Source organism: Musa acuminata, chromosome BXJ3-5 (assembly GCF_036884655.1).
Source record: "Musa acuminata AAA Group cultivar baxijiao chromosome BXJ3-5, Cavendish_Baxijiao_AAA, whole genome shotgun sequence".
Lineage (NCBI taxonomy): Eukaryota > Viridiplantae > Streptophyta > Magnoliopsida > Zingiberales > Musaceae > Musa > Musa acuminata.
In genome coordinates this window covers 17,565,055-17,637,143 of record NC_088353.1, presented here as the reverse complement: position 1 = coordinate 17,637,143, position 72,089 = coordinate 17,565,055, and the positions used below count along the sequence as shown (strand labels likewise).

Genomic DNA, 72,089 nt, shown 5'->3' with positions numbered 1-72,089 from the left:
AGAAGGAAGAAATCAAATTCACAAAAGAAAGGAAAAGGACGAGTCATTTTTCGTGAAGCTCATTTTAGGGACAATTTAACATGCCTAATTCCCTTCTAATGAATTCAAATTGGTCTTCGTTCAAAGCTTTTGTAAATATATCTGTTAATTGATGCTTTGTGTCAATGAATTCTAGAACAACATCATTGTTAAGGACATGATCGCGTATGAAATGATGCCTAACGTCGATATACTTAGTTCTAGAGTGCTGAATTGGATTTTTAGTAAGACATATGGCACTAGTATTATCACATTTTATGGGAATGTTTTTAAAGTGAATTCCATAGTCTTCTAATGTATTTTTCATCCAAATAACTTGTGCACAATATGCACTTGCAGCAATGTATTTGGCTTCCGCCGTAGATAGTGCAACTGAATTTTGTTTCTTGGAAGTCCAAGAAACAAGTGCATGTCCTAAAAATTGGCATGTTCTGGATGTACTTTTTCTATCTATCCTGCATCCGCCAAAATCGGCATCTGCATAAGCTATTAGATCGAATTTTTCAGATTTTGGATACCACAATCCTAAATTTGGAGCTCCTTTAAGATACCTAAATATTCTTTTAACACTCTTAAGATGAGATAATTTAGGATTAGATTGAAACCTAGTGCAAAGTCCTACACTAAACATAATATCTGGTCTAGTCGCAGTGAGGTAGAGTAGACTACCTATCATTCCCCTATATGTTTTTTGATCGAAATTTTCACTATTTTCATCCATATCTAACTTAGTCGCAGTACTCATAGGGGTGTTTATTGCTTTTGAATTATCCATGTTAAATCGTTTTAACAATTCTAATGTATATTTGGATTGGTTAAGAAATATACCATCACTAAGTTGTTTGATTTGTAATCCTAAAAAGAAAGTTAATTCACCCATTAAACTCATTTCAAATTCATGACTCATACATTTGGCAAATGATTCACACAGTGATTCATCCGAAGAGCCAAAAATAATATCGTCAACATAAATTTGCATAATAAGAAAATTATTTTCAAAATGTTTAATAAACAATGTAGTATCAACCTTGCCTTTGGTAAAATTATTTAAAATAAGAAAGGAACTAAGCCTTTCATACCAAGCTCTAGGGGCTTGTTTCAAGCCATAGAGAGCTTTAGTCAATTTGAATACATGATTAGGAAGAAGAGAATTTTTAAATCCGGGATGTTGTTCGACATATACTTCTTCGAATATAAAACCATTCAAGAAAGCACTTTTGACATCCATTTGAAATAGTTTAAAATTATTACTACTAGCATAGGTAAGGAGCATCTTTATGGCTTCTAATCGAGCCACGGGAGTGAAGGTTTCTTCGTAATCGATACCTTCTTCTTGGTTGAAACCTTTGGCCACTATTCTAGCCTTGTTTCTAACCACGATACAATTTTCATCTTGCTTGTTTCTAAAGACCCACTTAGTACCTATGACTAAGTGGTCACTTGGTCTAGGAACAAGCTTCCATACCTCATTCCTCTCAAATTGGTTCAATTCTTCTTGCATTGCAATGACCCAAAAATCATCTTTTAAGGCTTCGTCAATGCATTTAGGTTCAATTTGAGAAAGGAAAATGGCGTTAGCACAAAAGTTCTTGAAAGAAGAACGAGTTTGAACCCCTTTTGTTGTATCTCCTATAATTAGCTCCTTTGGATGAGCATCTACATACTTCCATTCTTTGGGTAAAGATATTTTGGAAGAAGATGCATTCAAATGGCTATTTTGAGGAGGGGGTTCATTTAAATTCAAATTATCAAAACCAAGATCATCATCAAAATCATTTTTCTTTAAATCGGAAATTTCATTAAAAACTATATGAATAGACTCTTCTATTACTAAGGACCTTTTGTTAAAGACACGAAAGACTTTAGAAACGGAGGAGTAACCAAGAAAAATGCCTTCAACAGATTTAGCATCAAATTTACTTAGGGCATCCTTTTCATTTAAAATGAAGCATTTACAACCAAAAACTTTAAAATAAGAAATATTTGGTTTTTTGTTATTCCATAATTCATAGGGAGTTTTTGATAAAGATGGTCTTATTAGGACCCTATTCATGATGTAACAAGCCGTATTTACGGCTTCGGCCCAAAAATATTTAGGTAAATTATGTTCATTTAACATAGTTCTTGCCATTTCTTGTAGGTTTCTAGTTTTCCTTTCAACTACTCCATTTTGTTGAGGATTTCTTGGAGTTGAGAAGTTGTGATTGTACCCATTAACTTTGCAAAAATTTTGAAAGTCACGGTTTTGAAATTCACCACCGTGATCACTCCGAATTGATGAAATCATGAAGTCTTTTTCGTTTTGAGTGAGTTTACAAAATTTAGAGAAACACTTGAAGCAATCACTTTTGTGAGCTAAGAAATAGGTCCAAGTATATCTAGAGTAGTCATCTACAATCACAAAAGCATATTTGCTTCCACTTAGACTTGTTGTATCAATTGGTCCAAATAAGTCCAAATTGATCAATTGTAACGGTCTAGTGGTGCTAATTTGATTTTTTGGTTTGAAGCTTGTTTTTATTTGTTTGCCTAGTTGACATGCATCGCATACCTTATCCTTAATAAACTTCATATTCGGAATCCCTCGTACTAATTCTTGAGATGAGATTTTAGATATTATTTTCATGCTTGCATGGCCTAATCTCCTATGCCAAAGCCAAGCATCATCATTTACAGCGGAGAAACACATTTCATTACTTAGTTCATCAAGATTGATGGTATAGACATTATTTTATTTTAAAGCAATCATAGTCATGTTATGATTTGGTTTTTCAATAATGCACATATTTGATTCAAATCTAACGATATAACCTTTATCGCATAATTGACTAATGCTCAACAGATTATGTTTCAATCCATCAACCAGTAACACATCATCAATAGAAAAACTTGATTTGTTACCTATGGTTCCCTTGCCAATGATTTTGCCTTTGTTGTTGTCTCCGAAGGTGACATAGCCTTCGTCCATGCTAGTGAGCTTGGAGAATTGGGATGGATCTCCGGTCATATGCCTTGAGCATCCACTATCAAGATACCATCTCTTGCTCCTAGCATGTGATGGTGTATGTTTCTACAAGAAGGAATTATTTTTAGGTACCCATTTACTTTTGGGTGCCTCAAAAACTAATCTAACTTGTTTATCATGCTGCATAGACTTGATCATGGTTCCTTTAGGAACCCAAATCAATTTGTTCGGACTAATTTTCTTGAATGGACATTGGTAAGTTATATGTCCATATTTGCAACAAAAGTTGCAATTGCTTTGGTGTTGAACATGTAAGATAGGACCTTTAATGAAGGTGGTTGGATTTTTGTGAATACTTCTCACAAATCCGATTCCACTCCTTTTAGGAACGTGACCCTTATTTGTAAGGATCATGTTTAAGGACATGCTACCGACCTCGAATTTCTTCAAGGTGTCCTTAAGTACCAAGTTCTCATTTTGGAGAGTTTCTAGATCATGGCATTTAGCACATGGAGCTAGACTATCATGACATTCAGTTTTTAATTTATCAAAATCACAAGTAAGACTATCATGCTCCTTTTTTAGCAATTTGTATTTTCTACTAATTGTCTTACATTCATCAAATAATTCATGGAAGGCATTTAATAATTCATGATAAGGTAAATCTGCATTAATTAAATCTGTTACCTCTTCTTCGAAGGCCATTAGGGCGTAATGAGCAACTTGCTCGGTGTTGGACTCCTCTTCTTCGGACGTGCTTGAATCATCCCATGTTGCCTTGAGCGCCTTCTTCTTTGATGCTTTCTTTTTGGCTTGTGGACAAACGTTCTTGTAGTGTCCCGGTTTCTTGCACTCATAGCAAATTACTTGGTCCTTCTTGTGTTCGAATTTATTTTTTGTATTATTTTTAAATTTATTCTTTCTTAAATATTTTTTAAATTTTTGAGTCAAAAGTGCAATATCATTGTCACTGTCCTCATCACTTGATGTTCCTTTCAAGTGGTCTTCTTGTGATGTGAGTGTCATATCCTTCCTGTTCTTTGGAAAGGGGTTCTCGAGCTCATTATGAGCTTGACATGTCATTTCGTAGGTCATTAAAGACCCAATGAGTTCTTCAAGAGGGAATGTTTTAAGGTCTTTGACCTCTTGAATGGTCGTAACTTTTGGATCCCAACTTTTTGGGAGAGATCTTAAGATTTTAGTTACTAGTTCAAAGTTAGTAAAACCTTTACCAAGAGCTTTGAGTCCATTGATGACATCCGTGAATCGGGTGTACATGTCTCCGATTGACTCACTTGGTTTCATTCGAAAGCATTCGTAAGAGTGCACAAGGATGTTGATTTTGGACTATTTCACTCGGCTAGTGTCTTCATGAGTGACTTCAAGAGTTCTCCAAATATCAAAAGCCGAATCACAAATTTAAACGCGATTAAATTCATTTTTATCTAGTGCACAAAACAAGGCATTCATAGCCTTTGTATTTAAAGTAAAAATCTTTTTTTCCGATTCATTCCATTCGCTCATCGGAAGAGAAGATTTTTGAAATCCATTCTCGACAATAGACCAAAGCTCAAAGTCCATAGAAATGAGGAAGATCCTCATGCGAGTCTTCCAATATATGTAATCTGACCCATTAAACAAAGGTGGTCGTGCAATAGAATGGCCCTCTTGCATGCCGGAGTAAGCCATCTCTCTTGGGTATTAAACCAAATATGAGAGTGAGCCTTGCTCTAATACCAATTTTTAGGATCGAAGCGGCACTAAGAGGGGGGGGTGAATTAGAGCAGCGGCTTAAAACGTTGGTTTCGACAAATCTTTCGTACGATAAAAATCGGAATCGGAAGTGCTTAACTTGAAAGCGTATTCGTAAAGTTGTGCAGTAAATGTAATGAGGAAATAAAGCAAGTAAAAGGGTTTGCAGTAATGTAAATAGCAGTAATGAAATGCAAACCAGAGATTACGCCATTTTTAAAGTGGTTCGGTCAAGTGACCTACATCCACTTGCGAGGCCCCTCTTCGATGAGGCTCCCACCTTCCACTAGCAAATCTCTTGAAAGGGAAGGGTAAATACCCCTCTTACAACTTTTACAAGCGGTTCACTCTCTTACAGAATTTCAGCAAGAAAGAAGGAGGTGAACACTAGCAAATTGAAAACAAGAAAGACAAAGACTCTTCTAAGACTTTTCTCTCAATCACTTGCTGCTCAAAAAGTTATGTTCTCAGCTGAGACTTGAGGGGTATTTATAGGCCTCAAGAGGATTCAAATTTGGGCACCAAAAATTTGAATTCTCTTATGTTCCCGATGCTGGTGGTGCCACCGCCCAGCGCTCAGGTGCTGAACGGTGCAACCGCCTAGCCCAGGTGGTGTCACCGCCCAGCTCTCGGGTGCTGGGCGGTGCCACCGCCCAGCCAGGCGGTGCCACCGCCTGGCTCTCCGGTTCACTGGTTTGGCTTAATTTTAGCCCAAACCAAATCTGACTTTGGGCCCAGTTGGCCCCTAACCAGGATATAGGATTATCTTTTAATCCTAATCCTAATTACAAGTGAACTACATAACAAAACACATCCTAAGCAAGTTTTCAACTGCGAACGTCGAGTCTTGTTCCGGCGAGCTTTCCGACGAACTTCTTCCGATGGACTCCCATCAAGCTCCAGAACTTGTGATGACTTTAACGAGTAGCCGAGCCTTCTCGGTGATCTCTGTGAACCTCCGACAATCTCTTCGGCGAACTTCCAAAAATTCCGACAGGTTCCCGATTTCTTCTCGGTTGGTTCCGGCAGCATCTCCGACGATTCTTCAGACTCTTAAACGTCCATCGAACTTGACTCTAGTATCCTTGCTTTATATTTTCTGGTTATCGTAGTTAATCCTGCACACTTAACTCAATAATATGGATTAGATCAATTAACCAACCAATTGATTATATCATCAAAATCCGAGATTCAACAAAAGGTACAAAGATTTCAACCATTTCATAAACAAATGAAGGATCAAGTCATGAATCGAAAATTCCATGAATCATTTCGACAAATGTCCTTTTAAATAATCGAGATGATCATCAAGGGAAATCTTATGTTATTCTAAGAAATCAAAATCATGATTTTGATAAAACTCATCTCAAATTCAAATCACCAAAATCATTTTTATGGTTCACAAAATTCATAACATAAGTAGATTCATGATTTCATTGATAATATATTTTTCCTTTTTTAAGTATTTCATTTTACGTGATTGATTTCATGTTAGCATGCTTTTTCATTTATGTTAAATAAAAACATGCATCAACACTTAGGATCGAAAAATGAATTTCATCATAAAATCATGAAGATCAATAAATAAAAAAAAGGAATTATTAGGATCAAGAAAATCCAAAAATGAAATTTAACACTTTCATGCATTCGGACATAGTTTTGCTATAGATTTTCAAATTCAATCATGAAGATAAAATATGCTCATGATCATGGAAATTTTTGTATCCAAAACACATCATTTCCAACATGTTATTAAGGCATGTAATAATGTAAAATCATCAAGATACACATGCATGGATTAATCCTAAGCATTATCACATATCATATAATTATCATCCCTAATGTTGCATACATCATTCAACATTTCAAAACATAACATGCATGAAACCTTAGCAATATACTTTTCATGATCAAATTTTTAATTTTTCAAAAATGCTAAAAAGAAAAACATGATATAATTTTTGAAAAATAATTTTTTATTTCCTATTCCTACTATCTAAATTAAACACTCATGAAAGACTTCAAGTAATTTCAAAATAATTCAAGAGAGTTGAGTTACTTACCTTGTAGTCGAAGCTCGTCAAAGCCCAATTTGCCATTTCACCTTTGGAAGTTTTTTATTCATCCTTGGTTGCCTTCCTCTTCTTTGGCCTCTTCCTCCGTTCAAGTTCATTGTTTATTTTAGATTTTTGTTTAATAAACTTATTAAGATTTAGTATTCGAAGTTTATCATCATAGTCCTCATCACTTGAGTCATCGATCAAGTGGTATTCATTTGTCCGGAGTTCCAAATCCTTCCTATTCTTTGGAAGGTGATTTTGTTCATCATGTTCATTATGTGCATTGTGCACCATTTCATATGTCATCAATGAACCAATTAGTTCTTCAAGTGGAAAAATATTTAAATATTTTATTTCTTGTATTGCGGTTATTTTAGGATCCCACCTTTTTTGAAGGGATTTTAAGATCTTGCTTAAGAGATCAAAATTCAAAAAAGATTTACTAAGAACTCTTAGATTATTGACAACATCCATGAAATAGGTGTACATGTCGCCTATAGTCTCACTTGGTTGCATTCAAAAAAGCTCAAAATCAAGCAATAAAATGTTAACTTTCGAGTCTTTGACTTTACTAGTTCCCTCGTGCGTGATTTCAAGTGTTCGCCAAATATCAAAAGTCATTTCGCACGTAGAAATCCGATTGAACTCATTTTTGTACAAATCATAAAATAAGACATTCATAGCCTTTGCGTTTAAAGAAAAATACTTCTTCTCCAAATCCGACCATTTGTTCATCGGTTTAGAGGGAAGTTGAAAACCTTTTTTAATAATATTCCATAAATCCAAATTCATAGAAATCAAGAAAACTCTCATTCGAGTTTTCCAATAAGTGTAGTCCAATCCGTTAAACAATAGTGGACGAACAACCGATAAGCCCTCTTGAAAGCCATGAAGAGCCATTTCCCTCGGGTGTAAATCCGAAATGAGAAATACCGGGCTCTGATACCAATTGTTAGGATTAAGAGCACTAAGAGGGGGGGGTGAATTAGTGCAGCGGAAAACTTTCGACATTTAAAACTACGTTTGTACGATGAAATCATTTCCGACATAAAACCGTTTTCGGAAACTTAACTTGAAAGTGAGTTCGTAAATGAGTGCAGCAAAAGTAATGAGGAAGTAAAGCACATATGGAGGTTTGTAGTAATGTAAGCAGCAAGAATAAATGCAAACCAGAGAAGACGAGAGTTTATAGTGGTTCGGTGAATCGTGACCTACATCCACTCCTCTGATTCCCCTTTCATCGAGGCCACCGGTATCCACTAACGATCTTCCTTTACTAGGTGAAGATCAACCTCCTTCTTACACCCCTCTTCTCCTTTTACCGGGTTTACGAGACAACCCTTACAAGCACTCACTCTCCTCTCTTAAACATAATTCTAACACTTAAGCTAGAGGAGGGGAATTCTAGAGATTGCAGCAACGTTTTCTCTCTTTTAATCTCTCTGTGCTTGTGTGTTTTACCCAGGGATGGGAGGGGTATTTATAGGCTCCAAACTGGTTTGAATTTGGAGCTCAAAAATATCATTTCCCGGATTTCCGAGGTCCTAGCGGTACCACCTCCTGACTGGGGCGGTACAATCGCCTGGCAGCTCGGAGACTGAGCCTCTAGGCGATGCCACCACCTAACAGGGGTGGTTGCACCACCCTATCTCGCTCGGAGACTGAGCCCTGGCGGTGCCACCACCTGACTAGGGCGGTTGCACCGCCTGGCAAAGCTCGGAGACCGAGCTCAAGCGGTTACACCGCCTGTTAGGGGTGGTTGCACAGCCTAGTCTCGCTCGGAGACTGATTCCAAGCGGTGCCACCACCTGCCTAGGGCAGTTGCACCGCCTAGTTTTCTGTTAGGACTCTAGCTAGGAGAGTCCTAATTGAGAGGGACATTCATGTAAACCCTACCTATGCCGACCCCTATTAAAGAGGTGAAGTGGCTGGCTAGGGTTAGGAGGTTATTTCTTAGAGAAGAATAAGGAGTTGTAAAGGAATAGGAGTCTTGAGTAGGAGTCATATTATGAGTTGGTTATAAGTAGGAGTCTTGAGTTGGAGTCCTACTAGGAGTTGGTTAGAAGTAGGAGTCTTAAGTAAGAGCCCTATTAGGAGTTAGGGTTTAGAAGTCCTATAAATAGTCATGTATTCCACCTCTTTTGATAAGCAATAGATGAATCTTTTCTGAAGCCTTTGAGCAGCAACTTGGAGGGAGGAACCCCTATAGAGTTCCAAGGAGGCCGATCCCCTAAAGAGATCAACCCCAAGTTTAGAATCTGCAAGGGTTCTAACACCTGGTATTAGAGCAGCGTTCTTGGCATCTCGCTGCCCTTCCACTGCCATCCATTAGCCCTCCACAACCGCCCAAAGCAATTCCCACAATTGCTTAAAAGATCATAGCCGAATTCCGCCATCATCTCCACCACCGTGGATCATCCTTTGATCTCCCCATGAATTGCAACAGGTTCTGGTTTCCTACCTTACTACTGCTGCAATTTAGTTATCCTTATTCGAAAATCCAAAAAAAAAAAAACTGTTCCTATATTGCTGCATAAACCTTTCGTCACAAAGTTTTCATCTCTACGACGAAAGATACATTGAAGAATTCTAGCCGCATAGCACCATTTGTTTGATCTTGCTACTGTGCTTTTTCTATCCAAATTTCTATGAAATTTTTATGACATCTATGACACTTCCTAACAGCATATTTCCCTTTAGTTTTTTTGAAAAATTCTCAATATAAAATATTGATCTTTTACGTCTAATCTGCTATACTTGAAAATCTGCACTGTAAAATTTCAGCCGCATAACACTGTTTGTTTGATCTTGATACTACATTATTTCTATCCAAATCTCTATGAAATTTTATGATAGCTTTGACACTTCCTAACAGTATAATTCCCTTTGGTTTCATCAAAAAATTCTTAATATAAACCACTGATCTTTTACGTCCAATCTGCTATACTTAAAAATCTGTGCTGTAGAAAATTTCAGCCGCATATTGTTGCCTTAACCCATCTATTTGCAATCTTTTTTGAATGAAACTTCTTATACACTTCATAGATCATCTTGGCTTCCATCTGTGATTGGTCTATTAAGAAATTCATCTCTAAAAATGATTTTGTGTTGCTGCAAATTTTCATCGTAACCCGCTAAAATTTCTCGACGAGAATTCTGCAATCGCAAATTACACCAATTTCCTTGCTATTATACTGCCAAAATTTTCTTGATTAAATTAGATATCCTTACTGTCATATAAACTGTGATTTTTCTATCAATTCTCTCCTCAATTCTCTCAAGTTTTTGGTAAAAATTACATCGAGAAACCATTGTTTCTTCGACGACAATTCTACTCTTACAAGACAGCACATACTTGCTGCAACTTCCACATATTTCTATCAAACCTTTGCTACCATCTACCACAGATCCAAAACTTTCATCTACAGCCCTAAAACTCCACCAAACTACACCCTCAAACTGCACCCAAAATAGCCACAAAACAAGCCCAAACCGTAGCCTACATCCACCGATCTATCAACCCTTTCGACCATCACCTCTCTCAACCTATACATGTCTTTAACCTGACAACAAAAGAGAGATTTTAACATCATAGATTTGGAGGCATATACTATGGTATCTAAGGAGGCAATCAATGCTAAATTCGAAGCCTTGGAGGCGCGAATGGAGGATAAGATTCGGACGCTCTTTACCGAACTCAGATTGGGCCGACCACTAAGCCCGAAAAAATCATATCACGGAGAGAGCTTTGCCCAATCGCACCAGGCCCAAAGAGATGAGTTCCAAGGGAGGGGAGGCTCTATGACTGACCCCAACTATCTATACATGAGAGTGGACTTCCCTAGATGGGAAGAAGGAGACCCGATTGGTTGGATCTCGCGCGTAGAGCGATATTTTTAGTACCACAAAACCGTAGATGCATCTATGGTGAAAATTACAGTTAAACACCTTAAAGGAGGATGCTATACAATGGTTTGACTGGTTTGAACATACTTATGGAGTCCTTTCATGGCAACAATTCAAAGAAGGACTGCTGATCCGCTTCAGACCAACCGATTACGAGAATATTGACGGACAACTAGCAAAGATCCAACAAACCTCAACCATTCAGGAGTACCAAACTAGGTTTGAAAGGTTATCTAATAAAACTCATGATTGGTCTCAAAAACAGCTATTGAGGACCTTCATTGAGGGCTTGAAGCTGGAGATCCGAGGAGAAGTTAAAGCGCGACAACCGTATACGCTTATGGCAGCCATCTCTTTTGCACGACATCAAGAGGAGCAATTGAACCATGAAGCTCGGAGGACTAAGGTCGCTCCTCAACCAGTAATATTGAAGTCCTTAGCCCCCCCTACTGTTGACCAAGTCCCTACACCAAAGAGGTTAACAAGAGAAGAGCTTCGAGAGCGATATGCGAAGGGGTTATGTTGGCATTGTGACGAGCCGTGGAGCCATGAGCATCGCTGTAGTAAAGGGGGACTTCTTATGATTGAACTGATAGAAGAAGAGGTCATTGAACATCCAAAAGAGAGACTTGAACATGAAGAAGAAGATGCATAAGAAGAGCCACAATCGACCGAAGTTACGATATATACACTAGCTGCCTACTCAAACCCGCAAACGATGAAAGTTGGAGGCCTTCTCAAACAACAACCGATCACTGTTCTCATCGACACGGGCAATACTAATAACTTCCTAAACAGTAAGGTTGCTGTCTATATGAACTTACCTATTGAGAATTGCAGCAAGTTTGTCGTTAAGGTCGCCAACGGACAGATTTTGAAGTGTGATCATAGGTGCCCGTAGGTGAAACTGTTGCTGCAGGACCAAGAGATAATTGCAGATTTCTTCCTCCTCCCTCTTGATGATCATGAGGCCATAATCAGAATTAAATGGTTGATGACATTATGTGATATTTCTTGGAATTTTATACAACTAATTATAAAATTTTACAGTATGGAGAAATAGGTGATACTGCACGGGAAACGTGAGGGCGACGTAACGACGATTTGCACACAACAAATGGAGAAGGTTTTGCATAAAGCATGCAGTGGCTTTTTGGTATAACTTGAGCGGCAAACTAAGGGAGAGCCAACAAAATTTGAAGATCCAAATCTACTTCCTTTGCTTGCTGAATTTTCAGATATATTTGACGAACCTCATAACCTACCTCTTACCTGTCGGATGATCATTGTATAACGATTCTTCCAGGTAAATCTCCAGCAAATGCTCAGCCATATCAGTATCCACATCTCCAGAAGGATGAAATAGAAAGGATTGTAAAAGAGATGCTCAAACAGGAGTTATTCGACCATGTTGCAGCCCCTACTCTTCACCGGTGCTCCTCATACGAAAGAAGGATAGAATATGACGATTATGTGTTGATTACCGAGATCTCAATGGCATAACCATCAAGGATAAAAACCCTATTCCAGTAGTAGATGAGTTGCTAGATGAAAGGGAGCACAAATCTTCACAAAGTTGGACCTTCGATACGGGTATCATCAAATACGAGTATGCGAAGAAGACATACCGAAAACCACCTTTTGAACACACAACAACCACTATGAATTTTTGCTTTCTTCAAAAGAAGGTGGAATATCTTGGGCATATCATATCAGAGGAAGGTGTGGCAGTAGACCCCTTCAAAATTGGAGCAATGCAAAACTGGCTGACCCCAAGGAACATAAAATTGCTACATGGCTTTCTGGGTTTAACAGGCTACTACTGCAAGTTCGTGAAAAACTATGGAGAGATCAGTGCACCACTTACTTCCTTACTGAAAAAAGATATCTTCCAATGGTCGGATAGAGCCTCCGCTGCCTTTGATAAACTTAAGGCAGCCATGACGACAACGCCGGTGCTAACACTACCATATTTTAACCGATCCTTCGTTATTGAGGTCGACGCATCTGGAGTTGGAATTGGAGCCATTCTCATGCAAGATAGTCAACCACTCACATACACTAGCAAAGCATTATCTCCCTCCCATCAAAATAAGTCAACATATGATAAGGCGATGCTCGCCATTATGCGCGCAGCAACGAGGTGGAGACCCTACTTGATTGGCCAACGATTTTAAATTAAAACCAATCATAAAAGCCTCAAGTACTTTTTGGGGCAAAAGATATCATCCCCTGAGCAGCAAAAATGGGTAACAAAACTTCTTTGATTTGATTATGATATAACTTATAAAAAGGGGAAAGAGAATGTTCTTGCAGATGCGCTTTCGCAATTACCCGAGCAAGTTGAAGTTTCGGCCGTTTCACTTCCGACCAGTGACTTCTTAAGGATATTAAGATGGAATGGCAGGAAGATTCAGAGACTAGTAAGATTATATAAAAAAAAAAAAATTGGAGGAAGCACCAAGCCCCATGGCTCATTACAATTGGGACTCAAAAGAATTACACTATAAGGGACATATTGTGCTTATGATAAATTCTACTTGCATCTTCACGAGCAGATTTTAGACAAAGTTATTCCATATGCAGGGTACTAAATTGAAAAGGAGTATGACATATCACCCATAAACCGACGGCTAGACGGAAGTTGTAAATAGGTGTTTGGAGATAGCCCAAAGCCACCCACCAAATATGACTACCCAAGGAGAACTTTAGACTCAGCCAAGTGCCATTATTGATCGACGGATCGTAACTCGACGATGATGATCCACTACTGAATTGCTAATATAGTGGGCAAACCTACTAATAGAAGATGCCACTTGGGAGAACTATGATGACTTGAAGATCAAATTCCCAAAATTCATGAATCGTCAGCCTCGAGGACAAGGCTGATTTGAAGAGGGCGGGTTTGTTAGGACTCTAGCTAGAAGAGTCCTAATTGAGAGGGACATTCATGTAAAACCTACCTAAGCCGACCCCTATTAAAGAGGTGAAGTGGCCGGCTAGGGTTAGGAGGTTATTTCTTAGAGAAGAATAAGGAGTTGTAAAGGAATAGGAGTCTTGAGTATGAGTCCTATTAGGAGTTGGATATAAGTAGGAGTCTTGAGTAGGAGTCCTATTAGGAGTTGGTTAGAAGTAGGAGTCTTAAGTAAGAGTCCTATTAGGAGTTAGGGTTTAGAAGCCCTATAAATAGTCATGTATTCCACCTCTTTTGATAAGCAATAGATAAATCTTTTCTACAGCCTTTGAGCAGCAACTTGAAGGGAGGAACCCCTATAGAGTTCCAAGGAGGCCGATCCCCTAAAGAGATCAACCCCAAGTTTAGAATCTGCAAGGGTTCTAACACTTTCCTGGGAGACTGTCTCCTGGGCAGTGCCACCGCTGACCCTGGCGGTGCCACCGCCTAGTAGGAATTCTAGTCCGAATGGGTTGATCCATTCGGCCCAATTTGGGTCTGTCAAGGGCCCAATTGCCCCCAGATTAAGTTAATGGGATCACCTCCCATTCCTAACTTAATCTACATGATAACTATGACATTTCTTAAGACATTTACTACAACTTGCTCCGGTGTGTCAATCGCTTCTTCCGGTGAGCTTCTGACGAACTTCCGGCGAACATCCGACGAACCTTCGGCGATGCTCCGACGGACTTCCGGCAAACTCCTGGACTTGCGACGATCCACTTGGCGAGTTCCGACGAGCTTCTTTTGACAAGCTTCTGGACTTCTCGGATTTGTTCCCGCAGAAACTCCGATGATCGTCCGGACTTTCGTCGAACTCTCGAACTCCCAACGTGATCATAGTTTTGACTCCAGCACAACTCCTGCTGCATGTCTTACTTCCATCGTAGTTAATCCTGCACATGTAAAATAAAACTTCGATCGAGACAATTAATCCTTTGCAATTAACCAAGTTGTCCAGAATGTCATTGGTCCCTCGACGCTTCGTCCGATTATTCGATGCATCGTCCTCTCCTGCGGCCTATTGCCCAATTGGCCAGTTGACTCCATAACTCCGATATCCTTGGCACAATACCCGCTCTTCTTGGCCCGATGCCCGAGTCCACGGCCTGAAGCCTTCTATCGTTAGGTCGACCGATCCACCGGCCCGACGTCCAATCTTCTGACATGTTCCTCTAGCATAACATGATTTTTCCTGTTTTAATTATCTCATCCTGATCGAAGCATCCTACAACACTCAAAACGCAGATTAAAACATAAACATATATCAAGTGGTTTCATCATCAAAATACGAGATTCAACAAACTTATGTAGACTAATTTCTTAAATGGACATTTGTAAACAACATGTCCAGATTTACAACAAAAGTTGCATTTCAAATGAGGTGAAACATGTAATATGGGTCCTTTAATGAAGGTGGTAGGATTTTGGTGAGATCTTCTCACAAAACCAATTTCACTTCTATTTGCGACGTGACCCTTGTTTGCAAGGATCATGTCCAAGCCTTTGCTACCGACCTTAAACTTGTTTAAGGACTCTTTAAATAGCAAATTCTCATTTTTTATTGCTTCTAAGTGTTCACACTTAGAGCATGGAGGAGTTTGAAGACTATCAAGCTTATTTTGTAGTCAGGCATACTCTTTCTTTAATAGATTGAACTTCTTACTAATAGTTCTACACTCATCAAATAATTCATGAAAAGTGATAGAAAGTTCATCGAAAGATAATTCTTCATTAATTAAATTACATACTTCTCCTCGTAAAGTCGTTGCTAGCTTCTTCATTCTTGGAATCACTTGAGTCATCCCAAGTTGCTTTTAAGGCTTTCTTCTTCTTCATTGCTTCTTCTTGGCTTTGGGGCATTCATTTTTAAAGTGTCCCGTCTTCTTATATTTGTAGAATATTACTTGGTCCTTTTTATGTTCAAGTTTATTTTTGGTATTATTTTCAAATATGTTCTTTCTTATAAATTTTTTAAATTTTTGAGTTAAAAGTGTAATGTCATTGTCACTGTCCTCATCACTTAATGTTCCTTTCAAGTGGTCTTCTTGTATTTTATGTGACATATCCTTCCTGTTCTTTGGAAGGGGGTTCTCGAGCTCTTCATGAGCATGACACGTTATTTTGTAGGTCATAAGAGACCCAATAAGTTCTTCAAGAGGAAATGATTTAAAGTCCTTAGCCTCTTGAATGGCTGTAACTTTTGGATCCCAACTCTTTGGAAGGGATCTTAAAATTTTAGTTACTAGTAAGTTAGAAAAACCTTTACTAAGAGCTTTGAGTTCATTGATGACATCCGTGAAACTGGTGTACATGTCTCTGATGGACTCACTTGGTTTTATCCAGAAAAGTTTATAAGAATGCACAAGAATGTTGATTTTGGACTCTTACATGCCGGAGTAAGCTATATCTCCTAGGTATTAAATCAAATATGAGAGTAAGCCTTGCTCTGATACCAATTGTTAGGATTAGAGTGGCACTAAAAGGGGGGGGGGTGAATTAGTGCAGTGGATTAAAACTTGTAAATTTGAAAATGATTTCATAAATGCGTAGAGATTTCAATTCATTAATGACTTGGAGAAAGTAGCTCAAGTAAAGTGAGAAGATGAAAATCGAAAGGTAGCTGCTATGTAAATAACGGTTTTAGAAAAGTAAATACTCACACATTCAAGGAACACACCCATTTAAAGTGGTTCGGTCAAAATGACTTACATCCACTTGCGAAGCCTTCTTCAATGAGGCTCCCAACTTCCACTAGCAAATCACTTTGAAGGGGAAGGACAAATACCCCTCTTACAACCTTTTACAAGTAGTTCACACTCTTACAGATTTTACAAGTAGTTCACACTCCAAACTTGGCCCAAATCAATCCAAACTCGGGCCCAATTGGGCCCTAACCAGGTTATAGGATATACTCTTAATCCTAACCCTAATTACATACAAACTACGAAATTAAGACATAGTCCTAAGCAGGTTTTTAACCGGCAACGTCGAGTTTTCTTTCGACGAGCTTTCCAACGATCATCCAGCAGACTTCCAATACACCCTCGGATTTCTTTCGGTGGACTCCCAGTAGGCTCCGAGTCTTATGGTGAGTTTAGTGAGTCTTTGGCAAGTAGCCAAACCTTCTCGGTGATCTCCGCGAACCTCCGACGATCTCTTCGGCGGAATTTCAAAAACTTCAGCAAGCCCCCGATTTTTTCTTGGCTGGTTCCGGCAGCACTTCCGATGAATCTTCGGACTCTCGGCGGACTCTCAAACACCCATCAAACTTGACTTCAGTAGACTTGCTTTATTCTTCAATCTATCGTAGTTAATCCTGCACACTTAACTCAATAATATGGATTAGATCAATTAACCCATCAATTGATTTCATCATCAAAATCTAAGATTCAACAATCTAAGATTCACCATCAATTGATGTAGAGGTCATGAGCAATGAAACTGAAATAAATAGTCTTCATTCCTTGTGTGAAGAAGAGTTGGAACCCCTTTAATCCTTTATCCTTTCTAAAGTTTGGAAGATGTGGAGCAGAGAACAACTTGCTAGCTAAGGTGGGAGATATTTCAGGCAAAATGCATTGTCTATTATGCTGACTATTTTTACATGCCAATATCATACAAACAATGGCCACAATCTGCACACTTTTCCATTTAATTCTCTTGAAATAAATCAATGATTTCTTCTTCCTTCCAAATCTTGAATTGTTTACTTTATGCTTTGTTTGTCAGGCCATCATATAAGTTGCAGGCTTTTAGTGTAATTAGGAAACATACCTCCAATGCTGTAACAAATGAAATGATGATTATTGGAAATACTGGATTGAATTAAAATATTTTGAGTTTTTTAAAGATTGTATTTATAAGTCGACAATTGAGATCATCGATTGGATCATCTGGAAAAAATTTTGTAATCTTAATTTATGAGGATAGGATAACTGTCAAATATAAAGTTTTTTTTGTGTGCTAACAACCAAAAGATACGATGCTTTTGTTCTATAAAGAAATGAAAGTATCTCTTTTTTAAAAAATGCATTGGTCACATCATTCATTATTAAATTGAAAAACAACTATGATATATGATTTCTATCATTTCCTTGAATATAAAAAAATAAAAATTGATTTGTGGTATAAATTATTTTTTATTTTTTCATAATAAATATTGAATCGCTCTTTAGATTATGTTATAATTGTTTGACTTTTCTCTCTTCATTGTCCTTTATATTATGTTAAAAAAATAGACCTTTCTCTCTTTAGATTATGTTAATTTTTTGACTTTTCTCTCTTTAGATTATGTTAAAATAGACCTTTTCACACTATTATATTTGATGTATTACTAAATGTAATAAATAAAACAAACAACACATAGCTTAGAGGTGAAGAAGAAAAGCTTGAGATGAGATTTTTATTCAAACAACAACATGAAATAAAACAATTATAATACTTGGTTACTATGGGCTATAGAGAGCTGGGGGATGACAATTTTTTTGGCAAAGCTCCCATACTATATAACACCTTTGATCATATTAACAACATACGCATTCAAAACCACCTTCACAATTAAATTTCAATCATGGAATTGCCACTATTTTGTTTCCCTCTTCCATCCTTTCAATATCTCAACCTTTAATTTAGGACAATAAAAAGCAAAACCAAATTAGTAGAAGAAAAATATTTTATTTTATTTTATTTTTTGTTAAGATGAGATTAGCGAGTATTGTCATTGATCATCTTTTAAAATCTATTTGCGTCGTTTGACGAAAGGAACATATTAAGACCACTTAACTACCTATTCAATTTTAATTTAATTAAAATAAAAAATGTAAGAGTGTCCAAAAATAATTAACACAAGGATGCTTAACATGACTAAGAGTATATAGACATCCAAGGATTGCTAGCATGATAACCAAGTGTGTGGCTATCTTGAGTGAATGATGTTTAAAGATTTCAATTGAGCATTTTTATATAGACTTTTTGAATGTTCAAATATAGTAGGAAAGAAACTTGTGATTTTGTTAAAAATTATTGGAATGGAAATCAAAATAATTCATCCACCTTTTTATAGTAAATCGATGATATACAATAACCATATTAAGCAGTCCATTGTCCCACATATAGGTTTTTGTTTTACCGAACCCTCATGGTGAGAATTAAAAAAGATCTTTTATTTAACCTAGTTAACAAATAGGTTGAAAATCTAAATATTATATTTTAATGTATCTATTAGAGTTTTACATAATTTGGAATTACTTATTTTAGCTACTTGGAAATAATTAGCTATCATCTAGTGCGAAGATTGAATTCTATCGACTTCAATTATGGTTAATTATTTTAATATGCTTTGATCTATTTGAAGTTTACTAAGGTCTCATTACTTAATAATATTTAGATATGGAGAAAAGTGTGTGTCCTTGTGTAATATCATAAAAGAAACCACCCGAACATAGTCCAATTAAAAAGATAGATAAATGTTCGTGAATTAATGCAAGTTCATATCATATTTTCAAATTTTATCTTAGTCAAGTATATCATACAAGTAAGAATTACTACCATGACTCCCCTAGAGACTTTATAATAAACCATTGCTAAGTCATGTTTTTCTTAGCATAAGAAAATTTTTACATTTTGAGCTAGCCATATAGCAAAAAAGTTTATTAGCTTGAATGATGTTATCGCGTTTATTTGTACCTGAGACAAAAGAATTTTATCTTTGCTTGCCAACTTATTTAAAAAATAATTTATTCTCAGAGCTAAAATCTTAGCTAAGAGTTGTAATATGGTATCATATAGAGTCACAAAACAAAATAAGTCATCGCAAAAGCTAATCATTTTTTTGAAGTAATGAAAACAATGATAACTTTACCTTGTTTTGATATAAGCTTACTATCTTTATAAATTCTATTAAATGCATCGACGATGTTCATATTAATATTTTTCCTACAATTATAAAAGAATTCAAAAGAGAATACATCATGTCTAGGTTTTTATATTTTCTATTTGTTTAAAAACCACTAAAATTTCGTAGAGAATAGTGAACAAATATCAATCCATATTTAATTATTTTGACTCAATTATCAATAATTTTTCACAAACAAAGCATTAGTCTTTTCAACTAATCAATTGAGTTATTCTTCATCATGAAAATTTATGTTTCATCAGTATTAAGAATCTTTGAAACAGGACATAGAAAGCAAGGAAGCTTTTTAGTGTAAGTATTGATTCTATACTCATTGCTAAAAATTATTCGACATAATATTGTGTATATTTACAAAGTGGTGAATGGATCTGCCAACTAGATGACCAATTTTGCAAAGAGTAATACATCTACATTACATAATTTTGGAGTAATATATTGATGATTTTCTTTCGAAGGAAAGTTGAGTGGAAAATTAAGGGAGATGATTATTATCAATTGTCCACCTTACATTCTGTGTAGAATTTTTTTCAATATGCTTCTTTTCTCTACATACACTTAATAATACTTATAATTCTTTTATCTCTCAACTTTAAAGTAATTAATTCCTTTTCACGAAATTTTATTTTACTTGCATTTAAATGTGCTATCTTAAATTATACGAACTTTTTTACATTGGACAACTTTCTATCAGAGGAAAAAAAATATAATTTTCAGAAACAACAATACCTCTAGCAAAATATCTTTATATTTCCATTCTAGAAATATTATATGGCACACAAAAAAAATTTTAATTGCATAACTCCATCATACATTATATAATATAAAAATTCTTTTTCATACCCAACATTTTGAGAAGCCTTGTGCATTGAGTACGTCCATTTTATTGGTTATATTATCAAAATATATAAATTATTTAATTATTTATGTTTTATATAAATTAAACGTCAAGAAAGGAAAAGGTTGGATATTAGTGCTGTAAAGGTCGTGAGCAATGAAACTGAAATAAATAGTCTTCATTCCTTATGTGAAGAAGAGTTGGAACCTCTTTAATCCTTTATCCTTTCTAAAGTTTGGAAGATGTGGAGCAAAGTTCAACTTGCTATCTACGGTGGGAGATATTTCAAGCAAAACGCATTATCTATTATACTGACTACTTTTACAAGCCAATATCATCCAAACAATGGCCACAATCTGCACACTTTTCCATTTAATTCTCTTTAAATAAATCAATGATTTCTTTCTCCTTCCAAATCTTGTATTGTTTACTTTGTGTTTTGTTTGTCAGGCCATCATATAAGTAGCGGGCTTTTAGTGTAATTAGGAAAAATACCTCCCAATGTTGTTACAAATGAAATGATGATTATTGGAAATACTAGATTAAATTAAAATATTTTGAGTTTTTTAAGTATTGTATTTATAAGTCGACAATTGAGATCATCGGTTGGATCATCTATAAAAAATTTTACAATCTTAATTTATGAGGGTAGGATAATTATCAAATATAAAATTTTTTAATGTGCTAACAACCAAAAGATATGATACTTTTGTTCTATAAAAAAATGAATGTATCTCTTTATAAAAAAATACATTGGTAACCTCGTTCATTATTAAATTGAAAGGCAACTATGATATATGATTTCTATCATTTCCTTTGAATATAAAAAAAATGAAAATTGATTTATGGTATAAATTAGTTTTTATTTTTTCATAATAAATATTGAATAGCTCTATAGATTATGTTATAATTATTTGTCTTTTCTCTCTTCAATGTGCAAGACAAAAACAGACCTTTTCGCACATTATATTTCATATATTACTAAGCGTAATAAATAAATCAAACAACATATAGCTTGGAGGTGACGAAGAAAAGCTTGAGAAGAGATTTTTATTCAAACAACAACATGAAGTAAAACATTTATAATAGGTGGTCACTGTGGGCTATAGAGAGCTAGGGGATGACAATTTTTTTGGCAAAACTCCCATGCTATATAACACCTTTGATCATATAGACAACATACGCATTCAAAACCACATTCACATTTAAATTTCAAGCATGGAATTGCCACTATTTTGTTTCCCTCTTCCATCCTTTCAATATCCCGACCATTAATTTTAAGATAACAAAAAGTAAAACCAAATTAGTTGAAGAAAAATATTTTATTTTCTTTTTTGGTTAAGATGAGATTAGCAAGTATTGTCATTGATCATCTTTTAAATTATATTTGCGTCGTTTGACGAAAGGAGCATATTAAGACCACTTAACTACTTGTTTAATTTTAATTTAATTAAAATAAAAAATACAAGAGTGTCAAAAAAGAATTCAAACAAGGATGCTTACCATGACTAATAGTATACAAACATCAAAGGATTGCTAGCATGATAACCAAGCCTGTGGCTAATATCTTGAGTAAATGATGTTTAAATATTCCAATTGAGCCTTTTTATATAGACTTTTTGAATGTTCAAATATAGTATGAAATAAACTTATGATTTTATTAAAAATTAATGGAATGGAAATCAAAACAATTTGTCTACCTTTTTATAGGAAATCGATGATATATAATAACCATATTAAGCAGTCCAATGTGCCACTTATAGGTATTTGTTTTACCGAACCCTCATGGTGAGAATTAAAAAAGATCTTTAATTTAACCTAGTTAACAGAGAGGTTAAAAATCTAAATATTGTATTTCAATGTATCTATTAGAGTTTTACATAATTTGGAATTACTTATTTTAGCTACTTGGAAATAATTAGCTATCATCTAGTGTGAAGTTTGAATTCTTTCGACTTTGATTGTGGTTAATTATTTCAAAATATGTTTTGATCTATTTGAAGTTTCCTAAGGTCTTGTTACTAAATAATATTTAGATATGGAGAAAATTGGGTGTCCTTGTGTAATATCAGAATGGAAACCACCTAGACATAATCCAATTAAAAAGATAGATAAATGTTGGTGAATTATTGTAAGTTCATATAATATTTTAAAATTTTATCTTAGTCAAGTATATCATACAAGTAAGAATCACTATCATGACTCCCCTAGAGACTTTATAATAAACCATTGCTGAGTCATATTTTTTTAGCATAAGAAAATTTTTATATTTTGAGCTAACCATATAGCAAAAAAGTTTATTAGCTTGAATGATGTTGTCGTGTTTATTTGTACCAAAGAGAAAATAATTTTATGTTTACTTACCAACTTATTAAAAAAAAAAATTATTCTTGGAGCTAAAATCTTAGCCATGAGTTGTAATATGGTATCATATAGAGTCATGGAACAAAATGAGTCATCCCAAAAGCTAAATATTTTTTTGAAGTAATGAAAACATTGATAACTTTACCTTATTTTTGTTAGTTTGGCAAGTCTTATAGTCCCACATCGGGAAAATCAGACTTGTTATCTCGTATTAGAACTATAAATAAGGGTCTAGGCTTTGAAGTCAGATGCACCACAAGAGGTACCACAAGTGGCACCACAAGAAAAACCTAAGTCTTCTCTTCCAATGATCGATTGGAATGAATTGGAGAAGAAGGCTTTCGCTCTTAATGCAAAGGCTATGAATGCCTTATTTTGTGCACTTGATAAAAACGAGTTTAACCATGTTTCAACTTGTGAAACCGCATTTGATATTTGGCACACACTCGAAGTGACTCACGAAGGCACAAGTAGAGTGAAAGAGTCAAAAATCAATCTTCTGTTACATTCTTTCGAACTTTTCCGGATGAAACCGAGTGAAACCATTGGCGACATGTTTACCCGTTTCACGGATGTCGTCAACGGTCTAAAAGGACTCGGAAAAAGTTTTTCGGATTTTGAGCTCGTAAATAAGATTCTAAGATCCCTTCCTAAGAGTTGGGATCCTAAAGTCACTGCTATTCAAGAGGCAAAAGATCTACGCAACTTCCCTCTTGAAGAACTAATCGGGTCATTAATGACCTACGAGATGACTTGTAAAGCTCATGAAGAGCAAGAAGACATCCTTCCAAAGAACAGAAGGATATGACACTTAAAACTTCAAAAGGCCACTTGAGAGAAAACTCAAGAAGACATCCTTCCAAAGAACAGGAAGGATATGACACTTAAAACTTCAAAAGGCCACTTGAGAGAAAACTCAAGTGATGAGGATTGTGATGATGACTTGGCACTTCTAACGCAAAAAATAAACTTGAACCCAAGAAGGACAAGTTATTTGCTATGACCCAAGAAGGACAAGTTATTTGCTATGAATGCAAAAAGTCGAGAAGGCGCTCAAAGCAACGTGGGATGACTCGAGCGCGTCCGAAGAAGAGGAGTCCAACACCGAGCAAGTAATAGATGCAGATTTATCATTTGATAAATTATTAAATGCCTTCCATGACTTATTTGATGAATGCAAGATTATCAATTATTAAATGCCTTCCATGACTTATTTGATGAATGCAAGATTATTAATAGAAAATACAAATTGCTAAAAAAGGAGTATGATAGTCTTACTTGTAATTTTAATAAGTTAAAAACTGAATATCATGATAGTTTAAGTTCATGCATCAAATGTCATGATCTAGAAACTCTCCAAAAGGAAAACTTGCTACTTAAGGACACCTTGAAGAAATTCGAGGTTGGTAGCAAGTCATTGTACATGATCCTTGCAAACAAGGGTCACGTTCCCAAAAGAAGTGGGTCACGTTCCCAAAAGAAGTGGAATTGGATTTGTGAGAAGTCCTCACCAAAATCCAACCACCTTCATAAAAAAACAGATTTGTGAGAAGTCCTCACCAAAATCCAACCACCTTCATAAAAAAACAAATGCAACTTTTGTTGCAAATTTGGACACAAGACGCATTATTGTCCATTCAAGAAAATTAATCCAAACAAACTGATTTGGGTTCCTAGAGGAACCATGATAAAATCTATGCAACATGATAGATAATGTAGATCTATTTTTGAGGCACCCAAGAGCAAATGGGTACCTAAAGATCATCCTTTCTTGTAGAAAACTAAACCATCGCAAGCTAGGAGCAAGAGATGGTACCTTGATAGTGGATGCTCAAGGCATATGACCGGAGATTCATCTCAATTCTCTAAGCTCACTAGCATAGACGAAGGCTATGTCACCTTCGGAGACATCAACAAGGGTAAAATCATTGGCAAAGGAACCATAGGTAACAAATCCAACTTCTTTATTGAAGATGTTTTGTTAGTTGATGGTTTAAAACATAACCTCTTGAGCATTAGTCAATTATGTGATAAAGGATATATTGTCATATTTGAATCTAATGCTTGCATCATTGAAAAACCACACAAAAACATATCTATGATTGCATTGAAACAAAATAACGTATACACTATTGACATCAATGATTTGTGTAATGAAATGTGTTTTTCTGTTTTGAATTAGGATGCTTGGATATGGCATAGAAGATTAGGTCATGCTAGCATGAAACTAATCACTCAAATATCATCTAAAGAACTTGTAAGAGGAATTCCTCATATCAAGTTCATCAAAGATAGTGTATGTGATACTTGCCAATTAGGTAAACAAATTAAGGATAGTTTCAAATCTAAGAATCAAATAAGCACCTCTAGGCCCTTACAATTGATCCATATGGACTTGTTCGGACCAATCTCCACATCAAGCCTAGGAGATAGCAAATACGCCTTCGTCATTGTGGATGACTATAGCAGATACACATGGACTTACTTCTTAAAATAGAAAAGTGAATGCCTTAGATATTTTACCAAGTTTTGTAAACTTGTTCAGAATGAGAAAGGTTCTATGATTTCGTCAATTAGAAGTGATCATGGTGGTGAATTTCAAAACCATGATTTCTAGGAATTTTGTGAACTCAATGGATACAACCATAATTTCTCTACTCCTATAAATCCTAAGCAAAATGGAGTAGTAGAAAAAAAAATCGAAATTTACAAGAAATGGCAAGAACCATGTTGAATGAACACAACCTACCCAAATATTTTTGGGCCGAAGCCGTAAATACTACATGCTATATTTTGAATAGAGTTGTAGTAAGACCCCTACTAACCAAAACTCCTTATGAGTTATGGAACAACAAAAAAACCCAATGTTTCATATTTTAAAGTCTTTGAGTGTAAGTGTTTTATCTTGAATGAAAAGGATAACTTAGGAAAATTTGATGCTAAATCCGATTAAGGAATCTTTCTTGGTTATTCTTCAGTTTCTAAAGCCTTTCGTATCTTCAATAAAAGAACTTTAATTATCGAAGAATCCATTCATGTTGTTTTCAATGAGATTTCCGAAATCAGGAAAAATGATTTTGATGATGATGTTAATTTTGATTCCTTGAATTTAAATGAAACCCCTTCTCCAACTAGCAACTTGGATGCATCTACTCCCGAAACATCCTTACCCAAGGATTGGAAGTATGTAGATGCTCATCCCAAGGAGCTAATCTTAGGAGACACGTCAAAGGGGGTTCAAACACGATCTTCTCTTAAAAATTTTTGTGCAAACACCGCCTTTCTCTCCCAAATTGAACCCAAATGTGTTGACGAAGCCATGAAAGATGATTCATGGATTATCGCAATGCAAGATGAATTGAATCAATTTGAGAGAAATGAGGTGTGGAAGCTTGTTCCTAGGCCAAATGACCATTTAGTTATTGGTACTAAATGGGTCTTCAGAAACAAGCAAGATGAAAATGGTATCGTGATTAGAAACAAGGCTAGATTAGTGGCCAAAGGTTTCAACCAAGAAGAAGGTATCGATTACGAAGAAACCTTCGCTCCTGTGGCTCGATTGGAAGCCATAAGGATGCTCCTTGCCTACGCTAGTAGTAATAATTTTAAGTTGTTTCAAATGGATGTTAAAAGCGCTTTTCTAAATGGCTTTATTTCCGAAGAAGTTTATATTGAACAACCTCCTGGATTTGAAAATAATAGCCTCCCTAATCATGTGTTTAGATTAACTAAAGCTCTCTATGGTTTAAAACAAGCCCCAAGGGCTTGGTACGAGAGACTTAGTTCTTTTATTATCGAAAATAATTTCACAAAAGGCAAGGTTGATACTACATTGTTCATCAAGAATTTTGAAAATAATTTTCTCTTTGTTCAGATTTATGTTGATGATATTATCTTTGGCTCTACGAATGAATCTCTTTGTGAATCTTTTGCTAAAACTATGAGTCTTGAATTCGAAATGAGCTTAATGGGAGAATTAACATTCTTCTTAGGCTTACAAATCAAACAACTAAGCAATGACATCTTCATTAGTCAAACTAAATATGCTATGAATTTATTAAAAAAGTTTAATATGAACAACTCAAAGGCTATTAACACTCCTATGAGCACCTCCACTAAGTTATAAATTGATGAAAGTGGAGAAAGCTTCGATCAAAAAACTTATAGGGGTATGATAGGAAGTTTACTTTACCTCACTGCAACTAGACCAGACATCATGTTCAGTGTAGGACTTTGTGCTAGATTTCAATCAAACCCTAAGATATCTCATCTCAAAACAGTTAAAAGAATACTTAGATATCTTAATGGTACCACAAATCTAGGATTATGGTACCCAAAATCAGAGAATTTTGAGTTAATTGCTTATGTTGATGCGGACTTTGCTGGCTGTAGACTAGATAGAAAAAGCACATCAGGATCATGTCAATTTTTAGGACATGCCCTTGTTTCCTGGTCATCTAAGAAACAAAACTCGGTTGCACTATCAACAACCGAAGCTGAATATATTGCAGCAAGTACATGCTGTGCACAAGTTGTATGGATGAAAAACACCTTAGAAGATTACAAAGTTAATCTTAAAAATATTCCCATTAAATGTGATAACACAAGTGCAATATGCTTAACTAAGAATCCTATACAACACTCAAGAACAAAACATATTGATATTAGACATCACTTTATACGAGATCATGTTACTAATCATGACGTAACCATAGAGTTCATTGATACTAAACATCAACTAGCTGACATTTTTACAAAACCTCTAAGTGAATGTTGATGTGTCCGAATAGATAAACTAGTTAAAATTATTTTTCGGATTTTATTGAATGATCAAATCACTTGATTGCCATTACATAACATGTGTTGAAATGTTTTGTCTTCATGATTGTATTTGAAAATCTGTAGCATAGTCTTGTCTGAATGCATGAAAGAGTTCATCTCATTTTCGGATTCGCTTAACAGTTGGAATGCTAAAAATCAAATTTTCTCATACACTCTTATGAAAAATATTTTTTCTGAAATGGATTTGATGAAATGATTCCTGCTTATGAATTCCATCTTGAAATATGGATGATAGTATTTTTACTTGCAAAAAGTTATTTCAAACACATATCTTGACTCAAAGTAAACTCACAAATAGCTGGAATCACAAATGGCTTTCCTTCTTCATGCACAAAGGATTATAACAAAAAAAAAGGAAGGAAGAAGTATTCAAAGCAATCTACGTATCATGCCTTCCTTTATATGCTTGATAACTTGCTTATATTGTTCTCCTGGTATCACATCTACCATGCTTTTTGTTGATGACAAAGGGGGAGAAATATATGAATTGATGCTATAAACACTGATGCTATGATTATGCCATGCTTGCATCACCAAGAGATATATGAACAGATGCCATGCATTAATTTGCATTATGCCTTGAGTTGATATCTTACCATGTGAAGAAATGCAACACTTGCTAAAATATTTGAAATGTGTACATCATGTAATGATATCAAAATCTTACTTCATAGCTTTACATATTGATATCTTACAATATGATGAATTGCTACAATTATCATCATTCAAAATTGTTATGTAAAATTTGAAAATGAATATCAAGCCTTGACATCATCTTCAGAGAGATACATCATGATGGGAATCATGATGGGAGTATTGATAAGTTCAAATGATTGAACTTATCAATATGTCGCTTGAATTATTAGGTCTTGAATTTCAGAATGACTTATCTCAAGTATGGCATATAGACAGGGGGAGTTAAGGTTAACTCCATTATCAATTGATTGTCATCATAAAAAAGGGGGAGATTGTTGAATCTCGGATTTTGATGATAAAGTTAATTGTCATTTGTTATCTAATCTATATGTTGAGATAAGTGTGCAGGATTAACTACGATGAAAGTAAGATATGCAGTAGGAGTTGCGCCAGAGTCAAGACAATGATCACGTTGGGAGTTCAAGAGTTCGACGGAAGTTCGGACAGTCGTCGGAGGTTCTACGGGAACAAATCCGAGAAGTTCATAAGCTTGCCAAAGAAGCTCGTCGGAACTCGCCAAGTGAATCGTTGCAAGTTCAGGAGTTTGCCGGAAGTCCGTAGGAGCATCACCGAGGGTTCATTGGATGATCGACGGAAGTTCGCCGGAAGCTCGCCGGAAGAAGCGATTGACGCACCGGAGCAAGTTGCAGTAAATGTCTTAGGAAAAATCATAGTTAGCACATTGATTAAGTTGGAAATAGGAGGTGATCCCATTAACTTAATCTTGGGGCAATTGGGCTCCTGAAAAACCCAAATTGGGCCGAATGGATCAACCCATTCGGACCATGATTTCTGCTAGGCGGTTGAACCGCCGAAGGTAGGAGGTTGCACCGCCTAGGCTCAGTCTCCGAGCGAGACTGGGAGGTACAACCGCCCCAGCCAGGCGGTGGCACCGCTTGGGGCTCAGTCTCCGAGCGAGATTGGGCGGTGCAACCTCCTCTGACAGGAGGTGGCAACGCCTGAGCTCAGTCTTCGAGCTCTGCCAGGCGGTGCAACCGCCTTAGTCAGGAGGTGCAACCGCTTGAGCTCGGTCTTCGAGCTTTGTCAAGAGGTACAACTGCCCCTGACAGGAGGTAGCACCACCCAGAGGCTCAGTCTTCGAGCTCTGCCAGGCGGTGCAACCGCTCCAGTCAGGAGGTGCAACCGCCTGATCCCGGAATTCCGGGAATTGACAGTTTTGAGCTCCAAATTTAAACTGGGTTGGGGCCTATAAATACCCCACCCATTCAACACTGATAGGCAGCAATTTTACATTGAAATCTTGATCCTTTCTGTGATTCTTAGAGCTCAAAATTGTTGTAAAGGCCAAAAGTTCTTCTCCCTCTGTTCTTCTAAGTTCTGAGTTGTAAAGAGAGGAGAGAAAATTTCTGTAAGGGTTGTCTCCTAAGTCCATCAAAAGGAGTGAAATTGTAAAAGGGTGGTTGGCCTTCGCCTATTGAAGGAAGGCCTCTAGTTGACGTCGGTGACCTCGTCGGTGGAGGAAGCCAAAAGTGGAGTAGGTCAAGATTGACCGAACCACTCTAAATCTTGGTTTGCATTTACTTTGAGCATATTATCTTTACTACAAACCTCCTCTAAAGCTTACTGCTTTCTGCGCATATACAATCGGGTTTCAAGCCTTTCACTTTCTAAATCAGCATTTAGACGTAAATCTGTTTTTTCGTACGATCATCATATTTCAGATTGCGTTTACGTTTTGATCTCTACCATAACTGCAAACTACCTTTATACTCTTGCTTAAACTGCATCTTGCCTAATCAAGTGATTTACGAATCAGCATTTAGATGTAAATCGGTTTCTTCGTACGAACGTCGTATTTCAGTTTGCGCCTATATTCTGGTTTTCATCATAGCTGTAAACTGCCTTCATAGATTGACTTTAACATCATCTTGCTTAGAATCGGCTTTCACACAGAAATCGTTTTTATCGTTCGAACGCAGTTTCGTTTTAATCGCAGAAAGTTTTCCACTGCACTAATTCACCCCCCCTCTTAATGCTCTTGATCCTAACATGAACTACACCATCATGGAAAAGATCAAATGTATGCTTTCACAGGCCAAGCTACCCAAAAGGTTTTGGGATAAGGCTTTGAGGACTGCAGTTGATGTGATCAACTTATCACCATGTACAGCCCTAAATGGTGATGTTGCAGAGCATGTATGGTCAAGAAAAGATATTTCCTACAAGCATTTGAGAGTGTTTGTTTGTCGTGCATTTGCATATGTTCCAGACAATGAGAGATCCAAGTTAGATGGTAAGACTAAAGAATGTATTTTTCTTTGTTACTCACATGATTAGTATGATTACAGGCTTTGGGATCCAAAAAAGTATAAGGTGTTTAGAAGTAGAGATGTAGTCTTCTTTGAGGATCAAACCATTGAGGATTTGAAGAATAAGGCACCAGCCAAGACTTCTACAGAAGGATTAGCAAATTGTGACCTAGTTACTCCTCTAGTATATCAAGGTGATGGGGAAGATATGTAGGAAGATGGTGTAGAGCCTGATGTTGATATACCTGTATGACATATTGAGCTTGGAGACCAACTTCCTACAGAACCTCAGTTGAGAAGATATTCTAGACAATGTCAACTTTTCAAAAGATACTCTACAGATGAGTATGTGATGCTTACTGATGCAGGTGAACCAGAGAGTTACCAGGAAGTAGTTAAAAGTAAGCAGAAGGAGAAGTGGTTAGTTGCTATGTAGGAAGAGATAGATGCTCTTTAGAAGAACCACACTTATGATTTGGTACTACTACCAAATGAAATAAAGGCCTTGAAGAACAAGTGGGTTTTTAAATTGAAGACTCAAGAATATTGTTCTCAACCAAAATATAAAGCTAGATTGGTTGTGAAAGGCTTTGGTCAAAAGAAAGGTATTGACTTTGAAGAGATATTTTCTTATGTTGTTAAAATGTCTTCTATTCGTGTTGCCCTTGGTATTACTACTAGCCAGGACTTGGAGGTTGAGTAGTTAGATGTGAAGATAGCTTTCCTTCATGGTGATTTGGAGGAAGAAATTTATATGGAGCAACCAGAAGGCTTCAAAGTCAAAGGTAAAGAGAACTTTATCTGCAAGTTGAAGAAGAGCTTGTATGAGCTAAAGCAAGCTCCAAGATAGTGGTATAAAAAGTTTGATTCATTTGTGATAGAAAATGGATATAAAAGAATGGCTTCGGATTATTATATATATATCAAATGGTTTGGTGAGAATTTTATAATTCTCTTATTTTATGTTGATGACATGCTTATTCTTAGAAAAGATATGTCTAAAATTGACAGGTTTAAGAAGGAATTAAGTGAGTCTTTTGCAATGAAGGACATGGGGTCAACAAAGCAAATACTGGGTATACAAATTTCTCATGACAGAAAAAATAAGAAGATTTGGTTGTCATAGGAGAAGTACATCGAGAAGATATTGGAAATATTCAGTATGAGCAATGTAAAACCAATTGTCTCTCCTCTTGCAGAGTCCATCAAGTGATGAGGAGAAGGAGAAGATGCAAAAGGTTCCTTATGCTTTAGTAGTTGAAAGTTTAATGTATGCAATGGTATGTACGAGGCCAAACATCGCATATACAATTAGTATTACTAGCAAATTTCTTGCAAATCCATGTAAAGAGCATTAGGCAACAGTGAAGTGGATTTTTAGATATCTTAAAAGGAGCTCTAAGGTTTATTTAAGCTTTGGAGGTGGACCACCTATGTTGATAGGTTATACAGATGTAGATATGGCAAGAGATATAGATATGAGAAAGTCCACATCAGGTTATGTACTTATTTTTGTAGGGGGGCTGTGTCATGACAATCCATATTGCAAAGGTATATTGCTCTCTCCACCATAGAAGCTGAATATATTGTTGCTATAGAGGTATGCAAAGAAATTTTATGGATGAAAGAATTCTTATAAGAATTGGGGCTAAAACAGAAAAATTATGTAGTGTATTGTGATAGTCAGAGTGTCATCCATTTATGTTAAAACCCAATGTTTCATTCCAAGTCAAAGTATATAGATGTCAGATATCACTGGATTCGAAATGTATTTGAAGAGAAGCAGTTGTAGCTTCAGAAAATTCACACAGATGACAATGGAGCAAACATATTGATAAAAACTTTACTAAAAGAAAGACAAGAGATATACCGATAGTTAGTCGGCATGGCTTCACATTGAGGAGTCATAGGACAGCCTCCCTTATGGGCTAAAGGGGGAGGTTGTTGGGCTGACATCCTATATTTAGCCTAAGGTGGGCTTTATCAGCCCATAGCTCACCCCCTCTTAACCTAACCCTAATTTATATTAGGTGGGGTGTGGTGGCTATAAAAAAAGGTAGAAAAAGGTAACAAAAAGGCAGTTTTTGGCAGCCACGAGATTCTAAAGGAAAGGAGTATAAGGCAGAAAAGGAAGAGAAAGAAAGGGAAGAAAACAAGGACAACACAAAGAGACTGTTCTCAATCATCTAGTAGTGCTTTCATCTCAAGTTAGATCAGAACTGTGATTACTTGGGGAGAATTAGGGAGGATTTAGATATTATACACAGTGACATGATCCTTGTATCCTAGTTATTCTCTTATGATTGTTGCTAGGGTTTTGGGCAAGAGATTGAGATTTATATATTTATTATTCTTATAGTGGATTATCTTTAGTTTGTCCTGTGATTTTTACCCTTCACATTGGAGGGGTTTTCTACGTATATTTTGGTGTTCTATTTTATTATAGTTCCATTTAATTCCGTTGTGTATTATGGCCTGCTAGTATTTATTCATATACAAAAGTTATTTCTCTTTGTATCCTGAAGAAAGGGGTGGCAACGAAGGAGATGATATAGCAGAAAGGAGGAATGGGTGATTCACGCATCTTCGACTTTGCACCTAAAAGTAAATTAATTAGTTATATATAAATTAATGATAATTAATATAAATCTTTAAGTTATGATATATATTCCCTACACTAATTGCTTCATTTATCTTTTTTTTTCTCCTAAATTGAAAGGGTCTATATAATGATGTCATTTTGTATATACCTGCAAAAATAAAGGTTATAAATATGAAACATTATATTTAAAGTTTAAGAGATAAAAAATAAAAAAAATATTTGAATAGGTAGATCTCAGTTCAGCATCCTTATATTTCAATCAAACAATATGTCTAACTAAATAAATTAAAATCAAGTCTATTTAATAAATATAAACTATATGTAGGTTATTAATAAAGTATAATGATTTAAGCGTGGATAATAAAAAAACAAGTCTGGGCGTAAATCAAGCATAAACTCAAGTATAAATTATTGATTATCCTTAAATTTATCCAATTTTTTTTAAAACTATGATATTATAATCCTAATATGTTTAGTATCATTTTTTTTCTTAATTTTAGTATTATTAATGATCAAAATATAAAAATTCTACATTAAAATCTACGATCGAATGTAACCCACGTAGAACACAAGTATAAATAAGAGAATTATACCCAAAGTTATCTAAATTTCTTCAAAAATATCATAACATGATTCTAACATGTTTAGTATCATTTTTTTTATTTTAAAAATATTAATTATTGAAATAGGAGATTTCTATATTGAATATATAATCGAATGTAATATGAGTGTAATGGTTACAATCGATATCAAAGAAGTTGAAAACGATAAGACCCGAGTATTATCATCGTCGAGAAGCTAGAGTGGGTAAAAATCGAAAGCAATCGTTAAAGATAAGAGAAGTTATTTGTTAAGATTGTTTACACTAGGGTTACACTCAATTGATATAGCTTATGAGTGTAAATCTTGTGTTTTAAGTGGAAGACCAAATCTATAATCGACCACACTTGACTCACAACCAATCTGACTTGATCCGAAATAATTGATTTAAACTAAATTGAGAACCCGATAGGATCAAACCAGCCCATGGATTGGTCCAACTTCAATCAGATTGGTTGAAGGGTATGAATGGATTTTTCATATAAAATAGCATCTCAGGTAAAATTCAAATATGAGAGCGTCATCTAATAAAATCCTATTATTAAAGATTTTTTAAAGTAAATTACTCTTTTGTTTTAATCTTTTGGTTGTTATTTTCACTCTATAAATAGGGTTACATACAAAGTTCCTCCTTCTAACTTCATATTCTCAAAATCTCCTTCCAATCTTCTTGAAATTATTTTTTTTTCAAACAAAAATCTTTGAAACCTAAACTTCTTTTCTAGATTAAGTTCTCCTCTATATAACCTGTTTTTAGTTAAAGAATCTAAAAAATAATTGCCAAGTTTCTTCTCCCATTTGTTCATGTTAATTATTACATATCATCGCCTTTCATCTCAAACGTCCGTCCATCGCTATCTCATATCTCGATCTTCCTCTCATACGTCACATAACTGGATGATCGAGAAAAAGGAAATGAGGTTCATGCTGGCAATTAAGAAAGGAGAATTGCATCTGTGGCATTTGGAGAGAATATAACCTATACAAAGAAGAACATGAGACGCTCTTATCAAGACACAGTAGCGGTCAATATCTTCTTATTTTTCTTCTTTGAATCAATGTGAGCTCGGACAGACTGCCGTTTGCTCTCAGCCACATCAGCTGAACCCTCTTAATTCACCTTCTAGAACATCCATACCTTCTCTAGAATGGCAACCTGATAAGAAATTTGACTTCCGCTTTACGTGTCATCCTCATCTCACGACTCAAAGTCACGAATTGGTATGCTACGAAGGACAAGTGTGCCAGCCCAGACCCGGATTGTAATCCAAGTCGTGAGTTGAGTCGGGTGTTGAAGGCGTACTGTTTGGCTTACGTGTCCTTCCTTCCTAAAGATATTTCTCGGAATTTGTAAGGCGCACGGCAGTTCGCGAGCCGCCATCAGATTCTTCCTCCGCTTTGTGGACCCAATCAAGCGTAGACTTCTTCTTTCGTTCTTTAATCTTCCGTCCACATGCGAAAGTCCACATCACCCTCCTTCTCGCGAGAGCTCACCTCGCCTCGGCTCTCTCTATCGATCCAGGGTTCAGTAGAAAACCCAGCCAAAATATTCTCCATCAATGGGTCCCACAGCAAAAGCACGGAAGTACGTATTGCTTCTCTTTACGTGTCATTGGCTTGGCCAGCTGAGCCTTCCCAACGGCCTACGCACACGTCCCCCACTGCCCCCCCCCCCCCAACAGTCAAAGTTAACGATTGACTTCTAACTTGACGGCGACGCAGACCGCCGCCCTATAACTATTGCGACGCTCCATCTGCGCTACCGATCGATTACCTGCCTTATGCCACCACCTATGGCGACGGCTAGCCGCCGTACGACACCTGCCACCATCCATCGGACGGCCTCGCTTCTTCTAATAGTGCTTGCGCTACTTCTCGTCACACCTCGCCGTGTCAGCGCCCAATCCACCGCCACACCCTCCGGCGACGGCCCCTCCGGCTACTCCGTCAGAATCAAACCCGGCGTCGCCGCCCTCGTGATCGGTCTCATCTGCGGCTTCTTCTTCCTCGGCTTCTTCGCCGTATACATTCACCAATGCAGCTCGGGTAGCTCCGGTGGGACCCGACCCTCCGGGGCAGTGGAGTCGCGGGCCGCCGCCAGTCGAGCGGCGCGGCGAGGGCTCGACCCCGAGGTGCTCGCTTCGTTCCCCACCATGGCGTATGCGGAGGCAAAGGAGCACAAGAAAGGGAAGGGCGCGCTGGAATGCGCCGTCTGCCTCTCCGAGTTCGCCCACGACGACACCCTCCGGTTGCTCCCTAGATGCTGCCACGTGTTCCACGTCGACTGTATCGACGTCTGGCTAGGCACCCACGTCACCTGTCCCGTCTGCCGGGCCAACCTCGCGGAGCCGGAGCCCGCGGACGCCGCCGACGCAGCCTGCGAATCCACGCCTACGGAGGACGTCGGAGCGACGGTGGAAGGAGATCTCGAGGGGGGGCGGCTGCCGGCGGTGGGGTACCGGAGATGGCACTCGACGGGGCACAAGGGTGAGGAGGTGGACCGGTACACGCTGCGGCTCCCGGGGCACGTAAGGCAGGAAATCTTCACGGCAGCGGGGCTCCGGCGGGCGGCGAGCGTGGCGGAAGCGCGAGCCCGCGGGGAGGCGAGCGGGAGCAGGGGGTACCGAGGGGGGCGGAGCGGTCGGTGGGGGTTCCTGCTGCGGACGTTCTCGGTGAGGCGGCGGGCCGATGGGACAGCGACGGAGGGGTCGAGCAAGCGGGTATACCCGTCTGCGGGAGCTCCGCTCAACCTTGCTCTCGAAATAGGAGAGAGTGGAGCAGCAAATTCCGAGCCCGCAAAGGAGGAGGAGGCGGCGGCGTCGTCGTCTGCTAGCCTCGCAGCAACGGAGCGCGTTTAATGTTCATAGAGCAAGCGCCAACATGGCAAGTTGTCGGCGACAGGATCCTTCTTCAAGATTTATTCTGTACATGGACCAAGTTGTTTCGTGCATCCAAAACATGCAAGATCGTTAATTAGAAGGGAGATATGGAAATTCTGTTTAGGTTTTGAGTGCTTGCAGTATCTCTGTTCTTGGATTTATCATCTATGATGAATCTTTTCTTCGCAGAAAACACATGCTTTTCTTCTATATATATATAAGCATGAGATGGTCGTACGAAGGAAAACTAAGAAGAAACACTGTGGTCTTGAATCAAAAAGGCAAAGATTACAAGAACTGTAGATAGAATCTGCAGATTGAACGCAAACTTATTTAGAGATTTTAAGCTAGAATTCAGCTGACAAAAGGAAAAGGCTGAACTCATTCGTCCAATGGCAACTATGCAATGACTTATTTAGAGTATTTAAGCTAAGAATTCAGCTCACAAAAGGAAAAGGCTGAACTCGTTCTTCCAATGGCAACCATGCAATGTTCGTTGACGATGAAGAGGTTTGAGAGGCGGCAGCAAAGAAAGGAAAGGTTCGCTAAACTTTTAATCATCCATACCCATTTTTCAAAATTATAAATGGATAATCTTTATTTAATTTTAATTAATATATCATATATTATTTTTTAGGTAATTAAATTTTATTTCTATTGTTAACATGGTATGATTTGTTTTCATGTTTGTTAAAATAGTAAGATAATTTTTAGGATATAAATAATATTTGTTATCTCATTTTGTTTAAATAAAAAAGGCTTTTATTTCGATGGTTTGCTCTAATCGCTTCTTCCGATCTTGCTCGTCGAGATCGCAATCACAAATCTCACGGCATATGTATTCCTGATACAGCCATTAATTGCAGCGCCGTCGCTTCGGCTAAACCATCCTGGCCGTTAGATTCAACATCCAACGATTCAGATCTTTCCTTTCACGAATATTTAGACCCCTCTGCCCCGTCCTTTCAAAACCGGCTCAAGAAACCCTACCAACGGCTTCGTGAACCCTCCTGCTACGGTCTCGAGCTCGGTCATGGCGAACGCCGTCCCGATCCTCTCAGAAAACCCTGGCACCAGTAAGCGGAAACGGTCTCACGTCCATCCCCCAGAACCCCAGGAGCAAGATGGAGGAGGAGGAGGAGGAGAAGCGAGTGCCGAGCTCAGAAAGAAGAAGAAGATAACAGATCAGAGAGGAGCCTGGGCGAATCTCGATCTCATCCTTTCCCTCCAGATTAAAGATATCCCTATTCAAAGGTCCCTTCTTTACACCAAGAAATTGCATATTTGTTTTCCCTTTCAGTTTCGTTGAATCCGATAAGGGTTGTGTTTTGTGCAGGAAGATCGAGATTGCTTTTGATTACGTGAGCTTGATTGGTGATGGTGATGATCAAGGCGCGGAGGTCGTTGGGATCCCCCGTCTTGTGTCCTTTCTGATTGATTGGATTCAGCTCCATTTGATCTCTTTTGAGAGTAGTAAACGAAACGCGGAATTTTGTGACTCATGTTTGGATTACAGATGTTGGGCTGTTCTCAGATTCTGCTTACAGAAGCCGTCCGTTGGCGTTTCCTCGAATCTACTGCGAGCCGTTACCCGTGTCTTGCACCATGCGTTGCTTCTGTTTGATGGTGATAGCTCATTGCTCAAGGAAGAGTCTGATAGGTTATTCAAGCATGTTTTTGAGTGCCTTTCTTTGCTTCTTTTAGCCAATTCCAGAGCTTTCTACAATGCTGGTGTTGAACTCTGGGTTTCATGTGCTGCTGAGGCTGTTAGCCTTGTTCGTAAGGTTTTCATGAATGATGAGCTTGGTTCTTCCAGTGGTGGAGTCTTGACAAGTCTTTCAAGTCTTCTTCTTGAGGACTTTGTTGGTTTTCTAAGGTTTCACCCGAATCCTAGAAATGTCTTTGGTGCTTTTGTGGATAGGTTGCTCGAGCCATTGCTTGAATTGCTAGTTTTATTGCAGTTACGAGTGAATGAAGGGAAATGCCAAGAAGCGCATAACCTGTTGAGGATTGTCAAAGAAGTTTTGTCTATTGGGGTATTTCATCCAGCACATATTAACGGGCTTTTATGCTTGAAGAGTTCAAATGCAGAGGAGGGCAGACGATTGAAGGGCATTAATGAGAGCTATCACAGACACTTTTTTCGGAGATTAGAGAAGATGATTGCAGAGAAGAAGGCAGTTTCACTTGGTGGCTTTGGGTACCTTCTTTGTTTGTTCATCAATGAAGTTAGGAGTAAAAAAAATGCTAGTTTGGCATCAAAAGTCAACAATGCTTCAGGAAGGCATACTGAGATTCCTGAAAAAGCTGAAGAAACTAGCAAACCACTATTTGGAGTATTCACACAGTTCTTAGAGCCTCTAGTGCTTGAGTGTAAAAGGTGCGCAGAGCTTGACCTCTCACAGGATAAAGAGCTCCTAGAAATCAGGTTGGTGGAGGGTCATTGCATGCTCAAGTCCGTGAATGAGACTCTTACAATTTTTATTGATGAGAAGATATATATGCCCACAGAAGACACATCTGAAGAGTCTTATTTTAACTTTTTGAAACACATCTATGACATAATTGTTTATATTTCTGGGAAAATTTATCTATTTTGGTTGTCAGTGTTACACGTGGACAATGTAAGAATTAAAAGAATCTTGCCTCTACTTGCAAAGGAGATTTTTGTTTCAGTTGGATATTTTTTGGAAATCGAGTATAAGGCTGTTGGGAATGACCTAGTGGAACTATGGTTAATGATATTCGCGTACTTGAATGTTCAGATGCCTTTGGCTGATACAAAGCCATGTTCTTTGTTAGTTTCTGGGATTTTGAAACTCAGTTGTCAAGTAATTAACATATATGGTGAGCTTCGACAGGTTAGTGGGATACCATGGTCATCATTTTCTACCATTAGTTTTGGAACTTCCAAATAAAAAAAAGAACTTTCCTCTGCTATAGGAAGTATTACAAAATTATATTGTGTAGTTTATTTATCTTGCATTTATGCTCAATGGCAAATGCAACCATGTCAATTCATTCCTACCAATTGTTTGCAAAAATGTTACTAAACTTTTGTCAGATTGCATCGATAACATGCCCTAATGTTTGGCTGAAGTGCCCAAATGTTGATTGTGTTGATGTCATGCAATTATCATCTTGATGTATAAAATAATCTGAATGTAAATTTTATCAGGGGAGTTGCTGGTAAATGAAGTTGGCCTCACTACTAGTTTATTTACATTTTGTTGCCTGACCTTGAAGTTTTTTGAAATGGATTTGAGTTTCTCTGCAGTTTCTTCTCCAGTGATCTATGAGTTGCTTGACATTTGTTTCCTTTCCAAGCAAAACCTGACGTTTGATGCATCTGGTTTTTGAGTGATTCATTGTTCTTAACTAATCCCATGGACGTATAAGGAGATGTGGAGTTATCAAATTAAAGCTTTGCCAATCAATCTCTTCTAGATAATATATTTACTTGGAGTTTGAGGCTATTTGTCATCACTTATATATACCCCCTATATTGTAGAACAATGCTATTATTTTAATTGCTTTCTTTTGGCTTAAGATTATTACCGGTTACCGGTATTTGTTTGAAGATATACTTTCTAAGTTCTAAGTGACAAGTTCTTCTCCTGATAACTCAGTCTCTTCTTTTCTTTTTCCTTTCTGCATATTTGCGTCTTTTTCATTTTTGAGCCTACTAATGTCCTGGATACTCCTTGTTATATTGTAATCCCAGGTCCATGGATTTAATGTGTTCAAAATGTAATAAGTTCATGAATAAGAAAGCAGGATGTTTGAACTGGATGGCATATGCAGTATAGCAATTAGTAACTCATTTTTTGTGCATACTGTTGGACAGTGGTGAGGAAATTCACTGTGAAGTACGAAGGGGCACATCTTTTGCATGTCAGATAATAATCTCTCGTAAATTGTCATCAAACTGGTGTAATCGGTTGTGCTTGATGACTTCCTTAATATTTTTGTTAGATAATGTCGAGGGAGGGGATCACTAACTAGTAAAGCACTGACAGCAGTATTTAAAGTTAATGTTGGTCATAAAATATAACCATTTTATGGAAAGCAACACTTTTCTTTTAGGAATAGATCCACGATAATTATCCAGCTGGTTACCTTTCTCGGCTCTTGTTATGCTACCTAATTTCATGTCTAATTTTGTGGACCACTTATTCACTCCCAAAGCAGATCTTTCAATGAGCCATTGAGAAACGAGGTAGAAGTCATTTGACTAATATTGTTCTTACATGGTTTCTTTCTTGCTAACAATTTTTGTTTCTTGGTTATCTTTACCTGCCTTTGGTCTTATAAAATGCTTGTTGATAGTCATGTTATCATTGTAGGTTAATAGTCCCATTTTTGCACTCTGTAGAGCTGTGAGACTCTTTGCAGTTGCTAGTGATGCTGAATCAACTGGTAAATCTGTGTTCGTTGCTTCTTCACCTCTGTCTGCGGAGATATGTTTAAAATCAATGACAGCCCTATTAATGTCAGACTCATTTCGACTTGCGATTTCTAATTCTATCAAGTCAATACCAGAACGACAAGCTAATGGATGTATACTGCAGCTGAATACAGATATTACAAATTCACTAGAATGGATCAAACATGGTTCTGTACGTAATGGTATATTTTTAGGTGAAACAAGTACCTTAAATAGCTGCATGTTGCATTTAGGTATGCAAGCAGAACTTTTGGGAAAAGTTCTATCTGAGATATACACGATTGTACTGGATTCACTAATGATTACATCAACAAACAGTGTTCTAGTAGGAAATTCTGTTGATAATTTAATGAAATCAATAAGGCCAAGCTTCAGTTGTTTGGTTCAAAATCCATTGGATGGTGTCAGTAGTTCTATTCACTATATTTCAGGGCGAAAATTGTCTAACCATGAGTTACCTGAACACCAAAACGAGTCACAGAGCATACCAATTAGCATCTCCTGGTTTTTTGTGTTCCTTTTTCGTATGTACACGTCCTGTAGAAGTTTATACCGGCAATCAATTAGCCTAATGCCACCTAATTCAGCAAAAAAGGCATCAGAAGCCATTGGGAACATATTTTATGTATGTAGTGGAATAGAATGGAGGAATAATTGGAAGTCTCTGGATGATGGTTATTTCTCCTGGATAGTTAGACCTTCCATTTCCCTCCTGGATGTTATTCAATCTCTATCTGATGTTTTTTTTTCAAACAGTTCCCCAGTTTATGCTCCTCTTGTTTATGTATTTCATGCCATGGCCATACAAAGGCTTAATGATTTGGATAGGATGCTTAAAGCATATGAATTCTTGCAAGAGGACTCACAATTAAGCCAAGTGCCACTTGAGAATCTTGATATGCAAAAATTAAGCAAGCAACTGAATCGGCTCATTGCTACGTCCAGGAAGGAGGCAGTAAAAGTAACCAAATTCTTAAGTGGTTATCTGCCATTGTTGGCTTCAGAGGGAAAATGTATATGCAGCCAGAGCTTTAAAACTGGTGAGGTAAAAAGTTTGCCTCCAGATGAAGGCACCTTGGATGAGAATTCTTTGCCTTCTCAAATTTGGAGGTTTCTCTGCCAGAATATTAATATTTGGTGCTCTCATGCTTCTAACAAGTATCTGAAGATGTTTTTATCTCATTTGCTACTGTATTCATTGCCTTGCGGAGGTCCTGTTAGGGAGCCATGCATAGGTGAAACTTTATGCAACAAAGTTGATATGCACCAAATTGCATTGGAGCTCATCAGCGACAGTGCTCTATATGAACAAGCTGTAAGTAAATGCATTTGACTATAATGTCTAGGAGAAAAGATTGTTCTTTAATTCTGGACTCTTACATATAAGAAGAGAGACAAATTCACACATTTGTGCTTGATTTTAAATGATCGAGTTGGTTTCTTTTTTTGAACTTAATAAAATAATCACTTTCTTTTCTCACTAAATTTTTTTCGCTTCCAATGGCACAGAATACCTGTCTTGTGTTAATTTGAGAGGCATCAGGAGATCTTACCCTTTTCTCTTGTGTCTAGGTTCTGTCCAAGCATTTAACATCAAAGTTATGCCAAGTTCTGAAGAAATCATTCACTTTTCTGATAAATCATGATAGCACAAGCTGTAAGGATATGTATTCATTATCAGAATGGTCGGAGATCTTGACCACATTAATTCAAGGGCCAGCAGTTGATATGGGTGGCAGACATGCTTTACCTACTTCACTGTCAGCATCTAATTTGGTCCATTCAGACATCTCTTGTACAATACCTTCTGGGAGGCAATCAGGTCTTTCGTTCCATATGCAACTCAAAGTTTGTGAAGATTTACTATATCTATTCTGTAAGATGCCCGGAGTTCATGTAACTGCTACTTCTTTTGTAGATTATGCAACATATATACTGAATCTTGAAAGGTAGATATTCTCTTAATTTTGTTTCCTTATATACGTTTTTGTATCTGCTTAGTTGTTGCATTGTCTCTTTTTGGATAATGTTCTTTTTATCCATGTGTTAAACATGACAAATAATTCTGAATGTTTTCTTTTAGAAAGTTGTGACTTTGCTCTCCTAGTAGTAGCAATTCTTGTCTACTTTTAGGTGTCACGTGTGAGAAGGATGACTAGACAAGACCCATTAACAGCATTAAGGAAGAATGTGGTGGCCCTTATACTAACGACAAGACATCAGCCTTGTTAGAGTTTAAATGGTGGGAGAGGATTCATGCTGGTAAACACAAACAGTTAGATTTTTAACTTTGAATTGTCAGTTAGATAGTCTTAATGATAATTAGCATCATAATGCCTTAGAGGGATATCTGATCAATTTGTAATGAAGATTACCAGGTCATGTGCGAGCAAGACTTTGGCAAGTGATCGTACATTGTGCATGCTTGTGTTAGTCATGTCACAAGTTACTCTGTCGTGCAAATCATGTATCAAAGACATGATTTTGTCATTTTGAATCATGTATCAAAGGCTGACAAGTTCAACACAATTAAGAATCACAAAAAACAGCCAAAAGAACTAGAAAAGTCTGATCATTCATCTTGTCATTTTGCATCAGGAAACATAAAAAACAAACAAAAATGAGGATCACAACATGCCATAGCATTTTCAAAGAGATGATCTACCCATATTCAGGTTGAGATGCTCACCTACAACTTAACAAACTTAAATTACTACAAAAACAAAAAAAAGTAAAAGAAGTTCCTTTACTGTGTCGAAGGGCTCCAGTGGGGTGCTAAACGACTGATCAGCTGACATAAAATCCATATTAGATGATCCTAGATGATAAATTGGGCTAAGGGAAGCCATCATATACTAAGTCCCGATATAAATTCACAATATCATCTGAAATGGTATTAAGATCCATCTTCCCAAATCATATACTAATTCTTATTGAGGAAAATAATTTGACATGGTTCAATTTATACAATTTATACTCAAGTGAGGCATGATAAAATAGGCTAGTGCTGCAAGGAACGATAGATTAAAAGAATTATGTTAGAAACCACAGAAGAACAGAGTTTATAGCCTAATTAGTTAGTGATGATGCCTTGATAGAAATAGATGGCAGAAAAGATCCATATATCAGATAGCAAGTTTGTTTGGAATTTGCTTATTGATTATCAATAAACCCTTAATGAACTAGAATTTGGTTGATAATATTTATTTGTTAATTCGTCTACTTGGTCTTTAAAATTTTTTGTACTAATGTTTCTGTCATTGGTTTAGGTTAGTCATATCAAACTTATTGACAAGTCGTGAATCTTTGGTCAATGGCGATAACCTCTTTGAGCTTTGGAGATTGTTTATTTCATGTCGACGGGCCATGAAACATCTTGTGGTAGCATCTGTTGAAAATGCAGAAATCCCAGAGGCCTCATATTTGTTGACTGTATTTAATCATTCAACTATCTTGTGGTTATTGAAGACAGCTGATGAATTGGTTGGACTGCCACATGCATTTTTTGGAGAGAAGTATTTCAGTCAGATGAAAACTATGACATTTTCCTTGGTGGATCACACATCCTATATATTTTTGACAGTAGGCAAACAACTGATGAGTACTGCATTACAATCTATAATAAATAATGAGAAGCTTCATATGAAGCTCCCTTTACATTATGACAAAACTAGAAAAGATGCTTATAATGTAATTGATCAGCACATTGTAACTTCAGAAAATGTTGAACCCTGGAAATATTTGGAACTTTTGGCTGAGATACTGGCAGATCAGATAAGAAATTCAACTGTTATATTGAAGGATATGGGACATGCACTCAAAGAAGAAATTGATCATAACATTTTGAGCCTCAATAAATTATCGTGTGTTATATCTTGCCTACAAGGGTTTCTATGGGGCCTGGCATCTACGTCAGATAGCATAGGTATTGACCACGTTACTGACAAACAACAATCACAATCACTGAGGTTCAACCATTCCTGTCTTTCTAGATTGAGCAATTATATTGTTCTATTTGAGAATTTTGTTTATTCGTGTATTAGTATATTTATTGTTGATGATGGACAAGACAGTGAAACCCATCCTACACATAATCTCCCATACAATAATAGTTTGTATAGAAATGTACTCATCGAAAGTGCTTCTGGATGTTCACATCATCATGAGCCATTTTCTGTTGGAGAGCAAGGAGCAAGATCCAAATGCTCGGCTTGTTATAGGATTGACATCAAAGACTCGTCAGATGATGAACACACTAAGAATTCCAGTGTAAAGAAGGAAAGATCATCAGATAGCCACAAGAAGTGGGTAATTAATGCTTTTAGAGCAGTTCAGAATGTTGATTTGTCTAATCTGCAGAATTTGAGAGGGTCTTTCTTACAAAATTTATTAGAGGGTGAAAGTCCCCATTTAGCATTCATGGTTAGACAACTATTTTTGGCTTCTGCAGCTATCCTTAAGCTAAAGTGTACGCTTTTATTTTCCAACAGTCTGAAACCACATGGCAATTTTTATTACTTGTCATCAAAGTCGATGGGTCTTCTTGTTCAAACTTCTCATATTATTCTACAGGGAATAGCAGAAATGGTTGGCAGACCAAATCCATTTACCTTTGTTTGGGTAGATGGTCCATTGAAATATCTTGAAGTTGTTGGGAATTACATCAGCTTGTCTGATCCTACCTTGACAAAAGATGTGTATGCACAGTTACTAGACATTCATTTGAGAGTAATAGGGAAATGCATTTCTCTACAAGGAAAGTCTGCAACTCTTTCATCTCATGAGACAGGATCAAATACAAAAATGCTCCAGAGAGAAACTCATGTGAGTGTTCATAAGAAGCAATCACTTGTTGGAGAATACAGCATCAATGAATTCAAAAGTCAACTTCGGTTGTCATTCAGAAAATTCATTGGAAGACCGGTGAAATTGCAGTTGAGGACAGCTGTGCAAGCAATAGAGAGGGCCCTGATTGGAACACCGCAAGGTTGCCATATGGTGTATGAAGTAAGAACTGGAAATTTTGATGGAGGGACAGTCTCCCCAAATGTGGCAGGTGGGATTGACTGCTTGGATATGGTTCTTGAATATGTTTCAGGTACTTTGCAATAGTCTCATGTTTTTTTTCCCCTTCTTTTTCCTGAATGAGTTCCCTATGAATACAAGTGTCTGCAGTCAATGCAAAATGAATATTTAATTTTTCGAACAGATGGATTGATTTCCTAGTTAACCTAGAATGGAAATCATCATTTGGCAGTCAACAAGTATTTGCGGTTGCATTCACATGAAGTACCCTGCTTGAAAATGTATTCATATTATAATAAGTTGCTTATCGATAAACATGCTATTGAATAAAAATATTTATCATATATGAAATTATTCATAATTCGTTTTTTTCTGGTATGGGCTGCAGAACAAAAGCAAGTCATAAAGGAAAATATCTCAAGTTTATTGGGTTGTTTATTCAATATAGTTTTGCACCTCCAGCAGCCAAAAATATTTTACATAGAGAAGTTACCTTATAACAAAACTGAGATTAATCCAGATTCCGGTTCAGTTGTTCTTATGTGTGTTGAGGTTCTTACAACAATTGCTGGGAAGCATTCATTTCAAATGGACACATGCCATGCTAGCCAGTGTTTGCAGATACCAATGGTACTTTTCAGGGACTTCAGTCACCTCAAAGATTCTCATGACTGTTCATTATCTACTAGTATTCCAGAGGCAGGACCCTTCCATGATGTTCATGATTCTAATGTTGATCGTCAGTTCTCTATCGATTTATACACTTCATGCTGCAAACTTTTATACACAACTCTTAAGCACCGGACACGGTACGTGCTACTTTTTTGGTGCTTCTATACTCATGAAATCTTTTGGTTGAAGCTTGATCTAAAATTTTGGAATAGTTTCCATTAAGTTGCCAATCAGGGCAAAGTAAGTACATGATGTTCACTTGGTTAGACTTGGATATGCATGCTTGAAAACTGTTTTTAATAATATTCATGTTATTTTGTGTCTTTCTGAGGAATCGGTAATCATGGAAGATTATTTTCATACATTTATGTATTTTTGTTAAAACAAGACTTATTGATAGTTTATTTATCCAGTTTGTACTAAGTGTATTTGTTTAGTTTAATCTATACAGATTTAGTTGACATGGATTTCTTGTTCATCAAATAAATTTGGACTTTATGCACCTGCAATTACAAATGACACATTTGAATGGACTGCTTCTGAAACTTGTTAATCCTTGTAAGTATCAGGAACCTCAACACTTTCTGATGTATTGGATGTGGGCCATTAAACTTGATATACTGTGTCTGGGGATGACTAGAATTTTGTGTAAATATGCAACCGAGACTATCTAAAAGTAATATTGGCTCTTAGGCAGATAAGAACTTTGATAGTACTGTCATACCTTGTAACAGTGGACAATATATAAATTAGTTACTGAAGTTTAAGCCGGATCGTGATAGTCAACATAAATTTTTGTGGGACATGTTAGAATTACTGATAATATTGGCATTTAACTTTTATATGTGTCAGGTGTAAGATTGTTGATATAAAATGATATAAACTTCTTAGAATTAAATGGTTTCGGTTGAGGTGAACATTGCAGCATGATTGTTCACATCATCCTGTATCCTCCCTTTATGGTCTTGGACTTATTGGTTGTCAGCTTGTCAATTGCCCAAGCTCCTAATTGGTGTCCAAGCTAGCTTTGTTTGGCATGTTACACTTAAGTGTTGGATTACACCTTTTCGTACTAGTGTTGATAACTAGCTTGAAAAATAAAGTCCATAAGTGCAAAAATTTACTAAGTGTTGAATCCTTCCATAAATGAGGAGTCCTATACTTTAAAGGCTTTGTCAACTAGCATTAAAACTCTAGCCAAATTTCTAATAGCATCCATTTATTATCCAAAAGTTTGCTTCTCTTTTCAACATGCAAAGATGAAGGTTGGCAAAAAATTGTTAAATCTTCTTATTTCTTTAGGATGACCTCTTGTAGCTATTATCATGCTTCTAGAATAAATACTTCAGTCTTCAATATCCCTTTTACGTTGACACTATTAATGGATGAAATTGAGCTCTAAGCTGACACATTTTCTATTTGATGAAAGAATGTTCATGGTTTATTTATCTGACATTAAACTTGCATTGTGTAGGACTATCTCATATTCCTAAGTTAGTAATTTAATGAGACTAAGATAACTAAAATTCTCAATCCATACTGGTGTACCAACCAAGCATCGATACTGTATGTACCAAGGCATACCAATGTACCAGATATCGGTACACCGAGGTGTACCAACTGTACACCCAAAATCATCGAAAATAGCTCCAAAATACCTAAAAAATAAAAAAAAAGTTAGATTAGGGTTTTTAAGTTGAAAATAAATATAAATTTAGTATAATTTTAGCAAAATAATGGAAATTAGGATAGAGTAGTGACATATCTTTTTTGGACTTTGAGGAATAGCTTTGTGATATGTTTTGGATCGTCCTTCCGTTAATATTGAATTATCTACAAAGAAATAATTTGAATTATTATATTATTTTTTAAACAACTTGAACTTTAAGATTCAAATGAATTAAGTAATCGATTGATAAATATACCTGTTCTTACCATAAAAAAGAACGACAGAATTCCACAAGCGATGGATTAGAATCCTCGATCCTATGTATTTGTATATCAATATGATATGTTTGTTGGACTCAATCATGAAATTGATCCCATGACATAATGTGCTGATACATCATATGCTATTGGTGCATCAATGTGATGGTGGTTATAGTTTGATCATCGTGAACCACGTGTCCAAGGTGGCTCCTGAGGCAAGGACGAATGTGGCATGTATTGATGCAGAACATAGAGAATAACAAAACTTCTACTTTGGCTACTGATCTATTGCTCCGTATTGTAAGATCGATTATCGTACTGTTGCTCGAAGAAGTATGACCAACTATCATCGTACTGCTGTTAGCCATAAGATTCCCCATAATACGATAATTGTGAACACAATCAGCTTCGCTCTGTGTTTACGTCGTGTAGGCTCTATGACATTTGCTCAAGATTATCCAATGTCTTTCCCTTCCTCTTCCCTTTCCGTGCATAAACTTGATCAGTACCTCGTCAAGCTCCATGATTTGAATCTTGGGTGGTATGTGTAAAATACTGCTCCTCGGTCCATGCGCCTCCCTCAAATTGTGTAGATGAGACCATTGACTCCCTAGTGTTGCCACTATCATCGGTCGAGGCACTGCTATCCACATCACTACCATGTCTCTAAACCAAGCAGGTTGTTGAATGCTATTGCGAAGGTGTCTCGTTACCCGACTCGATTCTTTCCAACGAGTGAAAAAAAGTTCGAGTGAAATGAGTTAAGAGCATTGTGAAAATGTGAGAATGAGAGAGAGACACGAGTAAAAAAGAGTTTGAGAGAATTGAAAAGATTGAGAGAGTGAAATGAGTTGAAAGAGGTGAGAGGAAAGGATTTAAAAACCCTTTTCTAAGCCTCAAACGGTCAATTTGACCATTTGAAATAGGGCAATCTCAACCCTTGATCGGCAACGGTCAAAATCAGACCATTACCAACATGTACTGACCATTTGAAATAGGGAAATCTCAGCCCTTGATCGATAACGGTCGAAATCCGATTGTTGTTGATCGGTATAAGTTGGTAACCGTCGGATATCGATTGTTACCGTTCGGTACAGACCCCATCATGTGATAGTATCGCCTGGTAGAGGGCGATCCACATACTAGTATCTTGTTGGACCAGTATGTACCGCCCATACCGGGCGGTACAGGTCGGCACAGCAATCCTTGGCTAAAATATTTGCATTTATTAGCAATTTACTTCCTTTTGTTTCAGACAATATTGTGCAGATGTATCCTTTGTTATACTCTTTATACAATAATTAGTGATTGCATGGGGTAGTTTATACTCTTTAGCAACATTATGCCCATGATAGTTTGATTGCTACTGCTGCAGCTTGGTGAGGATTCCATCTGGTGACTTTATAATCCGGACCAGTCATTTTGTCATCGGGGTTACAAAATACCAGTTTTCTTATTGGGCATGCTCCAAGACTAGGATGTAATTTTGATAAGATGGTTGGGCTTTGTCTTAGTAGATGACTTGTACAAATGCATACAAATACTTATGTTATTCTCTTTTCATATGAAATGTTGAACATAGTTTATTTCTGCTGTTTCACATTGGATATATGTGATTCACATATATTTCAATTTCCATATACTTTTGTTTACTTGATGAGTAAGCCTTTTTTCTTTCTCCTGTTTGCTCTGTAGCAAGGTTGAACAATGTGTTGCCGTACTTCAAGATTCAGTTATCACTTTGCTTAACTGTCTGGAGAATTTTGACACAAATTCACATAGCAGAAAAGGTTATTTTACCTGGGATGTGCAGGAGGCGGTAAAATGTGCTAGCTTTTTGAGGAGGATCTATGAAGAGGTTTGTGAGGATTTTTTTTTAATGAAATATTTTCATATACATCATGAAATTGATTGCTAATTTGTTTTGACTCATTGTACATTCAGTAGCAATATCCAGTAAACCAATTTTGCTACATAGCTAGCTAGATCTATTGATCTCCAGTTCTAAAACTTGATTTTCCATTTAATGTTTGGGATTCTTGATGATGAATAAAGAGGACAACAAACAGATCAGACACCAAATATAATAGTCGGAGCTGAGGATTGTATTTTGAGGTCTAAAAGCTGGTGTCACCAAGGATTACTTTTTGGCATGGACATGCAGTTGAGATGACATTTTGTTCATCTCAAATTGGTGTGTAGATTAGGACAAGCCAGTTGGTCTCTGTATATGCCATTCAAATGGAACCTGGATGAACAGATGCACCAATCAGCACATACGGCATAGGCTATCATCCTTTGGCCGATGTAATAGTCGATGACAAAGGTCAAACTAAGTCGTGGCATCAATTTTTTCTTGCAAAACTAAAATATCAACTTGATGACTTTCCTTTTAGATTTATGTTGACAAAGTGAATTGTCTGTGGAAAATATATATAGAGATGTTATACATGGAAATTTAGAATTGGTTGCTTACGGCTAATGTGCGTTGGGGTTCTTACAAGTGAATATTTTAAGTTCTAGGTTGATCCTATCTGGGTCATGTCCCTTAGTTCCATCCTATTCTCCATTAGGTAATAAAACCCTCCTTTCACGGGTGTGGCTTCTGTAGGAATTTATTTTTATTTTCTTATTTTGTGGATATGCTATGTAATCAACCTATTAGAAATTGTCATACCTTAGCCACAATTCTTGGTGAAACAGCCATAGTAAGCTGTGTAAACTTCCTACATACATCAACCTTTGTAGGAAGTTTCAGCGATTTAAAAAGGCCCTTGGGCGCTCGCCTAGGCGCTCGGGCCTCGCCCGAGCGCCTCGCTAATCTCCTAGGCGGCGCGCTACAAACAGGCATCGCTTGGGCGCTCGCTCGAGCCCAGGCGCTGGGCACTTCGGGCGAGCACCTGTGTTAACCAAGGCGACCGAACCAAGTTTTTAGGTCAGGTTCGATCCTGGTTCGGCTCGCCCGAGCGCCTCGTTAATCTCCCAGGCGGTGCGCTACAAATAGGCGTCGCTTGGGCGCTCGCCCGAGCCCAGGCGCTGGGCACTTCGGGCGAGCACCTGGGTTAACCAAGGCGACCGAACCAAGTTTTTAGGTCTGGTTCAATCCTGGTTCGGTCTATGATGGTTAGTTGGTTCAATCAAACCAACTAAAACTGATATAAGTGACAAACGAACCCTAACCCTCGTCGCTACCGATCCCAATCCCGATCCCGCTGCTTGCCGCTCGCAAACGCTGTCGCTGTCACCGCTCGCGCCTCTCGCTGCACGCAAACGCTACCGCTGTCGCCGCTCGTGCCTCCCGCTGCCGCTGCTCGTAAACGCTGTCGCTGTCGCCGCTCGCGCCTCCCGCTGCTCCCCGCTCCCACTCCGGCTCCCGCTGCTCGCCGCTCGCCGTTGCCGCTTCCTCTTTTCTCAGTCAACAGGCTCAGCACCCCCTTACACTTCATTCTTCTCCTTCTGTTAACAGTATACAGTATACTGTTAATATTGTTAGGTTTATTTGAAATTATTAATTTTCAATACTGTTAATAGATTTTCTTAATTTAATAGCATATTTTAATTTAAAATTTTAAATAATTATATTTATTAATTATATTATATATTTTTATATTTTAGCGTCTCGCTTCGCTCGGACGAGTGCCTAGCGCCTCGGGCGTTTTTGAACCTTGGCGCCTAGTGCTTTTTAAATCACTGGGAAGTTTACATCATTTTTTTTTCTCTTTCTGATGGACTCCAAGGAGTGAAAAATTGGGTGGATATACTAGTTTACATGTTTCTCTTATGTATCTGAAGAGCTTTCTCGAGACACTATATTCCTTTTCTATTTCTGATAAAATTTAGTAGCAAAAATTGTCGACTTAAATTACGTCTCAGCTTGAGAAGGGCATTTCTTTGCTGCATACTGGTGCATTGTGTGTTCATATGATTAGGATTCCATGGTATTTAGTTTATGGGATCAAAGATCTTCATCACATGGTACCTTGGAGCTATGGCACAAATTTTATAACTTGATATTTAGACCAAGCCAAATAGTAGAAAAGCAGATTGCATAAAGGATGTTCAAATTCTACTGATAAATGGCAGGAACCACAATGACTTGCCCAATGCCATCCAAATTAGTGACAAGAGGAAAAGGGTTCAGACTGTGGTTATGATTAAACATGTATGTCAGTTTTTTAAGATCTGCGGTCAAGTACTGAAATAAAGGTGTCTTCATTTCTCAATTTCTTGGACTAAGAGAGGGTGTCTATACCCACAAGGCAATGCTTGCTTGTAGTTGGACTACATAGAGGTTGGGTTAAAGACTTTTATCATGAACAGCATGCATTTTTTGATGCCTTGTGTACATTTCCGGTAGTCCCTAGTGACTTATTGGAGCAAAGAAGTCACGACATGGGATCCTATGTGCCTTGGTGTTAGCGTTCAAAACGTATATATGTGTCCATGGCACAGGGGATTATCATTGTTCAAGTTGCTCAAATGAAGGGTTGGTTCTATGGTGATCAAGGATTTTGCAAAGGTGTAATGTATATCACAGATCTTGAGGATACATCATGGTTGTTGACCAATTCTTATTCTTTTTTATCCAGCTTTGTAGCTCCAAAAATTATCCAAAGATGATTGGAAAAAGAAATGCTATAAGAACTGGTAATATATATGATATCTGATAAGCCATGATGTGGTCAAATTGGTTAAATTATCAAGCAATTTTCTACCAACTTCGGAAGTTATGAAGATTCAAGTGAATCGGAGAACGTGCACGGCGATTGTGGTCCTAAATAAATGGAGAGTGAATCACAACATGACAGGAGACAAACTGGATGCAGAAGTGACATGGGAAGGACATTCCATAGAAAATCAATTTTTCACTCAAGATCTGATCTTTTTACTAATGTTCTTATCCTTGTAACAATGTTAATAAGGTATGAAGATTACACTCTTTGTAAAAAGGTGATAACATTTTTATGATTTGCGCTTTGAGGAAGAATCTTGTCAACTGTCATCAAAGCGCCTACATAAACTATGCAATGTCGTAAATCTAACCTAAGAGACTTCAGTTTCCAGAAGCCTGAAGGAAGCTGTCTCAGAAAATCACATTCGTTCCTCCTATGTGCTTTGCAGATTATATAAAGCAACCACTCGCATGCCATTCTTTCCATTATTTCATATTTCTTAGTGCATGCTACAGATTATTTCCTTTTTGGTTTGTTGTATTTACAGATAAGACAGCAAAAGGATGCTCTTGGAAGGCACTCGATTTACTTCCTTTCTAGTTACATCAATGTATATTCAGGATATGGCCCCTTCCAAACAGGCATCAAAAGGTAAGTTCCTTGTTCTAGGCATGTGCCTTATACAAGTCATCACTTTAGCGAAGTAACTACTACCGCACATGATAGGTTAACCTCCATCAACAAAGATTTACTAGTTGCTTTTTGTTTGCTTTGTGTTTGCAGGGAGATTGATGAAGCATTGAGACCTGGCATATATTCCTTGATTGATATATGCACAGCAAGTGATATTCAACAGCTTCATACTGTACTTGATGGTTAGTAATTGCGAAGCGGTCCTCATCAGATTGAGCAGGTTAGATAAATGAATGTTTCCGAGCAGTAACTAATTATTTGTGTCATTTCGCTTGCAGAGAGTTCGTGCAGAAGTACTCTTTCAACTTTACTGCACGACTACCAATTGGATTTCCAGTACGAAGGGAAAGTGTGATCTGAAACCAGGTTCTTCCTGTAATGAGTTTCAAGTTGGTTCTGTTCAAAATTGAGGGAGGCTATGGGTTCATCTTCTTGTTCTTTGGGAACATCGCATGAGCATGCCTCAGTTTGTGGAAAACTCTTCCTGCAGTGGCTACTGTATCTGTACAGTTTTTTAAAGATGGATCAAAGACTGATGCTTTCAGAATTTTTCGGATGGTTCGATGCAACAAGAGGACTTAGCAGCGGTGGTAGAACCAGCTGATGACCAAGGTTGCTACTTGTTATTTATGATCAGTGAGTTGGCACGGCAGTTGAGCTACATGTGCAGCTAAGAGTGGGTATCGCGGATCCACCATAAAGAAGAAGAGAGTGACTGCTTCTTTAGTTGTCATTAGGAAGCAAAGTCGTGTGAGGGTTTAACCAACTGCAGAGTCCAGACTTCTTGCTTTTTAACAACTTAGTGTACCTGAACTCGAAGGAATTTAGCACTTGGCCGATGATGATGGGAGACGAACATTATCCAACGGCTGCAGATCATTTCACATATGTTTTAACTCTAATTATTAACCCAAAAAATAGATGGTGTTCATTTTGATCTTTATATTTAGCATCGAGATCAATTTGTATGATTACGTTATGTCATTGCATCTGAAAAGCAAATGACACAATCTTAATTTATATTTGTAACACACCGTTGGTGTGTGTGTGGTTGATAGATGGCTCGATTTAATACTTGAAATATTAATATGATATTTTTATTAGCACGATCTGATGAAAATTTCAACTTATGTACTTTTAATTTGAGACGCTACGATCTTGATAGTCCGATTCAAATAGCTGAAGCCGGTAGATATATTTGTAATTAAAACAAGAAACTATAACTCGAACTTCGGCCGCTCGCAAGCAACAAAGAGTCATGAAGTTCTAATTCTTCCTATAAACTTAATATGATCAATAATCCCCACATGAACAAACAATCGGGGAGCAGTTGTCTCTTTGATCAACGATAAATCAAGGTTGAAAGGATGATGGAGATTCAATATATATATGAATATTATGCAGCAATACATAACTGAAGATTGCAACAAAAACCCCCAAGACATTTTTTCCCAAAAATTATGGTCGAGTATTATTAACTAAAAGTTGAAATGACATTTTTTTCCCATAATTTTTTCCCAAAAATTATGGTCCGTCGACATGACAATAAGACACCTCATTCGATGGACAAAAGAATCCTACGATGAGCTCCATCGAAAGAAAATTGAGGTAACCTACCTAATTTAGTGCACTGAACGAAGAAGTAGTAGCTCTTCTTAATTTGCTAAAGTGATTGGAGTCTAGCGTCGGCGCCCCTATCCCTAGTTTATAGTTTAAACAGGAGATACCAAACTTGATTTTCCTTATTTATAATACTTCTATAGCGAGATCCCTATCCCTGGATATTATAACAAGCCCGAGAGGAAGTATGACGTGAGAAGATCAACAACCTACAAGGGCAAACCCCACTCGTCTCACGCCAGAATTGAAAAGAGGAAGCAATTGATAAGAAACAAGAAGTGCAAGTGTTACTTGTGCGGGGAAGAAGGACACTTCGCAAGAGAATGTCCCAATGACCGTAAAAACATCAAGAGAGTCGCTATGTTTGAACAATTAGACCTTCTTGATGACTATGAAATTTTGTCAGTACAAGAAGGGGAAAACCAGAGCGACGCAATCTACTCCATCTATGAAGGAGAAGACGTAGAAGACCTACAACACGGTATTCACTCCTTCACCCACAAAATTTTTGCACTAATAGAAGATAGTAGAACTTGGTGGATAGGACCCGAGTCAGGTTAACGGGCCAGAGTTCAAGTCTCCCAAGCACAAGCTGAATCCAGACACATATGGGAAATCAACACCGAGTTACCAGCAAATTTGGAGAAGTGCAAATGCTGCAAACGGACATCACAAAGGAGGCACAAGAGACACTGCCCCTTGTGTAAAATTACTTCATGCGGGATGTACAGTATCTACTACTTTGATAAAAGAACCCCCGTAATGACTGAGGAACCACCAAGGTATGAACCAAGAAACTTGCTTCAGCAACAACAGGATTATATTAATAACTGTGAAGCAGAAATTAGGAGGCTCAAGACTGTAGTAGAATCTGAACTGCAAAAGGCCAAGGAAATGGAAGAGATGCACATCCAGGCCGTAACCACTGCCCAAGAAAACTTTCGCCTACAACATGAAGTATGCGAAAAGAAAAAGAAGTATGATCAGCTGGAAAAAGAGGCAATGGAGGTCGACAGGTTAAGACTAGAAAGAGCTGATCTATTAAAGGAAATGCAAAGATTGAAGGAAAAAGAAATTGAGGAGGACAAGGAAATCTTCGTTCTACTCGCAGACGAAACCCAGAAAGTCTTATCCGTTGAAACCAAGGAAACAAGTGGTTCAAGAAAAGCCAAAAATATGCTGTTTAATCTAAAGGTACAAATCGAAATTTTAAACATCCCCCCTTTTGAAGTTAATGCTATATTAGATACAGGAGCAACAACTTGCTGCATAGATGAAAATAAAAAGCTGAAAGGAGGCAAAATGACCATTGCGGATAACTCGTTCAGAATCCCATATACCTATGCCTTCGCGATGAAACTTGGGGATGACATCCAAATGATAATCGGATGCAATTTTATAAGGGCAATGCAGGGAGGAGTAAGGATAGAAGGTAATATCGTTACTTTTTACAAGAACCTTACTACAATTAACACACTGCTCTACATCCCAACAACAGCAGCCATAGAAGAATTGGATCTTGAGGAAGATGACTATGTTCAAATCCAAGAAGCAGTGTTTTTCTCCGCTAAAGCCCAACAAAGTGACAATGCTATTAGGGCAAAATTTGGAAGCCTACTGGACCAACTAAAGGCCCAAGGATACATTGGGGAAGACCCCCTTAAACACGAGGAGAAAAACAAGATTCAGTCCAAACTGGAAATTAAAAACCCTGATTTCGTGGTGGAAGACAAACCCCTGAAGCATCTCACACCACAGGCTAAGGAGGCTTTTTCAAAGCATATAAGGGCCCTCTTGGAAATCAGAGTAATAAGGCCCAGCAAGAGTAAACATCGAACGACTGCCATAATTGTTAACTCTGGAACAACAATCGACCCAATCACTGGAGTAGAAAATAAAGGCAAAGAAAGAATGGTATTCAATTACAAGAGGCTGAACGACATCACAGAGAAAGACCAGTACAACCTACTTGGAATTAACACCATTCTAACAAAGGTCAGCAACAGCAAAATTTATTCAAAATTTGATCTAAGTCTGGCTTTCATCAAGTTGCTATGCACCCAGATTCAATTGAATGGACTACCTTTTGGGTCCCTAACGGGTTATATGAATGGCTAGCCATGCCATTCGGGCTTAAAAATGCACCAGGAATATTCCAAAGAAAGATGGATGAATGCTTTAAAGGTACAGAGGAATTCATTGCAGTATACATCGATGATATACTAGTCTTCTCTAAAAATAAAAATGACCATGCCCGACACATAGCCCAAATGCTGGAAATCTATCAAATAAACGGCCTGGTATTAAGCCCAAAAAAAATGAAGATAGCAGTCAAGGAAATAGAATTTCTTGGGGCAATTTTAGGAAACTCAAAAATTAAGTTACAACCTCACATCATCAAAAGGATCACTGAATATCAGGAGGAGGACCTTACCACGAAGAGAGGACTCAGATCATGGTTAAGTATACTCAATTATGCTCGAAATTATATACCTAACTTGGGCAGACTTTTGGGACCACTCTATTCCAAGACAAGCCCAACTGGGGAGAAAAGATTTAACGAGTAGGATTGGAAGTTGATCAAAAATATCAAAAGCCTGGTTAAAAATCTCCCAGATCTAGAGGTTCCTCCAGAAGAATGCTTCATCATCCTTGAAACCGACGGATGCATGGAAGGGTGGGGAGGGGTCTGTAAATGGAAAAAATACAAAAATGACCCTCGAAACACTAAGAAAATCTACGCCTATGCTAGTGGAAAATTCAGTCCTATCAAATGCACCATTAATGCAGAAATGCATGCGGTAATGAAGACTCTGGAATCCTTAAAGATATATTTCCTAGATAAAAAGGAAGTCATTATCAGGACAGACTACCGGGCAATTATTAGCTTCTTTAACAAGTCTGCTCAGAACAAACCTTCCAGAGTTCGGTGGATGGCTTTCTTAGACTATATAACATGAAGTGGCGTGGAGATAAAATTCGAACACATTGAAGGGACTAGTAATATCCTTGCAGACTCTTTGTCCAGACTAATAAATATTCTAGTTGCAGGATGGCCAAGCGAACAAGTATTCCTGCTATTAGAGGCCACCCAGGAGGTTCAAGTATAACCAAACCCGAAAGCAGCGGCATACCTCAACAAACTGTTAGTAACCTTGTCCAACAAAATCAACAAAAGCTGGACGAGCTCAAATCAGAAATGCAAGGAGGAATCCCCCTCTGTAAAATCAAGACAACCGAAGGAGAGCTCAGGACCATTCAAAGAGAAGCTGCCCGCCAAGCCTGCGAAGCATTACAATGCTTCCACGACATCCACTCAGCAAAGGCAAAGGAATATCAGAGGAGTGGGGGCAAGGACAGTTGGTACAAAGACTGGCTACCAACTATCCTCCAGCACCAGCAACAGCTGGAAAGAGCTCTTGCACTAACCAAAGATTCTGCCCAGAAGATAAATAACTTCAGTCTTTAGAAACTCGGGGAGCCGTGCATAATTGGAGTCTAGTGTCGGCACCACTATTTTGTGCCACTAGTTTTTACTTTACCATCCTTTTGCACTGAGCCCCGGGTAGCCGTGCATAATTGGAGTCTAGCGTCGGCGCCACTATTTTGCGCCACTAGTTTTTACTTTACCATCCTTTTGCACTGAGCCCCGGGGAGCCGTGCATAATTTGGGGTCTAGCGTCGACGACCCTGTTTTAGTAAAGGCAAAATAGAAAACTTTGACAAAGGGTGTGCTAGTCATAAGTGCCCAGCAAGCCAATCACGTGAGTGATGGCACGTGTGACTTGATACAGAATCTTTTTGCTTATTATATTTTGGCGTATATCACTTTATAACTATTGCATAGATGCATATATATTGTGATGTCCTTGGATTTGTGCAATGGGAATCGGATCGTGATGAGATCACGATAATGAGATCGATTCACCTTTAAACACATATCCTAAATAATCCCGGTCATAGGTTACTCGAGAGGGACATCGTGATAACCGGATAGACTGGTGTGCTGTATACCCGTCCATATGATGGATGCAGCTGGTCTCATAGCTGCTCGTGTAGGGACACTAGGGATACAGTACAGGTGCTCATTGGAGAATGAGTTCACTGATTGATCCGCTTACGGAATGCTGGATGGTTGATGATGCCTTATTGTCAGACAACGATTCCGTAGTCCTAGTGGTGTATCTGGTTCTTAGACTTGAGACACCAAGGATGTCCTGTATGAGTGCTCCACTCTTTGATACCAGACTTATAGGTTTGGCTGTTCCCAGATCTAGTACAGCTGGTCATTGGGAGTGGTAGTCGACCTTACGAGGGCTATTGAGTGTCGATAGAGGATCATCCACTCTCGGTATCATGAGAGGAATATCCCATGTGTTCTTGCTCAGACAAATCCCTGGCCAGGGTCATTCGGGTTGAGAGAGAAAGAGTTCTCCGGGAGAATCCGATTAGAGCAAGACTCGAGTAGAAACCGTATGGGTCTGACAGCACCATGCTCGATATACGGTCTCTGGGATATTAGATGGATGAGGGACTATAGGTACATGGTAACTGAGGACAGACAGGTCCAATGGATTGGATTCCCCTGTATCGTCTGGGGACTACGGCGTAGTGGCCTAGTACTTCCGTAGTCGATGAGTCGAGTGAATTATTACAGAGATAATAATTCACTGAGTTAGAAGGAGTTCTGACAGGTATGACTCACGGCCAGCTCGATATTGGGCCTAGAGGGTCACACACATATGGTAGGCATTGCGATGAGTAGAGGTTCGGATATGAGATATCCGACGGAGCCCTTGTCTTATTGGATGCAGATCCAATACCCACTAGGGAAAGGACCCATTAGGGTTTTGACAAGGGATCTCTATAAATAGGAGGGATTCACAGCCTCATAGGCTAGAGTCTTTGCTTGCCCTTCCTATTCTCCTCTCCCTCTCCACCTCAGAGTAGGCCTGGAGTTTTGAGGAGCGACGTCGCAACCCTGCTGTGTGGATCACCGCTAGAGAGGAGGACGCTTGACCTCCTTCACCCTCTCCTAAGGATCTGCAAGGAAACAGGGATATACGATCTCCCTAGGTAACACAATCTCTATACGCAGTTTTGTGTTTTTGCGGATTTTGCGCACCAATCTTCGCACGACGATGAACATCTTTTTGGGAATCGGGGATTTTTGTTTTCTTGTTCTTCCGCTGCGCATATGATGTCGCCCCCTATGATTTCCCAACAGTGGTATCAGAGCCAGGTTGTTCGTGCGAATGATTGGTTTTGAACTGCGTGTGTTGTGTTTAGGAAGAATATTGACGTCAAAATCGTTGACGCAAAAGCGAGGAAGGGCAGCAACAGTTGCTGCCCTCGATCTGCATACCTGCAGCCGCAGCCAGGCAGCACAGCGCCGGCGCATGCGCAAGCGCTGTGCCTGCAGCAGCCGGCCGGCGGTCTGCTTGCAGCAGGCTTGCTGCTGGCGGGGCTGGCAACCCACGGGCAGAGGCGCCGCAGGGAAGCGGCGCCTGCCGCCGAAAGGAAGCGGCGCCTGCCGCCGAAAGGAAGCGGCGCCTGCCGCCGCTGCTCCCGCGGGCGAAACCCCCCACAGGGGCGGCCGCCCGGCGGTACAGCACCGTCTGCGGAGGCAGCGGCGCCCAAAGGGGGCGCCCACCCGCAGCGGCATCGCCGCCAGCGGGCGTGCCGCCTGCAGGCGAGGGCAGTGCCCTCGCCCCGCCGCACAGGCCGCCGCCGGCAGGGTGGCGGCGGCGGCAGCAGCAAAAAGGGCAAAGGATATTAGGGTTTTCTGGGCAAAAGACAGTTTTGCCCCTCGGAATTTGAGAAATTCCAATTTCTGTCTTTTGTCCAAATTACGAAAATACCCTTAGGAATTGAGAAATTTCCTATATATCCCTGATTTCAGAAAATATTAATTAATTAAAAGGTTTAGTTGATTATTATTTTTATTATTATCTAGTAGTCCTACATGATGATGATTATTTATACATGTGATGTATGATGAGTGGACGGATGATCATGGACCGTGTGATGTGTGTACTTGTGATTATTATTATTGAGGTCTGCGAACCTCCATTATATTTCTCGTTTATTGTCGGGCCTGCGTGCCTATGATTAAGTTGTAATCACATGAGGAGGCGTAGCGGGAGCGTGGATGCCATAGCGGGACCCACGAGACGGACGATCGTGATGCATGGAGATGCATCAAGATGTCGACGGAACCGACGAGGACGAGATGGACGATCACAAGGCATGTAGATGCACCGTTGCACACATAGATCTTGATGTGAGTGATTAGGCCTACTGGCTCGGGCCTAATCATATTAGGTTGTGGTCCATGATCATCTGGTGTGATTGCTTATACACATACTAGATATGTATATATATTTGCATGCGATGTAGATATATATTAAATATGCATATGTGTGACATGTCATATTAGGAGACCAAATCATAGAAACATCTCTCGATAATATTAAGTCGGTAAACGTGAGGCAATTAGATTGACCCACGTGGCCTTCCATCGTTATGAGTAGGAACCGAATCCCGGTGTAGGTTGAGTTGGTCGAGTCCCTCGAGACTCACCTATATCGCGATTCGCTATCTTGCTTACGACATAGAGATGTCACCGGTGACTTGAGGGCATGATATGCTTGGTCGAGTCCCTCGAGGGTATATCATCAAATCAGACTCATCTTGTAACGAAGGTGTTGACTTAACCGAGCATCATGGTTGGTCGAGTCCCTCGAGGCCATGGTGATTCGGAGGCCGAACAGGACGGGAATCACAAGGAGTTGTGATCGGCAAGAGTTGTCTACCTTTTAGGCTTAGTGTGATTGGTCGAGTCCCTCGAGGTTACACTAAGACGCTGATTGGATCCTGATCCCCACTAGAAGTCTGCCGGAGACTTCCGTTTCACGTGCTGAGGGTGTCGCGTGACTCGTTAGTAAAATAGTGGGAGCATATTAAGATAGAAGTCCATATCTTGATAGTTTATTTCTTGCAAAATCTGCATGTTATTCATTTTTGCTACATCTTTATTTTCAGAAAATGTCGCTTTCAAATCCCTTACGTGGCATACTTGATGTCAACCGCCTCACTGGTCCAAATTATACGGATTGGCTCCGTAACTTGAGAATTGTTCTCACAGCGGAGAAAATCGTGTACGTCCTTGATACAGTGATGCCTACGCCCGAAGAAGGGGCAAGCGAGGATGAGATCGCTCGCTACGTGAAGTACATTGATGACTCCACTCTTGCTCAGTGCTATATGTTGGGCTCTATGACTCCAGAGTTACAGAGACAACATGAAAAGATGGATGCCAGATCCATTCTCCTACATGTCCGTAAATTGTTTGAGGAACAGGGAAGGACTCAACGATATGAGATATCCAAGAGCCTTTTCCGCGCTAGGTTGACTGAGGGGACACCGGTTCAGAACCATGTCCTAAAGATGATTGAGTGGATAGAGAAACTCACAGGTCTAGGAATGGTCCTAGAGGATAACTTGTGTGTGGACATTGTGCTTCAGTCCCTACCAGATTCCTTTTCACAGTTCATAATGAATTTTAATATGAACAAGCTTGAGGTGACTCTCCCAGAGCTCCTCAATATGTTGAGGGAGGCAGAGAGTACTATTAAGAAAGAGAAGCCAGTTCTCTACACTGGTGAGACCAGAAAGAAAAGGAAAGCAGAAAGGTCCCTTAAGAAGGGAAAGCGCAAGGGCAAACAAGGTAAAGCAAAGGTTGCTAAGAAAGACCCAACAAAGGACAAAGGCCAGTGCTTCCACTGTGGTAAAGATGGGCACTGGAAGAGAAACTGCAAAGAGTACCTTGCAGAAAGGGCGAAACAAAAGCTTGATGAAGCTTCAGGTACATTCATGATCAGTCTCCATTTGTCAGACTCTTATGATAACACATGGGTATTAGATACCGGTAGTGCTTATCATATATGCAATTCGTTGCAGGTTCTGGCAAGGCCTAGGAGACTAGAGAGAGGCGAGATGGACCTCAAGATGGGTAATGGAGCAAAAGTTGTTGTATTAGCTGTTGGCGAGGTCGCCCTACATCTGCCTAGTGGAGCTTTTATTGCATTAGATGCATGTTATTTTGTTCCTTCTATTATCAAAAACATTATCTCCATTTCATGTTTAACAGTTAGTGGATATAAATTTGTTTTTGAGAACAATGGTTGTTCGATATTATTAGATGATAAGATCATCACGAAAGGAACATTGCATAATGGTTTATTTATGTTAGACACCACTCCACATATCATGAATATAAATGTGTCCAAAAGGAAACGAGATGAGTTGAACAGTGCATACCTGTGGCATTGTAGGCTAGGTCACATCCATGAAAGAAGGATTCAAAAGTTGCTAAATGATGGATATCTAGATCCATTCGACTATGTGTCATATGCAACTTGTGAGCCTTGCATTCGTGGAAAACTGACCAACTCTCCATTTAGTGGAACTGGAGAGAGAGCCACTGAGTTGTTGGAACTCATACATAGTGATGTATGTGGACCCATGTCAACTCATGCCATTGGAGGTTACTCCTACTTCATTACATTTACTGATGATTTCTCAAGGTATGGATATGTGTACTTAATGAAGTACAAGTCCGAGGCCTTTGAGAAATTCAGAGAGTATAAGAATGAGGTGGAGAACCAGACTGGAAAGAGTATCAAAACTCTTCGATCAGATCGAGGAGGTGAGTACTTAAGTACAGAGTTTACTCACTTCCTCAAGGACCATGGGATATTATCCCAATGGACACCTCCTTATACACCTCAGCTCAATGGTGTCTCTGAAAGGAGAAATCGTACATTATTAGATATGGTACGGTCCATGATGAGTTTCGCTGACCTACCCATCTCATTCTGGGGATATGCCCTAGAAACCGCAGCTTACCTTCTGAACAGAGTTCCAACTAAGTCGGTAGTGTCTACACCATATGAGATATGGAAAGGGAAGAAGCCTGATCTTAAGGTTGTTAAGATTTGGGGCTGCCCAGCCCACGTTAAAAGACACAACCCCGATAAGTTAGAATCAAGGACAGAGCGATGCAAATTTGTGGGACACCCCAAGGAAACTTGTGGGTATTATTTCTATCATCTCGAGGACAAAAAGGTCTTTGTAGCTAAGAGAGCAGTGTTCCTTGAGAAGGAACACATTCTTGGTGGAGACAGTGGGAGAATGATAGAGTTGAGCGAGGTTGGAGAACCAAGCTCAAGCACCACTCTACAGCCCGAGTCTGTTCAGGTATCTAATACACAAGTTTCAACTTTACGCAGGTCTGATAGAGTATCCCATCCTCTTGAGAGATATGTGGGACATATTAGAGCAGAGGATGTAGAGGATATTGATCCTTAGACCTACGAGGAGGCTATTATGAGTATAGACTCCGGGAAGTGGAAAGAAGCCATGAATTCTGAGATGGATTCTATGTACTCCAATAAGGTTTGGAACCTAGTTGATGCACCCGAAGGTATTGTACCCATCGGTTGCAAATGGATCTTTAAGAAAAAGATCGGAGTAGATGGAAAGGTAGAGACCTATAAAGCAAGGCTAGTGGCTAAGGGGTATCGTCAAAGGCAAGGTGTTGACTACGACGAAACCTTCTCACCCATAGCAATGCTAAAATCCATCAGAATTCTATTGGCTATTACAGCACACTATGATTATGAGATCTGGCAGATGGATGTGAAAACCGCATTCCTCAATGGGAACCTCGAGGAGGAGGTGTATATGATGCAACCTGAGGGATTCGTGTCCAAGAACTGCCCAGATAAAGTGTGTAGGTTGCTTAAATCCATTTATGGACTAAAGCAAGCTTCCCGAAGTTGGAACATAAGATTTGATGAGGCAATCAGATCTTATGACTTCGTTAAGAACGAAGATGAGCCTTGTGTATACAGAAAGGTAAGTGGGAGCGCTATTAGCTTTTTGGTGTTATATGTGGATGACATCCTCATCATTGGGAATGACATAGGAATGCTATCCACAATAAAGGCTTGGTTATCTAGACACTTCTCCATGAAGGACTTAGGAGAAGCATCTTATATCTTGGGGATTAGAATCTATAGAGATAGATCCAAAAGGATGCTTGGCTTGTCCCAGTCCAGGTACATAGAAACTATTGTCAAAAGGTTTGGCATGGAAAATTCCAAGAGAGGTCTCATACCGATGAGACATGGGATATCGCTTTCTACGAGTATGTCCCCAAAGACTCCAGAAGAAAGGGCGAACATGGATATGATACCTTATGCCTCAGCAATAGGGTCTATCATGTATGTCATGCTATGTACTAGGCCTGATATAGCGCATGCTCTGAGTGTCACGAGCAGGTATCAGGCGGATCCAGGCTTGGAGCACTGGAAAGCAGTAAAGTGTATCCTTAAGTACTTGAGAAGGACTAAGGATCTTTTACTAGTATATGGAGGTAATAGCCTTAAGGTTGAAGGCTACACTGACTCAAGTTTTCAGTCTGATGTCGATGATAGCAAGTCGAATTCAGGGTATGTGTACACCTTGAATGGAGGAGCAGTGTGCTGGAAGAGTTCCAAGCAAGATACCACTGCTGACTCGACCACAGAGGCGGAGTACATTGCTGCATCAGATGCAGCAAAGGAGGGAGTCTGAGTGAAGAAGTTCATCACAGATTTGGGAGTCGATACAGATAGCGACAAGTCGACTTCCTTATATTGCGACAACTATGGGGTGATTACTCAAATAAGGGAACCCGGGTCTTATCAGAAGTGTTCTGAGGAGGTTCCAGCTTATAAGAGAGATCGTAACCCGAGGAGATGTAGCAGTGGAAAGAGTTCCATCCGAAGATAACATTACAGATCCACTAACAAAGCCATTGTCTCAGATTGTCTTTGAGCGTCACAGGGGTCTGATGGGGATCAGACACATAGGTGATTGGCTTTAGGTCAAGTGGGAGATTGCTAGTCATAAGTGCCCAGCAAGCCAATCACGTGAGTGATGGCACGTGTGACTTGATACAGAATCTTTTTGCTTATTATATTTTGGCGTATATCACTTTATAACTATTGCATAGATGCATATATATTGTGATGTCCTTGGATTTGTGCAATGGGAATCGGATCGTGATGAGATCACGATAATGAGATCGATTCACCTTTAAACACATATCCTAAATAATCCCGGTCATAGGTTACTCGAGAGGGACATCGTGATAACCGGATAGACTGGTGTGCTGTATACCCGTCCATATGATGGATGCAGCTGGTCTCATAGCTGCTCGTGTAGGGACACTAGGGATACAGTACAGGTGCTCATTGGAGAATGAGTTCACTGATTGATCCGCTTACGGAATGCTGGATGGTTGATGATGCCTTATTGTCAGACAACGATTCCGTAGTCCTAGTGGTGTATCTGGTTCTTAGACTTGAGACACCAAGGATGTCCTGTATGAGTGCTCCACTCTTTGATACCAGACTTATAGGTTTGGCTGTTCCCAGATCTAGTACAGCTGGTCATTGGGAGTGGTAGTCGACCTTACGAGGGCTATTGAGTGTCGATAGAGGATCATCCACTCTCGGTATCATGAGAGGAATATCCCATGTGTTCTTGCTCAGACAAATCCCTGGCCAGGGTCATTCGGGTTGAGAGAGAAAGAGTTCTCCGGGAGAATCCGATTAGAGCAAGACTCGAGTAGAAACCGTATGGGTCTGACAGCACCATGCTCGATATACGGTCTCTGGGATATTAGATGGATGAGGGACTATAGGTACATGGTAACTGAGGACAGACAGGTCCAATGGATTGGATTCCCCTGTATCGTCTGGGGACTACGGCGTAGTGGCCTAGTACTTCCGTAGTCGATGAGTCGAGTGAATTATTACAGAGATAATAATTCACTGAGTTAGAAGGAGTTCTGACAGGTATGACTCACGGCCAGCTCGATATTGGGCCTAGAGGGTCACACACATATGGTAGGCATTGCGATGAGTAGAGGTTCGGATATGAGATATCCGACGGAGCCCTTGTCTTATTGGATGCAGATCCAATACCCACTAGGGAAAGGACCCATTAGGGTTTTGACAAGGGATCTCTATAAATAGGAGGGATTCACAGCCTCATAGGCTAGAGTCTTTGCTTGCCCTTCCTATTCTCCTCTCCCTCTCCACCTCAGAGTAGGCCTGGAGTTTTGAGGAGCGACGTCGCAACCCTGCTGTGTGGATCACCGCTAGAGAGGAGGACGCTTGACCTCCTTCACCCTCTCCTAAGGATCTGCAAGGAAACAGGGATATACGATCTCCCTAGGTAACACAATCTCTATACGCAGTTTTGTGTTTTTGCGGATTTTGCGCACCAATCTTCGCACGACGATGAACATCTTTTTGGGAATCGGGGATTTTTGTTTTCTTGTTCTTCCGCTGCGCATATGATGTCGCCCCCTATGATTTCCCAACAGTGGTATCAGAGCCAGGTTGTTCGTGCGAATGATTGGTTTTGAACTGCGTGTGTTGTGTTTAGGAAGAATATTGACGTCAAAATCGTTGACGCAAAAGCGAGGAAGGGCAGCAACAGTTGCTGCCCTCGATCTGCATACCTGCAGCCGCAACTGCAGCCGCAGCCAGGCAGCACAGCGCCGGCGCATGCGCAAGCGCTGTGCCTGCAGCAGCCGGCCGGCGGTCTGCTTGCAGCAGGCTTGCTGCTGGCGGGGCTGGCAACCCACGGGCAGAGGCGCCGCAGGGAAGCGGCGCCTGCCGCCGAAAGGAAGCGGCGCCTGCCGCCGCTGCTCCCGCGGGCGAAACCCCCCACAGGGGCGGCCGCCCGGCGGTACAGCACCGTCTGCGGAGGCAGCGGCGCCCAAAGGGGGCGCCCACCCGCAGCGGCATCGCCGCCAGCGGGCGTGCCGCCTGCAGGCGAGGGCAGTGCCCTCGCCCCGCCGCACAGGCCGCCGCCGGCAGGGTGGCGGCGGCGGCAGCAGCAAAAAGGGCAAAGGATATTAGGGTTTTCTGGGCAAAAGACAGTTTTGCCCCTCGGAATTTGAGAAATTCCAATTTCTGTCTTTTGTCCAAATTACGAAAATACCCTTAGGAATTGAGAAATTTCCTATATATCCCTGATTTCAGAAAATATTAATTAATTAAAAGGTTTAGTTGATTATTATTTTTATTATTATCTAGTAGTCCTACATGATGATGATTATTTATACATGTGATGTATGATGAGTGGACGGATGATCATGGACCGTGTGATGTGTGTACTTGTGATTATTATTATTGAGGTCTGCGAACCTCCATTATATTTCTCGTTTATTGTCGGGCCTGCGTGCCTATGATTAAGTTGTAATCACATGAGGAGGCGTAGCGGGAGCGTGGATGCCATAGCGGGACCCACGAGACGGACGATCGTGATGCATGGAGATGCATCAAGATGTCGACGGAACCGACGAGGACGAGATGGACGATCACAAGGCATGTAGATGCACGGCCAGGTATGACTCACGGCCAGCTCGATATTGGGCCTAGAGGGTCACACACATATGGTAGGCATTGCGATGAGTAGAGGTTCGGATATGAGATATCCGACGGAGCCCTTGTCTTATTGGATGCAGATCCAATACCCACTAGGGAAAGGACCCATTAGGGTTTTGACAAGGGATCTCTATAAATAGGAGGGATTCACAGCCTCATAGGCTAGAGTCTTTGCTTGCCCTTCCTATTCTCCTCTCCCTCTCCACCTCAGAGTAGGCCTGGAGTTTTGAGGAGCGTCGTCGCAACCCTGCTGTGTGGATCACCGCTAGAGAGGAGGACGCTTGACCTCCTTCACCCTCTCCTAAGGATCTGCAAGGAAACAGGGATATACGATCTCCCTAGGTAACACAATCTCTATACGCAGTTTTGTGTTTTTGCGGATTTTGCGCACCAATCTTCGCACGACGATGAACATCTTTTTGGGAATCGGGGATTTTTGTTTTCTTGTTCTTCCGCTGCGCATATGATGTCGCCCCCTATGATTTCCCAACAGGGTGTCGATGGGGGCAAATGATCACCCGACCCTCTGCCTTAGTTTCTCTATATAAGTCTTAGATCAGCTCATTGCAGGGCATTCAGAAAATACATCTGAAGTTCTACTTTGAGTTCCAAGTCATAAATCAGAGTCTGTAAGTTTCTTTCTAGTTCTTCATACCTATCAATGTTTTTATTTCTTGAAGGTACAGTGAAAGCTTAGTGAATACTTTTGCTAAGTGATTACTTGAAGCTTAGTGAATACTTTTGCTAACTTCTTAATTGACTCTATTGGTATACCAATCACTTTAGCAAAATAGTGGCGCCGACGCTAGACTCTAATTATGCACGGCTCCCCGGGGCTTAGTGCAAAAGGATGGTAAAGTAAAAACTAGTGGCGCAAAACAGTGGCGCCGACGCTAGACTCCAATTATGCACGGCTCCCCAAGTTTCTAAAGACTGAAGTTATTTATCCTCTGGGCGGAATCTTTGGTTAGTGCAAGAGCTCTTTCCAGCTGTTACTGGTGCTGGAGGACAGTTGGTAGCCAGTCTTTATACCAACTGTCCTTGCCCCCACTCCTTCTCTGATATTCCTTTGCCTTTGCTGAGTGGATGTCGTGGAAGCATTGTAATGCTTCGCAGGCTTGGCGAGCGGCTTCTCTTTGAATGGTCCAGAGCTCTCCTTCGGTTGCCTTGATTTTACATAGGGGGATTCCTCCTTGCATTTCTGATTTGAGCTCGTCCAGCTTTTGTTGATATTGTTGGACAAGGTTACTAACAGTTTGTTGAGGTATGCTGTTGCTTTCGGGTTTGGTTGTGCTTGAACCTCCTGGGTGGCCTCTAATAGCAGGAATACTTGTTCGCTTGGCCATCCTGCAACTAGAATATTTATTAGTATGGACAAAGAGTCTGCAAGGATATTACTAGTCCCTTCAATGTGTTTGAATTTTATCTCCACGCCACTTCCTGTTATATAGTCTATGAAAGCCATCCACCGAACTCTGGATGGTTTGTTCTGAGCAGACTTGTTAAAGAAGCTAATAATTGCCTGGCAGTCTGTCCTGATAATGACTTCCTTTTTATCTTCTCAGTGTTTCGAGGGTCATTTTTATGTTTTTTCCATTTACAGACCCCTCCCCACCCTTCTATGTATCCGTCGGTTTCAAGGATGATGAAGCATTCTTCTGGAGGAACCTCTAGATCTGGGAGATTTTTAACCAGGCTTTTGATATTTTTGATCAACTTCCAATCCTGCTCGTTAAATCTTTTCTCCCCAGTTGGGAGCCGTCTTGGAATAGAGTGGTCCCAAAAGTCTGCCCAAGTTAGGTATATAATTTCGAGCATAATTGAGTATACCTAACCATGATCTGAGTCCTCTCTTGGTGGTAAGGTCCTCCTCCTGATATTCAGTGATCCTTTTGATGATGTGGGGTTGTAACTTAATTTTTGAGTTTCCTAAAATTGCCCCAAGAAATTCTATTTCCTTGACTACTATCTTCATTTTTGATGGGCTTAATACCAGGCCGTTTATTTGACAGATTTCTAGCACTTGGGCTAGGTGTCGGGCATGGTCATTTTCATTTTCAGAGAAGACTAGTATATCATCGATGTATACTGCAATGAATTCCTCTGTGCCTTTAAATCATTCATCCATCTTTCTTTGGAATATTGCTGGTGCATTTTTAAGCCCGAATGGCATGGCTATCCATTCATATAACCCGTCAGGGACCCAAAAGGCAGTCCATTCAATTGAGTCTGGGTGCATAGCAACTTGATGAAAGCCAAACTTAAGATCAAATTTTGAATAAATTTTGCTGTTGCTGACCTTTCTTAGAATGGTGTTGATTCTAGGTAGGCTGTACTGGTCTTTCTCTGTGATGTCGTTCAGCCTCTTGTAATTGAATACCATTCTTTTTTTGCCTTTATTTTTTACTCCAGTGATTAGGTCGATTGTTGTTCCGGAGTTAACAATTATGGCAGTCGTTCGGTGTTTACTCTTGCTGGGCCTTATTACTCTGATTTCTAAGAGGGCCCTTATATGCTTTGAAAAAGCCTCCTTAGCCTATGGTGTGAGATACTTCAGGGGTTTGTCTTCCACCACGAAATCAGGGTTTTTAATTTCCAGTTTGCACTGAATCTTGTTTTTCTCCCAGTGTTTAAGGGGGTCTTCCCCAATGTATCCTTGGGCCTTTAGTTGGTCCAGTAGGCTTCCAAATTTTGCCCTAATAGCATTGTCACTTTGTTGGGCTTCAGCGGAGAAAAACACTGCTTCATGGATTTGAACATAGTCATCTTCCTCAAGATCCAATTCTTCTATGGCTGCTGTTGCTGGGATGTAGGGCAGTGTGTTAATTGTAGTAAG

The 72,089-nt window shown here is 39.0% G+C and overlaps 2 protein-coding genes across 4 annotated transcripts; both read left to right on the top strand.

Annotated features, from left to right (window-relative positions):
- The first annotated feature begins 35,576 nt into the window (after nt 1–35,576).
- Nucleotides 35,577–36,814, top strand: LOC135639216 (E3 ubiquitin-protein ligase ATL31-like). Its single transcript, XM_065153017.1, has one exon. The coding sequence runs from the start codon at nt 35,586–35,588 to the stop codon at nt 36,660–36,662; it is 1,077 nt and encodes a 358-aa protein (XP_065009089.1). The 5' UTR covers nt 35,577–35,585; the 3' UTR covers nt 36,663–36,814.
- Nucleotides 36,815–37,655: 841 nt separating this feature from the next.
- On the top strand, nt 37,656–55,228 carry LOC135638105 (uncharacterized). 3 transcript variants are annotated; one of them, XM_065151061.1, is made up of 10 exons: nt 37,656–37,937; nt 38,020–39,544; nt 41,030–42,445; nt 42,703–43,079; nt 44,400–46,186; nt 46,544–46,964; nt 50,452–50,614; nt 53,977–54,080; nt 54,213–54,304; nt 54,401–55,228. In XM_065151061.1, the coding sequence occupies exons 1-10, from the start codon at nt 37,717–37,719 to the stop codon at nt 54,475–54,477; spliced, it is 6,183 nt and encodes a 2,060-aa protein (XP_065007133.1). In that variant the 5' UTR covers nt 37,656–37,716; the 3' UTR covers nt 54,478–55,228. The 3 variants fall into 3 exon arrangements, with proteins under 3 accessions (XP_065007133.1, XP_065007132.1, XP_065007134.1); XM_065151060.1 differs by having other exon boundaries at nt 44,400–46,228; XM_065151062.1 differs by lacking the exons at nt 54,213–54,304; nt 54,401–55,228 and having other exon boundaries at nt 44,400–46,228; nt 50,456–50,614.
- The last annotated feature ends 16,861 nt before the right edge of the window (nt 55,229–72,089 follow it).

Bases quoted from the DNA above. Each gene is read 5' to 3' on its own strand.
- LOC135639216 (XM_065153017.1), top strand. From the start codon at position 35,586: ATGCCACCACCTATGGCGACGGCTAGCCGCCGTACGACACCTGCCACC.
- LOC135638105 (XM_065151060.1), top strand. From the start codon at position 37,717: ATGGCGAACGCCGTCCCGATCCTCTCAGAAAACCCTGGCACCAGTAAG. The intron at 43,080-44,399 runs GTAGATATTCTC...TCATTGGTTTAG, and splicing joins TATATACTGAATCTTGAAAG to GTTAGTCATATCAAACTTAT. The intron at 50,615-53,976 runs GTTTGTGAGGAT...TTGTATTTACAG, and splicing joins TGAGGAGGATCTATGAAGAG to ATAAGACAGCAAAAGGATGC.